This window comes from Azolla caroliniana, unplaced genomic scaffold, assembly GCF_043228905.1.
Source record: "Azolla caroliniana isolate FFs.n. ecotype wild unplaced genomic scaffold, voAzoCaro1.0.p SCAF_6, whole genome shotgun sequence".
In the NCBI taxonomy this organism is placed as follows: Eukaryota; Viridiplantae; Streptophyta; class Polypodiopsida; order Salviniales; family Salviniaceae; genus Azolla; species Azolla caroliniana.
Genome location: NW_028230441.1, coordinates 9,877,598 through 9,949,686, shown reverse-complemented (window position 1 = coordinate 9,949,686; position 72,089 = coordinate 9,877,598). Strand labels below are relative to the sequence as shown.

The window sequence follows — 72,089 nt, the reverse complement described above, 5'->3', positions numbered from 1 at the left end:
TTGTGCAAATCTTAAAAGTTTGGCTAAAGGTGCAAAGACATCAATGGAAAAGGATACGAGTAAGAAGTTACTACAAGAGCATCTTAAGGCACAATCCTTAGAACGAAAGAAGGCGATGCATCATAGAGAGAAGTGTTTGAAGAGGCCTGAACAATACATGTGCTTAATGATAAATGGCATGGACCAGAAGAAGACATGCTTGCCGCATATGCGGAGGCTCCCCAAAGATGTCAATGATGAGTGCCTTGTTCAAATGCACTTGGTGGGATGCTTGGCTTATAATAGGCCTGTTCGACCTCACGTCTTCATTACTTACCCCAATGTTCACAATGACCCTAACCTAACAGTTACAGTGATTCACCGAGTTTTGATGTCTTGGGGCCAACCTTTCCCCCCTGTTCTATACATTCAATTGGACAATACTGCTAGAGAGAACAAAAATTCAACTGTATTTGGCTATCTAAGTATGTTGGTCAACCTAGAATTGTTTAGGAAAGTGAAAGTCAATTTCCTTTTGGTTGGCCACACACATGACCATATAGATCAGATGTTTAGCACATTCTCCAGACAGTTGTCTCAGCATGATGCTTTCACTTTACCTAAACTATTTGATGTCATTTGTGATGCTTATACACCACGCCCAAAAGTGTTACACTTGAAGGAGGTATATGACTTTAAGAGATATATATTAGATGGGGGTGGTGGGAATGTTAAAGTGCTTGCTCAGTTAAACAATATAAGTTTCAATCACATTTTTATGATAAAGAAAAATGGAATAAGTGGTTCTACACTTTTGTATGCTAAACAATATTCATCTTCTACAACATGGGAACCTGAAGGTGGTTGCCAGTTATTACTTTGTATGCCGAGTACAATTGTCCATGGAGCTAAGAAAATGCCAATTGAGAAGAAAGGACAGTTGCAAAGCGACTTGGTATCAGAACAAAAACGGTCATGGCTCCAAGCCTTAGAAGAAAAAAGAAAGCATATTGAGGCCGCCAAGAAATATGCCGCACAACAAGACACGTCATGGTGGGATGTATTTTATAGTGATCAGAAAGAAATTATAGACAATTGTGTATCTGTTGATAATTGGAATTTGGAAACGCCATTCACATGGTCGCTGCAACATGATCGCGTAAATAGAACTGCGGAGCAACTAGTAAATGCGATTAATGACATCTTGGTCCATCCACAACAAAGAGACATTTATGTGGGACCAAGGATGACCAAAGCAGCCGAAGCTAGATGGCAAGGAAATTTGCAAGAGCTCACCGCGGGGATGTTGATTGCAACGCCGGCTGATGAGAACTCACATGGCCACCAATTTTGGGTTGGTAAAATTCTAGAAGTGCTAATGCATGAAATAGAAAACACGATCAAGTCTATATATGTTCATTGGTACAACACTAGAAGTGCAAATGCTTTTACAGGTAAGTATACATTGGAGATGATTGAATGCCCAACAAGAAGGGGAGGTAGGAAGAGGAAGCGAAACATTCCTAACACCTCGACCCTTGATATCTCTGATGTGGATATCATCGTGTACGACTTCACACTTACAAAAGCCGGACGATTAAGGAAGTCAACAATAGATATAATAAAAGAAAAATTACCAGGTCTACAAGGTGGCTCGAGTCAAAGGCAAACGAGATCTGCTACATATAATCTAGAGTCAAACAATTTGGTTTATGACGAAGATAATGCACTGATTGGTACATCCGAGGATGATGAGGAGGAATCGTCATTGTATATTAGTTATAGTAGTGATTCTCCGTAAAGGAGTGATCATGAATGTATATTTGGCTATTAAGTGTAACTACATTCCGCTTGTAACAAATCGAGTAATATAAAAGCATGTGTTTTGAATTCTTATGATTTCTAAAAAATCGTTTCTTATAAAATAACATTGGTTGTAAAGTTTGTGATATAAATTGAGAATGTATCTTTTTGAAATTCGTCTTTTTTTAGTTACTTCTAAATCATGAAAATAGTGGATTTTTAACCTTTTTCATAGTATGTTAAAAATTTCCCTTATCCTTCCATTTCCCTTATCCTTCTAAACAATGCGAACGTGTTAGGGGGTCGGATCTCGCGGAAGCCATGGCTTCGGCTGTGGATCGGATAGTGAGTGCGCGCGAAGGCGTAGGCGCCCTCGATAGGGCTATTGAAGCGGTCGTCGACACAATAGGCCGGTTCGGTGGGAAGGACGCCACGAGCTATTTGGAGGCCTACCAGGCCGAGATGGTGATGAGAGACATTCCAAAAGAAAGGCAACTGACCGGATTCCCTCGGGTGGCGATGCCGGGCATCCATGCGGAGGTGCTCGAGGTACAGGCTGAGAGCCAGACCTGGGAAGAGTTTGAAGGTCGGCTCCTCGAAAAATACGGGCTTGACGACGCGCTTCGGCTCTCGAAACGGGATTTCATGGAATGGGTGAAGACCCCCGAAAAGGGGAGAAACGTGTCAGTGCTCCTCCGGGAGTTTGAAGAATGCTTCGAGCGTCTTTCGGTGCTCGACCGGACCGTACTAGACACGAGTCGCGTCCTATTGTTCGTTAAGACGGTGGATGCGAGGGACCGGGAGCAAGTGGGTCTCCTGCTGGAGACTGATGACGGGCTGACAGCCAACTGGGCCGTGGTGAAGAGAGTCTGTGGCCGTTTTGACAAACGGCGAGAGTGGGTCGATAAAGGATCAATGGGATGGGCTCTATAGCAGCAAGGAATCTTGAGCCAACCCCGCCAGCACGAAGGGAAGAGACCCGAGACTGACTCGAGACCGGATCGACTTCGACCAGCATGGTCAGAGGCTCGAGCGGAGGAGCATCTCTAGAGGAGCTTAATAGGATGGTAAAGGACCTCCAGATTGTGTAGGCACGGAGGGACGGCAGCGAACAGGCCCGTGACCGAAGGACTCTGGCTGGAAACCGGTGTTTGTGGTGCGACACGGTCGGCCACGTCCGGAGAGACTGCGGGGACTTCGCGGAGGCAATGAGAGCCAACATGTTGTACCTGTGGAACGGTCGGGTGCACACTAGCAAGACCCGAAGGGCCCTGGACCTGAATGTCGGGCGAGGGGGTATGAAACGGCTGATGGAAGAAGCGGCGGCTCGCCACGCGGAGACCGTTCACTACTCGGTGTCGGCAGGGATCCGAGTCGGAGGTGGTGAGGCCCGGAAGAAGGACGAAGCCGGATTCTGCCCGCTGATGCTGGAAGGCCTCGCTGGCGCGCGGCTAAGGAAAGAAGAAGCGGACCGCGCGGAAAAACGGGTCCGTGAGGTAACCGGGTGGAGTGACCCGGTCAAAGAGAAGATGGGCTTCGTTGAAGCCACATGCCAGAACTACGAGGCTCTGGTGGAAGACAAGCGAGTAGGTAAAACCGGAGGGGCCGGGCCCTCGCAACGGTACGAGACCCAATTCGGCCAAAGGCAGAATGAGGCCGGTGCGACCGGCGCACCGGAAAAAGCCAAGAAGGCCGGGTACCGGTTGAGCACGGAGATCGAAAGGACCACGGACCTGCGAAAGGTCCTGGAGGAACATATCCTCGACAGCAAAGTGGAGTTGTCGTTGAGGGAAGTGCTCGGGATCGCCAAGAAGGAGTTCCACGACTCCATCGTAGACTTGGTAAAGAGGAAGAGGTTGTCGACAGAACCAAAGCCAGAGAAGCCGGTGGAAGTGCGAACGACGCACATAGAGGACATGGCGCTAGAAGACGAGTTGGTAGAGAGCCACTATTCGAGGCCGCACTGGGCCAGAGCGACCACGGAGACCCTTGTTAAGGTCGGGGATGTCCAGGAGCCGGTGGTGGCGTTGGTGGACCACAGTTCAAAAATCAACTTGATGTCCATGGACTTCTACAAGAAGGGGAAATGGCCGATCAACACCAAACACGGCTGGAAAATACGGGCAGCGACGCGCGCCACGGAAGAACTACATGGAGCCTGCCCGAATGTACGGGTGAAAATCGGCGATGTCGAGATTGACCAGCACTTCTTCGTGCAGGAGACGTCCTCACATCCGGTTATACTAGGAGAACCATACATCACGGCGGCACGGATGGAGACCAAGGTGTTGGACAATGGTTCGGCCTATGCAAGAGTCAAAAGCCAGGACGGGCGTCACTCGGTCCAGTTCCTGACGGTGCGACCAAACCATGAGCATAATCTTGAGACCCTCGGAGGCAAAACCCGAGGGGATGTTTAGAGAGGGCTATCAAGGCGTGGGGCCGCGATAGTCTGGACACCCCGGAAAAACCCCACAAATGTACAGTAGGGAAGAAGACCTATACCATAGGTAGGAAATTTTGGTTCTCCGACAGCGGGGGTTGTACTATAACCGGCATCAGCGGCCGGGAAAGGAAGCGAGCGGAGGAGCGGCTCAGGGGATGCGGAGTCCTCTCCCCCGATGAAGAGATCAGCGGCGCCGTGGAGGCGGTCTTTTTTGACGACACCTTGGGCGAGTTACGAAAGGTGATCGGGGAAGACCTTAGAGAAGACCGGACCTTTCCGGTTAGTTCGATGGGATTGTACGAAGTCATCGCGGACTTTGGGGAAAGGATCGGGTCGGATCGGACGGCCCGCGTGGATACAAAGTACAAGACTGTGGACCGGAAGGTGAGGCCAGTCGTGGCACCCTTGCCGGAGGGCAGCGAGGAGCGGATAAAAGGGATCGCGTCGGACCCAAGTTTACGGAATCCGACTGGCATAGGGCACCGGTTCACCGACATAACGCTACTGGGGCTCAAGGTCGGTGGGGGTGGCTTTCTACTGCCGGCCGAGGAGGACAGGTTTCAGAGAATGCTCGAAGGGCATGGGAAAGCCTTCGCGTTCTCGCCGGAGGAGATCGGGTGCATGGACCCGACGATCATCGAACCGATGGTGATCTTCAGGGTACCGCATGTACCGTGGAATCTCAAACCGATTCCGGTGCCAAGAGCTCACATCCCGAAGTTGATGGAGCTTCTAAAGCAAAAGGTGGAGATGGGCATCCTCGAACCATCGAGTGCCCCGTATTCGAATCGGTGGTTTACGGTGCCGAAGAAGAACGGCATGCTACGCTTCATTCAGGACCTGCAACGGGTCAACAAGGTGACCATTCGGAACGCAGGAATCGGACCGACCATAGACGAGTTCGCGGAGGCCTTCGTCGAAAGGTCGATTTACTCTGTCGGTGATCTGTACTCGGGTACGATCAGTTCCAACTAGCCGTGAAGAGCAGAGACATTACGACGATGCGGACTCCTCTCGGCCTAGTGCGGATGTGTACCCTACCACAAGGAGGGACGAACTCAGTGGCTCACATGGTCAACGCGATGAACAAAGTGCTCAGGGATTTTATCCCGGACATCACCATGTCATTCTTAGACGACATCCCGATCAGGGGATGCTCGGTGGAGGAAAAGGACGAGACAATCGGACCGGACAGATGTCGGAATTTCGTGGCGACTCACATCGATGACTGCGAGAAGGTGATGCAGAGACTAGAGGGCGTGAGGCTCACCTTCTCCGAGGAAAAGTCGGCCTTCGGGCAATCAGAGATCATGGTCATCGGGCACCTATGCGGACCATACGGTCGGAAACCGTCTCCGGCCAAGGTGGAAGCCATCTCCGCGATGAAGCATGATTGCAATTTGGTCACGGAGGTTCGGAGATTCTTGGGAGCATGCGCGTTCTACTATATTTGGATCCCGCATTATGCCCACGTCGCGGAGCCGCTGTATGGGTTGCTGAAGAAAGGGCGTAAATTCGAGTGGGGAGACGAGCATACGGAGTCAGTTCGAAAGATGAAGGAAGCACTTGCCACGGCATCGGCGCTCCGAAAGGCTGTCTACGGCAAAGACACTCCGATTTACGTAACCGTAGACACGAGTCTGACCGGGATCAGATGGGTGATCAACCAAGAGGATGACGTTGGCACGAGGTTCCCCATCCGGTTCGGCGCGAAGGTCCTCAGTGAGCGACAACAAAGATACGCCCAGGTTAAACACAAACTCTGGGGTATCGTTTCGGCGGTGAAGGCCGATAAAGACTACCTGATCGGGACAAAGGTAATAATAGAGACGGACTGCCTGCCAATCCTCGGCATGGTTTCCGGATGCACGACGCCGGACCTGGCAATGCTCAGGTGGATAGCGTACACCAAGTCCCTGAATCCGGAGATACGACACATTTCCGGAAAAGACAATGCCATGGCCGACATGCTCTCAAGGGCGAGGTTCGAAAACGAGGACGGCATGGTTTCGAAAAACGAGGAAGTCGGCGTAGATTTCTTCGAGGCGGCATATGTGACAACCAGAAAGGGGAGCACTCCGGCGCTTAACGAGTTCGACGAGAGCAAGTATGATGGGGAGTGGCTCCAGATCGGCGAGCTCCTGAAAACAATGACATCGTACGCGGCGTAGACAAAGGAAGAGACCAACCGGATCCGGAAGAAAGCGTACCGATTCTTCCTTCGGGACGGGTACATATGGAAGCACCCGAAGAAGAGGGACGGCATCCCGCTCCGAGTGGTGGCGAAGAAGGAGGAACATGAGGAGTTGCTGGAGGCCTACCATGAGAGTCCCTGGGCCAGACACCGTGGGACATGGGCCACGTTCGAGAAGCTAAAGGGGAAGTACTGGTGGTCGGGCCTGTACCGGGACGTGCATCGGTTCGTGACGACTTGCGAAAGTTGTCAGATGCACTCCATAGTCCGACACCGGGACGAGCTTCACCCGACCTACCCTCCGACCGTCCATTTCAAGTGGATGGTGGACTTGGTGACGATGCTGATGGGAGTTGGACAGATGTGATACCTGGTGCTTGCGCAGGAAGACTTAACGAACCAGGTGGAAGGCCGGGCACTGCAGAACAAGACAACCGCGGCGGTATGCCAGTTCCTGATCGAAGAGGTAGTGTGTCGGTACGGGTGCGTCAGGAGGATCGTGGCTGACCGCAGAGAGTTGGACGCACAAGAGGCTGAAGTGTTGTTTGACCGACTAGGGGTCAAACTCTCGCTCACCACAACGTACAATCCGGAGGCTAACAGGAAGGTGGAGCGCGGACACAGGCCAATCGTCAAAGCGCTAGTACGGGTGTGTGAAGGCCAAGTCGGGAACTGGCCGTGACTGCTACCTTATGCCTTGTGGGCGGACCGAACTACACACAGTTCGGTAACCGGGTTCATGCCGGTAGAGCTTATGTACGGACAGAGGCCGATCATGCCAACGGAGCGAACCATCACCTCATGGGCCACGGTGGACTGGAGAGATGAGATGAGCAGGAAGGAGCTGCTAGCGGCACGGATTCGACAGCTCGAGCGAAGGCCGGCGGATGTGGAACGAGCCGCGGAGAAGCTTCGGTTAGCAAGGTTGAAGAACAAAGAGCGGTTTGATTGGACTCACCGACTGCGACCGAAGAAAATCGAGGAAAGCGACTGGGTCCTAGTCTATGACAACAGCCTCGACAACCAGCACAGGGCGACGCGGAAGTTTGCAAGGAGGTGTTTCGGGCCTTACGCGGTGACAGGCGCCAACGACAACGGGACCTACCATCTTGCGGAGCTCGACGGTACGAGGATGGCAATACCGGTAGCGGGGAAGAGGGTCAAAGCGTTTAAGAAACGACACGAGTGCGAGCCGGATCTGGAAAGCATGGACGGCGACGACGGGCGGTTCGAGGCGGATGACGACCCGGAAGACGAGGAGTAAAGCATGGACCGGTTTTCTCCAGCAAGAGCCCAATTTTGGCGCATACCGGTGGATGTGCGGTTAGGTGGGGGCGGATTTCGTGAAGAAAACCGTCCCTAGGCGGAAACCGAGTTTAGCGTGTGTAAACCGGCCCTTACACGCGAGCACACTTTTCGTTGTATAATAAGTAGGTAGGTACAAGTCGGCTGAGGAGAAATCCTAGGTAGCACGCATTCAATAGGGAGAGAATCGAGGTGTATCTCTGTCCGAAAGAACAGAGAATTAATATGATGTAACGAATGATAACGGCCTCCCTCCTTGGGCTATAAAAGAGAGGGAGGGGAATGAAAAAGGGATCACTTTTTGTCGAGGACGAAGTGATGTCGGACTGGGACCGAGCTCTTCTCCTCCTTCTTTCTCTGTGTTTTGCTTTCAGTAGGTTTTCGGGAGGCTGACTCTGCTCCATGGAACGCCCATGTGCTTCCGGTAGAGTCTCCATCTCGCTCTTCTGTATGTGAGTGAATAGGCGTCAGTGTTTGCCTTGCCGGCGTGTTAGTTGTAACCGTCTTGATATATCTTTATATATTTATATACATACGTGTTCATATACTCGAACTTCTAGTCGTCTCGTTTTGCTGTGTTGTCAGACTGTGATTCCTGTGTGCTCCCGCGTCTGTGTGTGTGCAAGTGCGTCCGCTGCCTTTCCGTTCTCCTCTTCTCAGCTATTCCTCGGTCCAAGACCCCCGTGGTCCCGCCCTTCTACACGCACGCGCGTAATAACGCGACAACGATCTCTTTCTTCTCCCCAATCTTCACCGGCGTCTCCGTTGTCGCTCGTGCCCAATGAGGTCGAGTATAGTGGATGTCCACCATATCTTCATCGACTTCGTCCCTTGCCATCGTTATGACATTTGTCTTTGCTTTTTGTGGCTTCTCTTCTTCTTTGTCCGATTGTTGCCTCTTTCTTTGTACAAGGTCCATGATCGTGTCATGGAACTCCTTCGTAATGCCGAGTAATTCCCTCAAGGACAAAGTCACGTGGCTATCAAGAACGCGTTCCTCGAGAATCTTCTTCAGGTCTGTCGTATGCTCTATCTCCGATCTTAGCTTATAGGTAGGCATAGTCCTTGTCTTTCGTGCGGGGTCTTCGACACCAATCTTCACAGGCCGAATCATTTCTTCGACTCGTTTGATTGACTCCGCTTTTTGGCTAGCGTCTCCTTCCTCCATTTGTAAAGATCAACTCGTGTATGCATCTTCTTTCTTTTTCGTGTTCCTTGTTTCATGTCTTTTTGATGGGCCTTGCTCTTCTAGTCTTTTTCTCTTTTCTTCGACAAACACCTCGTGGTTGTCGCACATCACTTCCACGAGTATGGTGTTGTCATCCACCGGATCCGACCACCCGGTTATGCTTTGCACACTTCAGTCCGCAAGCTCTATTTCGTTTGATGTGACCTTCCCCATCTTCTCATACTCGAGAACGGAAGACCAAAACTTTGCTCCCACTTTCGCAGCTTCATTTTTGTCTTTCCTGACTCTTATTCCGGCCGTTGCAGCATAGTGCATCGCATCCACATGAGTCTCCTCAGCATCTTCCATAGATTTCTTCATTCCCCCTCTTCCGAAATTCACCCGCAGGGGTCTTCGAGTTTCAATCGAGCAGATCATGTTGTCATCCATGTATACGATATTTTGTCGGATCGCCTCTCGAAGGCTCGTGCAATCCCTTCTCATGTGGTCCATGCTATCGCACCACACGCATCTAAAGGGTTCTTTTCCTTTGGGTCCCCGACGATTCATGTTGGCTAGCGTGACCATCTCGAACTTCTTCGCTAGGTCTTCGATGATGTCGTCATCAATCTTCTTTTCTTCTGGGTTGCTTTGTTTGGGCGGCTCAACTACTTTCGGTTGTCTTGTTTTCTCCAAGACAGTCGATCCTGCCAAGTCGGTGTCATCAACCCACTGACAACGCTTGTCAAGCCTATTGCATGCTCGCTTCACCGCGACCCAGTCCGCCATAAGCCTGTTTGCTTGGGTATCATCTTCGAGGAGAGTACCCAATTCTCGTCTATCCTTTATATCCACAGCCTTTAGGAAGTACAAAGTTTTGTCCTCCTCAAGTAGCACTTGGTCTGTGACGGGGAGACAATGAAACATTTGGTCGAATTCGTCGTACACCCTCGAGGCGCTCATCTTCTTATTCTTCTTTTCTATCCACTTCATCAAGGCATGTCAAGTCATCCTCGACAAATCTTCCGTCGCGAACTCCGCTAATATCACTTTCTCGAACTCCGACCACGTTGTCTTCCCTTCTTGAAGCTCGATGACGCACCTTTTGATGTTATTGGTGACCACTCTCTTGAAACTCGTGATTTGACGCGCTTTAGACACGTCCCTGTGATTCATCTCCCTTCTATATGCATCAAGGAACTTCGTAATGTTCCTTCCGTCAAATTGACCCTCAAGCTCAACGACACGGTCAACAACCTTCTCCACGCTCGCATCGTTGTCTCGAGATCTCATCATTTGTTCGACGATCAGCATCAACATTTCGAACTCTCCCGCTTGGTTGCTTGAGGATGCCATCTCCAAGTATCGGTTGATCCTCAATTTGATCCATCCTACCGCCTCTTTCACGTCGGGTTCACCACTTAATTATGTCGTGAAGATCCGTCACTAGGTGCGGATCGTGAGGCGGAACCACTAGGTCGTCGTCGCCGGATGATGCCGGTCGCCGGATGCCGCCGGATCCATCCAAAACACATAATTATATGCATTTGGCTACATCCATTTATTAAGCCATACAACTTAACCTTTCTTTCTATACTCCACACATAAACACAAAGATTATAGTTTTTGTTTTGCCTTATATATGGTGGGATCCTTATTTGTCCTATCTATGTGGGATATCACATTATTTTATTTTCCTCTTCTTCTTTGCAAACTTCATACCCTCATAACTTGACACTTATATGTTTGTTTCCTACGTAGTAAAGTGCATTCAAAAGCTCTTCAAGACCTCTATTTATTTGTACCAAGATATTAAACTTATTTAAATAGAATCATCACTATTATTGTTTTATATTTCATGATAAGAACCATACTTAATTTCGTATATTCCTCACAAGTTTCACACTATCGCCGAAAATCTTCACGATACCAGTGAAAATCTTATATTATTAGTGGGATTCAACAAAGGGTGTACGTAAAATGTACGTCTCAGAGGAAAGGCTGGTCAAAGAAGCTTGCGAACTTGAGGCCTTCAAGTTGGCAATTGAGACTATGACCAACTTGATTGTGACTTTGCATCCATATATACAAACAAGGTCATGTGACGTTGGGAGCCGTCTCCCTCTCCCGTGAAGGTAACACCCAAAAAATCGCCCACACACTCGAGGCATTCGAAGAAAAAAGTGACAAAGATGTTAGAGTCATTATCCTGCATAATGATATGCCATGTAGTCATTGTAGCCGAATCGGTTGACTGGGTTCTTCTCACATGTGGAGCGGCATAGTTTTCTGTTTGTTGTGGTAATGTCTTTCTTCACTCCAGATGTCCTCATGATGGGCACATAACCATACTCAATGTCTAGTGAGTGAGCCGATTCGTCCTCCTCGAAACGGTCGCCTTTGGATTCAGGCATTTTGGCATTCCCTTTGTCTGATTTCGGACTTGGTTGTGACATGTAGCAATGGGCCCGGTTCGGTTTCAGTTCGGTTCGGTTTCTTGGCCTTGAAACCAAACCAAAGTGTTTAAAATTTATGAAGCCATTTAAACTAAACTATTTAGAGGTGAACCATTTACGGAAAATTTAGAACCAAACCAAACCATTTTTTTAGAGATATTGATTATCATACATATTAGGAATTTCTGTGAGAAAATCATCATAAATTTGGTCATCATACTTATCATAAATTTAGTTATTCCACTTATTATAAATTTGGTCATCATACTTATCATAAATTTGATAATCATAAACCCAAAAGGACACTCTACATATTGATATAATTATTAATGCATATAAAATTTAATAACTTAAGAGCCTAGAGGTTTAAAATTAAAAGTTGAAAGTTAGATGCTAGAGGTGAAAAATTAGGAATAATTTTTAACCGATAAACTTATAAACCTTTAAACTGAACCACATAAACCGAAACCAATAAACTGCTAAAGCATGATATTCAAAACCAAACCAAATCATAACATTTGAAACCAAACCAAACGATTTATTTATCTTTGAACCAATAAACTGTTCAGCCATGGTTTAACGGTTTGGTTTTTTTTGAGCCGAAATCGGGCCCATTGCTAGTGATGTGTTGATTACTTGGAAGCTCTTGAGGTCCACTCAACTTGGTGTAGGCCATAGCTGATTGTCCTCCTTTGAGTCTATGTTGAGATTGGTCGATGTGGTAAAGGAGGTGAGAGTGTAGAGATAGCCATGGTTCGGGTGGAATCGGCTCAAGTTTGTACCATGATGTTGATTCGTCAAAGACCACGTCCCGACTCGTGCGAACCTTTTGAGTAGAGGGGTTGCAGCATTTGTACCCGTTTTGTTCAAGTGAGTACCCCACAAGCATACACTTTCTGATTTCGGATCGAGCTTTTGTCGCTTTTCATTGGAAATATGTATGAATGCAATTGAGCCGAATATCTTGGCTGTTGTGAAGGTTTGGCACACATTTCAAGTTCCTTCCACAATAATCACCAAGTTTTGGCAGAAAATCTGGAAACAACAACACGCGAGGTGAATTACCACGTTCCAATGGCTATTAATACATAAGTCCCTACCGCTGGGAGCATGGCAACGTGGGAACCTTAGCTCTCCTAATTGTGTAGAGTGCCCCCATGCAATAGAATCAATACGACACGCTCTATGGGACTGTCCAACGTCCCATCGAATATGGCGGGGGGTTGGCCGCTTGTTGCAATTATGCCAGGTGCAAGGCTCAATCAAGTGGGGAAATATATGTTGGCTATCATGGCAGGCCGCAATTGGCAGATACGAGCATTAGGAGGAGGGGATGACTTTGGTGATAAAAGCACAAGAAGTCTTTGGTGATATGAGGTTACACATCTCGTGATGTGTAACCTCATGCACACCAGATGTTGTACATCGATTCATGAGGTAGATAGCAGTATTTGCAGCTTCGACCCATTATGATTTCGGCATGTGCTTCTCGTTGAGCATGGCCCTTGCTACCTCGAGGATGTGCCGATTCTTCCATTCAGCTACACCGTTCTATTGCGGTGTATGTTGGCATGTGAATTCTCTTTGAATGCCTTCTTTCCGAAGATAGGCTATGAAATCATTGGAAAAGTATTCCTTTCCTCCGTCTTATTGAAGACACCAAACATGTCGGCCCGTTTCTATTTCGGCTCTGCTTTTAAACTTTTGGAAGTCTTAGAACACTTCACTCTTTTGCCACATGGGGAAGATCCAGGTGTGTATGGAGAAGTCGTCGATGAAGGTGACATAATATTGGCATCCTCCGAATGTTGTCATCTGAGCTAGACCCCACACATTTGAGTGAATTACCTCTAGGAGGCCTTTGCTTACATTCCTCTCCTTCGGAAACGGGTGCCAATGTTGCTTGCCGAATTGGCAAGCTTCACACACTTCAGCTATCTCCTTTTCTGTAAAGTCGAGAGTCCAATGAAAAATCCTTTCGACTACATTCTTTTGTCAAGATTTTGGAGATTGATATGGTCAATACTCTTGTAGCATAGTTCAATGTCCATGTCGGCTTTGGGACCTTTTGCAAACATGGACGAATTCACCTCGTGTGAGTCGGGAATGAGCATTCGGCTCTCTCTTTGTCCACGAGCAATGAATTGGCCTCTTTTTGAATGAAGCAGCTTGTGTGGAGCAAGGCATGCAAGTTGAAACGAACTTGCATGCCTTGCTCCACAATTGCCAACTAAGACCAAATTCTTTGTTATAGTCAGAACATGCAAGACGATTTTGATATATGTCTTGTTTCCTTCTTTGTCGAATGGTACATTATCGATGTGTCATGTCAGATGAGTAGTGTCATCTCCAGTCTCAACATTGTCGGGCCGCGCTTGAGGGGGAGCACCGAAAAACAGTAGTAGTCATCGATGTTGAACAAGTCGTGCCGACTGACCTTCTGAAAGTTAATTCAGCCGAATCAAAGAACTTCAAAGATCGAACCGAACCAACTTTTCGGCATCAAGAAGTTGTGTTCGAAGGGGCGTGTTGAGAATCGAACTCAATTTCCCAAATGAAATGGTTTCACACTAGCTAGAGGGCATACTAGGCTAGTTTTGTAAATAGTAGAAAGGGCAGTTGCCCTAGACTAGTTTGTATTTAAACCAACCCTTTGTAATTTAGTTACTACTGGATGTAATCATACTTTTCCTAATACAGTTTCTTGTTCTAAGCTCTCTCTCTCTCTCCCTCTCTCTGTTTGCCTTACGTGTACTCACACTCACACAGAGCTTACTTCCGTTGCACAACGTCACCTATGTCTTTCATTCTTTACACATTGATTGAGTCAATGGACTCGCACAGCTCCTTGATCTTCAAGGTATAGCTTGTGATCAACATATGCCTCTGTTCGATGCCATTTAACTTGACATGACGAAGTTGGAGTTTTCGTGCAGTTGTGTTGGCCGTGAAAATCTTTTTGAGGTTCTCCCACGCCTCCTTTGGCATTTTGGCCTTTGGGATATATCTAACACATGATGCCAAATAGTACAACACACAGCTTGTCTCTTGCTCCCAAGCTCGGTAGTCGGTGTGTGTTGGGTTGGGTTACGTTTTTTGTGCTCCCTCGATATAGCTCCAATAACCTTAGCCAACAAGATATTGTCAAGCATCTTGTATTCCCAAGATGCAAAGTTATATCTGTATAATTTTTCACTATGGAGAGAGCTTCCCATCTGACTGTTCATGATGGTTGACAAGATTGAAGATGAGTTTCTTCTTCTCTATCTGATGAGCCAATTTTTCTTGATCATTGGCTTGCAAGACAACACAGGTGAATGGGATGGATCAGAATTCCATGTGCTCTAATACCATATAAAGAATCAAGAGTATGATTCTGTGCAGCGGAATAGATGTGTGTGTGTGTGTGTGTGTGTGTGTGAGTGAGAGAGAGAGATTAGATAGATAGATTATATTATCGTCTTCGGAGGTCAAATATGACCTATGAGACCAAAAATATTAAATTTCACGTGATACGTGTGAAAGTGAGTAGTGACTCTCGATGTTCAAGAACTTTACCAATGAATGTTGCAATCGAGAGTGCACATTGTGGTTGTGAGAGGAATTCATGCAAGGATTGGGCTTGGTCGAAGAGATGTGGAAAGCATGGTCGAATATGATCAAAGGCAGAGCATTGTATCAAAGTATGATACTCAGACTCGCGAACTTGTTTAGGGCAAAGTGTGCATAGCCGACCACTCTCATCACTTGTGCCCCAACGCCTTGTCTCACATCGCAATGCATGTGAGCTAAGTCGCATGGAAGCAATGGTTCGAATGGCACATAACGGTATGGGCTCTAACATGCATCGATGTGTATGATTTCCCCGTTCCGCAAAGTTCAATATGGTTTTGTTGTTAGGTGCAACATGTGTAGCAACATGTGTGAAGCGTGAGCCTCCACATTTGTCCCATGTCATGATACATTGGCATTGCAAAAAGGCCTCATTTACATTGGAATCTAATGATGCATCATGAGAGAGAGAGAGAGAGAGAGAGATCGTCGACATAAAATAGACAAAAAACAAGAAATTTGTATTCACAAAAAAATAACAACTAGCAACAATACAAGGTAAAGAGAAGGTGCTTATATATTTCACCTACAAGAAAAAAGATAGAGAGGAAAAAGACGCCCTCAAGGCCGAAATAGAACAACTTAAAGTAGAAAACATCGACCTTAAAAAACAACTTAAGGACATCGAGGTATCTCGAGAAGACGGTGAAATATCCTCTATAGAGGATATAAAGGACGAAATTAAAAAAGTTAAAGAGGAAGTTAATAATAACATAGAGTTAGCTAAAACGGGTTGGGTAGATGTGGTTAAAAGAAACATTAAAAAAGAAATAAAAGATGAAAATATTGTTAACACCACCCTTGAAGAAGAGAAAATGCGTCAGGCCCGACGCTTAAATGTACGTGTCACTGGGCTCAAGGAAGGTGCATCCCCAAATGAGGACGCACAAACACTTGGGAAAATGTTAGGGTACACAGAGGCCCTACCTATCACCAAAGCATGGAGGGCCGGGCGTGACACAACTAGGAAGAGAGCCTTAGTCCTTCAATTTAAAGACTTAGACTCTAGAATCACTTTCTTTAAGAAGAGACCAATCCTTCGAGGAATGGATGGGGACCCCATCTATCTCGATGAAGACCTCACTAAGATGCAAATTGAGCATCGCAAGAGTTGTATGCCACGAGTTATGCAAGCTCGTAAAGAAGGCCATCGCGCCTTTTACCGAGACGGGCGAGTGATCATAAATGATCGCACTACTAACTGACGGTGTGTGGCCCATGTGACAGAAAATGCACTTAGGATGACCCTATGGAATTGTAATGGCGCACTCTGGGCACACCCCGGCCGCCTAGAGGAGATACTAAAGGTATCTGATATACTTTTCTTGGTAGAAACACATCAGAGCCCAAATAGAGGACTCCCACCGGTCGAAGGATTCCGTTGGGAGTCCGCTTTTAGACAAACCTCACGTCGACACACTACTAGGGGATCTGGAGGTGTCGCGATACTATTTCGTAGAGAGCTACATAATAGGATAGAAATAATGAAGATAGACCCAGAAGCTCGTTTTATGTGGGTGAAAGTCTCCACAAGCAAAGACCATGCAGTATTTTTCGCCATTTGTTACTTTCCCCCAAAAGGATCCCGTTATAATATTAGTGGCTTGACGAGATTAGTCGATGAAGGAATGCCACATGGGCCTTCTCCATACGAACCCCTATCGGATGACATAATCCGATATTCTTCCCAAGGAGAAGTATTTCTTGTAGGAGACTTCAATGCGAGAACCCAATCCCGACAATGCACAGTATTTCAGATGAATAGAAACCTAGAAATGGTAAATGTTGATCCTTTAGACATAGGCACCACACGTAGATCAAAGGATCAAGGTGCGGACGCCACGAGCTTTGGCCATCATCTACTCGAACTTGGCAGTCGGCACCAGATGGTCATATATAATGGTTTAGCTAAGTGGCCGGGCTCGAAAGAGCTCACATGTTTCCCACATGGAGGAGGGGAAAGCACAATTGACTATCTAATAGGGCGCCCGGCAGCTACCCACTTGATTAACTCCTTCCGAGTGGCCCCATGCCCTATTGGCGCAGACCATAGCTTCTTATACTTCGAGCTAAAATGTGATATCTCTAAGGTCACCAAGTCTAGTCAACCATGCCATCACACCACAATACATTTCACACATGAGCTCTCTGACATATACTCTCAACATGTTCAGGCCCATCTCCCCTCCATTGATCCCTCTCTACCGTTAGAAAGCCTTAGTACAAAACTCACACACATCCTTCACTCCGCAGCAGCTAGCAGTTTCCCATATACAAAACACTCAAATCAAGGTAGATCAGGATCAATGCCACAAAATAAATGGTATGACGAGGATTGTAGGGACCTACATAGACAACTTACAGTATCGCAACTCAATGGTAGTATTACCTCCACACAAGCTCGCAAAGAAATGCGTAAGATGACACGTCGTAAGAGACGAGCGTGGGAGGCATCCCAATACTGGGAACTCTACCATATGCTCATGAGTAGCGATTGCGCCACGGCATGGAAGAGACTACGGGAGCCAAGACCACAATCACCCGTCGAAGATCCCGAAACTTGGCACACATATACAGAGAGACTTTACCAAATCCCAAACCAACCACCTTTTCCAATGCCTTCCACACCCCGGCCTACCACGGGGACACTTTTCACGACCTCTAGGGTCATGAAGGTCATAAAGAAATTACAACATAGGAAGTCCATGGACCACACAGGATTGCGAGCAGAACACATTATATATGCGAGAGAGTGCCTAGCTCCCTTGCTAACTCTAATCTTCAATCGTGCCCTTGCGGAGGGTTTTCCACCACAGTGGACTATGAATACAGTGACCCCCATACATAAAGGGGGGCACCCCATGGACCCAAATACATATAGGACCATTATGATAGGCCATACCCTTGCTAAGTTATATGGTGCAGTAATGGAAGCAGAGCTTAGCGACTACATGGAGACCCTAAACCTTCGTGCACCTGAACAAGCTGGCTTTAGACGAGCCTTCTCCACTATTGATCACATCTTCACACTTAGATGCCTAATTGACCAAACTAGGGCTCGCAAGAAGAGATTATATTGTTGTTTTGTTGACTTCCGCAAAGCCTTTGACACAGTCCCTAGAGATCGGTTGTCTGATAGACTTAAAAGCTTGAGGATACCAGATGATATGGTATGGGTCATCTACGCACTATATGAACAAGTGTCCGGGTGTGTCCGATGCCCAGGTGGCCTATCCAATCGTTTCACTAGCACTATTGGTGTAAAACAAGGTTGCCCCCTATCACCGACGCTTTTTGGGATCTACATTGATGAGATCACAGATTTTATTGCTCGTGAGGGAGGCACCGGAGTGGTCCTTGGGGATACGCAGGTTCGTATCTTGCTCTATGCGGATGACATAGTTTTGCTCTCTGAATCCGAACACGACCTACAGAGGCACCTCAATGCCTTAGATGACTTTTGTGTACAACGAGGATTGGTAGTGAATCTAGGGAAAACGAAAGTCCTTATCTTCCACACATCGGCCCAAGTTAGAGCTAAGTGTCACCTAACTATCTCCCATAGCCCAGTCGAGGTGGTTGGATCGTACGTATATCTCGGAGTCACTTTTAGTGCCCGCTCAGGTAAATTTTCGATGACACAGGCAGCGAAGGATAGACTCACGAGAGGACATGCATCCCTCTCACTCCTAGAGAGACAATGCCACCAAGCACACTTTCAAGACCCACGGACTAAAGGGTGGCTCTTTGACTCATTAGTGACCCCCTCCCTCATGTATGCATCAGCGGTTTGGGCTCCAGGATTACCATCCTTCATGTGGACGCAATTAGAGAGACCATTGGTGATGATGCTATCACGCCAACTCCGAAGCAAATCGACTGTACCACATGACATTATTAGGGCCGAGTTCACATTACCCCCAATGCTAGTAGAGGCACTTTTTCAACTTGTAGTCTTTATTGATAGGATACATAGCCAACCACATGATAGAATATCTCATCAAGCCTTTAAGGCCTCTCGATCATTGTATGAGTCCGGCTATACTAGCTCATGGTATGGCATGATGGTGACTTGGCTTCTTGCGAATGGTCTAGACATTAATAACCTACCTCCCCTTAGGTACAACCACACGAGTGATAACACCTTAATCTCTCATGAGAACCGCAATAAAGTAATACGCCAAGAAATATGGCAAATTTACACTCGGTGTAAATGGATCACCCCACTAGAGCCACTCCCATCTAAAATGTCGTACTATAAGAAACACTTCATGCACTTCTCTGAGTTAGGTTTTATCACACGGCCAAAATATCTAGATGTATTCTTACCACATGCACTAAGGGTTGCCATTGGACAACTTAGAATATCGTCTCACCAACTTGAGATTGAAAATGGCCGTACTAGTGGAGTCCCTAGGGAGGAAAGGATATGTAGGTTATGTCACATAGAGATAGAGGATGAGTACCACTTTTCATGCAAGTGTCCAACCTATGCCGAGATAAGGGCAAAATACCAAGACATACTTGGTCCGTCTCCCACCCTCCCCAAACTATTAGATACTCTAGATATAAAGAAATTAGGCAAATACATTCTAGAGCTAAAACAACACAGAGAGAATAAATTACAAAATGTTGACAATAATGTTGCTAATGATCACGAACATGTAACAAATGCAGTTTTTCAGGAACCTGAGGAGACAACGAATGCCGACACACTTGCACCACTCGGCCTTTCCATTGATGAGGCAGAAAACCAGAGAAGAACCAGGCGTCCTCGGGTGCCGGGTTTCAAAACAACTCAACGTGATGTGGAAGCAATATTGAAAATAAGGGAACGTGAGCTACACCGCCTAGAAGCCATGGCTAGGGCACTCTCTACATTGGAACCCACATCAAGACCCTTTGACCCCCCACTTCTTTTCGAGAGGCTTGGGTGGAAATAAAATTAGGCTTAGTGTATAGTCACTTTCGAGTATACTACATATTGTACACTACTAGAACTCTTTTAGTTTAAGTTCTATTTTTTTTACTTAATTTTATTTTTAGTTATGATGACTGGATAAATACTCTATTGTTGTAAACCAATTGTCTCATGGGCCAAATTTGGCCTTAGAAGACGTTAATACATCTTTCTTTCTTCTTTCTTTCTCTACATTCTCTTACTACCTCTTGGGAAAGAGGTGTGGGCTTAACTATCTACCTACCAACTATGTGTCATAGAAGTTAAGTCTTTTCTTCTTCTTCTTTTTCCAAAATGAAGCTACTTTTCCATTAGTTAGGAATAGAAGTGAAGTCTTATGACACATTAGTTATTTTACATGGTAGTGGGGGTTCACACATTTGAATATTCTTAAAGTGTGTTCACACCATAGGGAAGTTGAGTTTGATTCTCAACATGAATGCAAATTGTTTAATACAAAAGTCCCTGTCATATGTCATATCTCTTGGGAGCCATCTTCATTTAAGTGATGGAAGCTCATCTTTAAAAGGAAATTCTAAACAATTGGGGAAGATGACTCCTTTTGGAAAGGACTTAAATACACTCAAATCAAATAAGAGAACATTGCATTTACAAACATGGTAAAGTAGAACCTTGGGAGTAAACCTTAGTTTTCCCATTCTCCCTCGAGTATTCAATTATATGATTAATTAGATGTTTTATGTTGCCTATTTGGAAATATCTATGAAAAGAGTAAAATTCGAAGAACGGTATACACTTGTGGTATTTTCTCATAGTTCTGTATTATTTCATGCATGGAAAGGTGACTAATCGGAATAAGTAAAAATAACAACTTTTCCAAACATTGGATAACATTAAATATTTCAGCCTTCCAAAATCATGGTTCGATACTACATTATTATTTTTGTTATATCATGTGGAAGATGTCGATATGAAATGGTTGTATTGGATTTATGGGCTCACTTGTTTAATATATACGTCACTTTGCCCCTCATGGTAGAGGGTAATATTGATTTTTAGCCCTTGGTAAATCTCAAAATGCCACTCTCTATGCTTATAATACAAGTGACACATTTTGTCAACATTTTTACAACAAAATTATATGGCTTATAATTACCTTAGCCCTAGTGCTCTAGGTTGCATGCTTTGGGGTAATTTTCAAAAGTACTGAAGTATGTTTGGTTGAAATAACACTCCTAATCACAAAAGTTAAACATAATTATAGATTTCTCTTTCTCCAAATTGAGATAATTAGATGCTTAATTATGCTTACAATTCAAAGTTGAATGTGCTAGTTAAGCTATCCGAGATTAGAAGGTGGAGTAAGGCACTATAATATGCTTAATTATAATGATGTTGCTCATAAGTTTTCGTGATGGTTTGCTTAATTTTAGTACACATGTGATTAAGAGAGTCTATTTTGACCAAGCCTATCGATGTAAATTTCTAGAAATAAGGAAGCATTCGTTTTTAATCTCAATTTCATAGTTTTCTCTTCACTTTCAATATGATCCTTCTAATTACGAAGAGGGGAGATGTTTTGTATATGCTTTTCCCAACGGAGAGTTGGTCCACTAGAAGGCTCCGAGGGGAGTTTCAATTGGACATATATCCATTTCGGGATTTCAAATGGATATCATGCTTATGACTTTTTCGCAAACTCGATGGGCATATTTCATGCCACAAATTTACAAGAGGTCTCAAGGCTTAAGATCTTGGTTACATTTGTTCTATTGTGTTCCGAAATACTTGGATTTTCATGAAGCACCCCCACACTTCCAGTGTTTCACACCCTTGGGGTTCATGAACTTCAAAACAATTACTAAGGAAACACCCATGAACATTAGAGATTTCCCAAAACCATTATCTTTTCAAAATTGGCCTTCTTTATCAAGAGTGTTAATCGCATGCTTTCTCCAAGCTAATGACAAGGCCATTAAGGCAAAGCACATCATTATTAAGGAAACATTTAGATCGTATATGACCTTAATGTAGTTAATCAACTCCATTAATCTACCAAGCCACTAATCAATAAATGTAAGTCATAAATAAATCTGTTGAAATAACTTGGGCCAATTAGAAGAAAAGTGAGTGAATCTTTGCTTAAAAAGTCCTAAAATTTTCCTCCATCTTCACAGCGTGGCTGGAAAGCAAAACAAAATTATGTGTCCATACTGCACTGGCCGGGAATCGAACCCGGGTCTGTACCGTGGCAGGGTACTATTCTACCACTAGACCACCAGTGCACGATTAATAATTAGGGTTCGTTTAAATTATTTTCAATAATTTATACAGCCAAATCTGTTCGTCCATACATTAATTCTCATGTGCAAACTAATTTGCATACTGCTCATTGACCACCAGTGCTTAATTGGTACCTGCGTTTTAGGTTTTGATACATCAATCAATGAAGCATATGTCAATCCATTGAGCCATACGTTCATTAATCATGTGCAGTACTCGCCAAAACATTCATAATTTCAGCATACACCATTTCAACATCCAATTTATGGATACTTCTTCACATATATATATGTGTGTGTGTGTATGTGTGTGTGATCATAAGACAGAAAATGCCTGGCACATGCATGCATACAACAACATGTTTCACTTGATTTAGCCCTTCATGAACCAACACAATCTAAACATGAATGCCAACCAGAGATCAGAATAGCTTCTGGATACCACCAAATCATGACCAGAAACATTTCGGCAAACCGATCGAAATATATGCATGCAGCTAATGATTGGCACTAAAATGATTAACTTGATATGTATATGGACTTCAACCCAATTTAGTTTCGGTAGAGAAGTACATCATGTACTTCTATTTTTCTTGGTATGGATTTGCCAAAAGATGTTGAAACATGCTGGGTTTTAGTAAATTCACAATTTGCTCCTAACAATATCATCTCCTTAATGTGCAATGTGCATCCAGCTCCTGCACATGAACAAAAAAGAAAGCATGGATGGAAATGGCACATGGTATATGAATGAAACATGGCCATTTGAATTTGAAAATATGAATGACAAAAGATTTGATTTGCACTGGCCGGGAATCGAACCCGGGTCTGTACCGTGGCAGGGTACTATTCTACCACTAGACCACCAGTGCAACTGGGAACAAACCATCTAACGCTAACGATATTATCACAGGAATGCAAAACAATATACAAATGATGGCTTTTGTGCAACAATGTACTGATTCAGTCACGTACCTTTAAAGCATTCAAATGCAAAACATAGAAATGGGCACACACATATACAAACATACATATATGCCTTGAACACACAGAGAAATATATAGCACACATACAAGGATGAAGTATATATGATGTGTGGCCTCCCTGATTTTATTTATTTGCAGGTGAGTAGACATTCAAACCCCATACAAAATGAATGAATCAATGAAGTTCATGCCATGAGGACTCACTCTACTTCTGCTACAATGTAATAACACATTGTAAATTATAAAAGTAAGATTTTGAAAACGCATAAAACTGCACTGGCCGGGAATCGAACCCGGGTCTGTACCGTGGCAGGGTACTATTCTACCACTAGACCACCAGTGCTTGTTGTATGCAACTTTAACAAAGTATTTTAAAACATATATTATTTCAAGTCTTTTCAAAGAAAATAAAGAAAACAAGACATATTAACGTCGTCTACGACCAAATTTGGCCCATGAAAAGGAACAAGTTGCAAATGAAGCTACACTAGCTGAGAATCGAGCCTAGGTTTGGGTATTATTCTACCACTAGACCATCAATGTTGTTTCAAAGACTAAAACATGTTTCATCCCACAAGAAAATAATATAAAACAGAGAATTTTACAAGCGTCCAAAAAATTAAGGATGTTTCATGAAAATTTTGGTGGTTCTTTTGCAAATCTCCCTTGCAAATTTTTACTTGACCCCTACAGTCTATCAACTCCTGCTTTCATTGGCAAATATGCTAATCACCAACATGAACAAGTACATTTTGAAAAGACTTGGTCACTATTTTTTATTAGGCCCAATTTCTCCACGTCAATTGTCCATGTCATACACAATTCATTCTTTCTAATTCAACATATATGTATGCATCATTCTCATATTTATGTATCATATGCTCTTGTTAATGAGACTCGAGTTCATAGCTAACTTGAAGTTTAATCGAATCCTTTATATGCAAGGGTCAAAAGTTTATAAGTATTCCAATCTTAGCAATTACGAGTTATACATTTAAATCTCCTAGTCGAGATGATTGTTAAGATCTAGCATCCTTGCCACATAAATGAATCTCTTATAATACAAAATATAAATTATGATTGTTACTTTCTTAATTCCCTCACTCTACGCAAATCTATGAAGAGAACCAACATCACAATACATTGTAAACTGTGGTCGTCAGCAAAAGCAAAGTATGTAAGGAGAAAAACCTGCAATATAAAGTAGAGTGAACATAATTCAAATTTACTGCCTAGGGTTTCCAATGAACATAATTCTCTCATGAATGATATTCATGTTTACTGGCATTATAGCCTAATTTCCCCTGTGAACATAATTCATGCTTACCAACATTAAAGCATGGATTCCCTCGTGGAAATAGTCACCATTTGCTACTTATAACCTGGAGTCTTGCTATGCTTGTGGCATATGCAATATTCTTTCTATCAAAAATACACGAAGGTGTATCAAGTCATCTTGTTACAAAGGCCTTCTTGCAAAAGGATAACATTAATAAGGGATAACATCAATCCAAAAAGAAGCTAATATAAAGACGTTTTTAATAAAAGCAAAATGGCATATGGCATTAGAAACGAAAAGTTTTGACAAAACAAGCACCACTCATTGGAGCAAAAAGGTAACCAAGAGCGCCTCGCCCAATGTAACTGATTAATAATATAGAGTTTTAATCCCCCAGCTAATCTTTACTTAAGAAATTGTGAACATACCATAGAGAACCACCCAGCAACCGATTGGGAAGTTATATATTAGTAATGAGAATGAGATACATCCATTCGATCAACAAGAGAGAGACAGAGACAGAGATGGGTAAATCAAAACAACTTATTTGGAGATAACAAAATAAATGTGTCGCTTCACTCCTCAGCAGCACTCGCTGCACTTAGATCAACACTCAAGTCCAGGACCTATCCAAAAGAAAAGTACGACCATTATGAGGAAACATATATATTCATGTATGGATGGGACATTTTTAACCATATACATTTTGAAATAGTGAATATCCATGTAGTAATACCAATATCAAAAGTTCTTATCACAGCTATAGGCATTGTTATAATGGCCTAGATGTATATATTTGCAATGGATACAAGTAATTGAATTTATGGCACAAGGGATTTTTTCATTCTCGTACTTCGGAAAATGAATATTTTCCTTTGAGAACATATCCTATGTATAGGATGGACTGGAAATATGAATGGTTGGTGCATGGACATATAAATATGATACCTTGCCACCCTTTGTTTCAACATAAAGCATGTGTGTGTGTGTTAAAGCATGTGTGCATGTGTCCGTGTGTGCGTGTGTGTGTGTGTGTTAAAGCATGTGTGCATGTGTCCGTGTGTGCGTGTGTGTGTGCGTATGTGTGTGTATTATTATCTACCTTTCCAGTGATAGCTGTATACAGAGCCAGCACATCTTCCACAGTTGTCTCAAAATGGGTTGTCGCATCGTAACTCTGGGTTCAGAAATAGCCAGGATCATTATTCATGTCTAATGTAGTCAATGATAAAGTTACAATATATTTTTATGTATTATTCAGAAGCACTAGCAAGTAAAAGTAACATTACTCTAGAAATATAGCATTGATCCAATGAAGGTTCATTCACTGGCTCAAATCTATCATAGATATCAAAGAAAATCTCATCAACGGGACCCAAGAGACTGATTCCTGGTTGCAGTTCCTTCTCAGGATCATCAGTTTCAGCTGCAGCCGAAACAAAGGCAATAAACTTGCCCTTTGGAGCTACATTATGTGAATGAGAGCAGCAGAAGACATACCTGGAACAATGAATCATGAAATCATGACAACCATTCTAAAAGCCTTGAACCCCTTGGTATATACATAAATGCAACAAGAAATTATGCAGGATTTATGAAGCAGAATGTGAAACAACATCGTTTTTTATACATCCATTTGATGCTGCAATTAACAAAACAGAATGAACATGTATGGCTTCTCAAAATTAATAAAGCTAATTTAACTTACATGTCAGATTTCCTGCCTAGCTGTTTCTGAGGCAAAATGATTTGAACTGATGTAGAATCATTTGTATTCGGGATGGAATGGCTCATAATGCATATTGCACGAGCTACCTTCCCTACCTTTCTCACCTGAAGAAGACCCATAAGTTTAATGTTGCAATCATATAAAGTTTAAAACAATTCCATACATGTTGTGCATTACGGTTTCTTGTATTATGTCTCCCTACAGTTTCGGATTTAAGAAATTTGTCATCATATTACAATATAGTATTCTCAAGGAGAGAATTTAGTCCATCTTAACGATGTTATAATGCTATATTAAAATCATGATGAAATATACAATAGCAGCTGCTTTCTGATGTAGCCCTTCTCTAATAATCATTGTTAATTGCCTGTATAAAATTTCTAATGCATCAATAGCCCCATGCACATGCATTCATGTTAAAACTCCACAATATTACAATATTCATCGTACAATAAAGCAGCTTCATCGTAATGTATATCCTCTCCTATCAATAGATTATCAATGCATAATTCCACTATATCAACTGATCCAAGCACCATTACTTAGTGCCTTACCACATCTTCCCAATGTTACACTATTTCTTGTGGCATATCATTTAACTTTTAGGCACAATGTGCTATTAAGTATAGAGATATAGAGCTGACATTATGTATTTTAAAGGTATGACATTTAATATTAAAACAAATGTCATCTGATCTGAAAGATCATAAAATGAACTCAAATTCAGATCCTCTAAAGCTTGATATAGAAATCCCCACAAATAGGAGATGTAAATTGATGGAATAGGGGGATACCTTATTTGGGAGGTATGATGGATCACATACAACCTTCTTTGTTCTTGCCGTCTCTCCTTCAGATGTGACACCACAAGCTTTCCCTTCTTCATCAAATTCTACCTGTAAATATTGACATGGCTTGAGTAAAACTGTAGTCACATTCGCAGCATGAGCTAATTGACCCCAGCGTGGAGCAATTACCTTGCACTCTGGTTTCGCTAGCATATAGGTACCACCATACACTGCACTCAGCCGTGCAAAACCCTACCATGTGTGAAAGAAGAAGCATATCTTCCATTATTACAACAGCAAACAAAACTTTCTACGGGTCACATCAAGCCCAACACACATATACATATCCATATACATGCCTATACATACATCCATACATAGCCATATACCATATACACATACATGCATACATATTACATGTGAATGTGTAAATATCACCTGTGGTAGTTCACCAAGCCCATACAAAGGGTATATGTATGGAGATCCCCCTTGAAAACGAGCTAATGATTCAGAGTACAACTGAAATTTACGAAGAATCAGATTAGATCACCATGCATGTGTGGCTGAATTCTTACATTAAATGAAGCTCCTCAATATCTTAACCTTAACCCTCTTGACAAACTCTAGAGCAGGTTGATCAAGATAAGCATCATCCCGGTATAATGCTAAGGCATGCCCAATAAAATCAACAGTATTCTCATCTAATCCAAACTTTCTGTCCAAGGAAACATACACAAAAAAGAAACAAAAAGGGATTCAACCATGTAAGATTTATTCGGATGTCTCAAAAGAATGAATGAAAAGGTTTTCATAGAATTTAGATTTATGAGAAAGTATTACGCATAAATCTCTCTCGGTGTTATCCTTGCAAGATCTAACCCCTCGTGAGTCTTTGGATCATTCTCTACATAATCCTGAACATAAATGAAAAACTTCCGAGCCCGACGTTTCTCAAATAGGCCCATGAGAGGAGACTTCAATGCCTCTATGTCTGTGGCAGGAACCTTGTGAATCTGACCAAACATGAAACACGGGCATCCCAGAAAAACCATTAGAAACATCTAGCACATTAGCTTATTGCTACAAGGTAAAAAATTTAGATATATTGTCTGTCAAGCTTCTTTTTTCTTAAATTACTAATAACATGCTCATAAATCCAGATAACCGTTGTCAATGCAAATACAAAATGAGGGTGGCATAGGTTTGTATACATACGAAAAATACATGTATAAAGGTATGATTCACATAAACATAAAGTAAGCCTAAATTCAATCAATGTCAATGTATATAGGTTTCCAGACCATAGTTGCCTGTAAATATAGCGAATAACGATGGAAACCCCATTTTTTTAAAAGACTTATACATGAATAAAAATAATATGCTCATGAGCAAACTACAATGACACAAAACAATTAAATTTTTCATTACTATTCCAAATGCAGTTTTTCCAACAGAAGGAATGGCAGGAAACATAAGATTTCCTACTATGGTGAGATTTTGGGTTAATAACCTAAATTCTAGATGAATAATAAATTACTTTTCAACCAAATGAGCATCAAGAGAATAAAGAGGATAATGCTTTACCTTCCCTTTGTTGAAGACATAGCTCCCATCAACAGCTTTAAACATCAAATATTTGGTGACATCTGTGTGTATCAATACACGTACAAGAGCTCCATTGGCCATCATAAACTGCAAATAGAAACACAAGCAAAACATATTATGAACATATAATAAAAATCTGATTCATACCATCTTATGTCACTTATAAAAGCAAAAACAAATTGCTCACATATTATTAACACTTTTTTTCAAAGTTCACTAAACAAAAATAAAGGCAAAAACAGATTGCAAGAGTTAGCACTTTCTTTCTCATATATTAAATGGAATCTGGATGAATTATTCAAAATATCAAAAAGTTTAAGTTTTATTTGAAAAGAAAAACAACAGTGTGTCGTACGTACCTTTGGAACCATGTCCACATTGTAGTCTCTGCTTGAACCCAAATGTGGAGGAGGTTTGTCACTACCTCTAAATTTGGTCCACAACTGCACAAAAAGTAAACCAAGAAATGAGAGACCAAAATTACATAGCAAGAGAACAATTCATTAATATCTCCATATATATTGGCATTTATTTATTTAATCTACTTTACCTGTGAAAGATTGAGGGATGCTGACTCTCCTCCATAATAATCATTCCTATCCATGTGCAGAACCTTGCAAAAGAAAAAGAAAGTTCAGCATAAGCATACGATAGAAATATTTTAGCGAAACCCTTGAAACTATCTACACAGATAAGTGATATTACATGATTGAGATTTTTAACAGAAACCTTGAAAATCTTGATATGATATCTCATGATTGAGATTTTCTTATCAAAACACTAGAAAAATTTTGATATAAATTAAACGATATTCCAATCTTGAGATTTTTTAATAAGTTTCTCCAATATTTTTCCCTATTTCATAGCGCATTCATGCATAAGGCAAGGACTATCCAGATATTACACAATTTCATCATTCAGAATAAAATGTCAGAGGGCCATGATTTGAATTGGATCCAAACTGGTCCATCAGCAGCATCAATAGCATTGCCCTCGACATCATTATTATCATCAGGAAAAAAGAACTATATTTTTGCATCATAACCTCAAATCTATGTCATGTTTAAACTGGTCCAAAAATCGTCAAAAAATAAATAAAAAGGGAAATCCACTTCTAGATTATATGAACAAAATGTGCAGAAAAAAACACAGAAACACAAACGCAGAGTAATGTGAAAGCTTAACCCCAACCTAATACTAAACTTGTTATCGGAACCTAAACAAGAAGAAATTTGCACTCTTTTGTTTGGTAACCAAAGTGAAATCTACAAAGAACAAGACACAGAGCAATGTGGGGGGGTTGAAAAGCTAACCTTGAGAGAATTAACAGAGAGGAGGCCACTGAGAATACATTCTTTCAGGCCAGTTCCAAGAACAATCACATCGTATTCTTCATCCATGTCTCTGTCTGTCTCTGCGCGTAATAATCGATCAGATCGGATTCAAAGGAAGGAAAGAAGAGGGGCGGAAAGTAATAAAAATCGTGCTTTCAGAAACAGAGGAAGTCAGGAAGGACTCTTCTTCTTCTTCTTCTTCTTCTTCTTCTTCTTCGTGTGTGTGTGTGTGTGTGTGTGTTGACACAGCTTTTCTTTTTGGACCTTTTCACACTCCATTCATTATATTCATGTTTTCACACTATGCACATACTAAAAAAAAGTATATACTTCTAATGTCTCTCTCTATGTACATATATACATATGTATCTATATACACACACATATATATGCTTCCAATGTCTCTCTCTCTCTCTCTCTCTCTCTTTGGTAAAAGCACACAATTATATTAATTGTATGTAAAATCCACTTACTTACAACACTTCTTACTCTCCTCTACCTATCATATGCCTATGTATGGAGAGGGACGTTCTGTAATGCTATTAAAAAACCTGAATATGCATTTGCGGAAATGATCCCCACATGCTCTAACATCCAAAAATTCCACATGAGAATACCTTTAAGCTTCTTTATATACGCTTTCACCCCATGTCTATTATCAAACATGAAAGCATTACGCATATTCCAATTGTGTTGTAGACCCCAATAGCATAAAAATTGGAACAATATCTCCATCTCATCATTTGAACCATTTTGAACATATTGAGAAAAAACCCATTGTTGAGGTCTCAAACAACAACGGGTTAAAACTTGCCAAATGTCCAGTAAGTACTTCCAAATGGTACATGCTCTAGGACATTTAACGAACCTATGTGTACGATCCTCCAATGGAACAGTGCAAAATAAACAAGTGTTAGACCCTAGTCCTTGTCCCTTTAAGGCCGACCCTAATGGGAGCCCACCAATGATGACTCTCCATACGAATACCTTTGCACGAAATGGTAGATGGGAATGCCAACCACGTTGTAATATTTTCCACCACCTTGCATCTGACTTACATACATTCCACAACTTCATGCTTTAGGAGATAGCCAAGATAATGATGTCATCGCATGATGATACAATATATTTGTAGTGACATGTAACAAGCATGTACCATCTTGTAACGGCCAATCCACCCAAGGTGCAAAATTTGTTTTCAATGGCAAATATCCTTGCAACATTGGTATATCTTGTATCCTTTCTTCTTTTTTGGTAAAATCACACAATTATATTAATTGCATGTAAAAAAACCCACTATTACAACTTGTAAGTCATCTTTACATATCTACATAGAGAGATACATATTCATAACATGACAAACCATGAATATGTCTCTCAACATCTCATAACCTTTCTTATCAGACCAAATGACGAATGTGATGCCCAACAAACTTACATACTTGTCTCTCTTCATGATTGAATATACTTGACATCTCCAACAATGAAAATTGCCATAAAAGGAACCCTTTCAATCTCAACTCATAACGGTGTACTCCCCTTTGTTCATCAAATATAAAAGCATTTCGCATATGCCAAATAAACCAAAGCCCATACTACCTCAAATAATCCAAAATAATCTGAAAAGAAGGTGAAAGACCTCCTAATTCCACTTGTGCAAAAACCCATTTGAAAGGAGATTTTATCACTCTTGTCAAGGACATCCATATTGCATTAATAAATCTCCAAACCATCTTTGTAAAGGTATATCTTGTATCTCTCTCTCTCTCTCTCACTCTCTACAAATGTGCAATAGTACCAGATTGCTTATTGCAAATGGTATTTCCTTATGGCCCAACACTAATGGTTTTACATGTAGAAAACACAACGGAAATAGTGTGATTGACTATGTGCTACTTTCCAAGGTATTTTGGATCGTATACATAAATTCTCACTTGGTGAATGGACACCGGAATCTGATCATAAGCCTTTATGTATTGATCTCAAATGTATGCATAGGTTTGATTGTGAGAAAGCTATTGAAGATAATAAACAACCGCACTTGAGCATGAACCTTAAGCGAGCACCCATGTATTCCAAGATGGTTGAGGATATGTTACAAATGGCAAAGATACAACATGGTGCCACACTAGAATGCAAATGGAAAGCTTTCAAGAAAGTCATTCTCTCCTGTACAAACAAATGTTTTTCGACCAACCACACATCTTGGAAATGCACCAAGAAACTTAGGAAAAAATGGTTTGAGAAAGAATGTCATGAAGCTCGAAAGTGCCTTATGGTTTTGGATGTAGTTAAGGATAAAGAGAATTACCAAAAGCATTTGCATGAGTATAAAAGGCTTATTCAAAGAAAGAGAAGAATATGGGAAGTTACTCAACAATTTATCCAAACGCAAGAGAAAGCACATGCATGTGCTAAAATTTGGGGAAATCTAAAGGGGAAACGTGTTGAGAGTTATGGTGACTTAACTCTTCACGGCTTGTCTATGCATTGTAAGAATTTATATGAGTTATCTCTTGCTGGAAAGATGATGTGTTATGGTTCTCTTTCACATATGCCTCCCTTCTTTACAATTGAAGATATATGCATAGGACTTAAGAATTTGGCCTCTCGAAAGGCAAGCGATCTTCAATGTATAAAGGCTTAAATGCTCAAATGGACGGGAAAGGAAGCACATATATGGATAAGCGATATGTTTAATGATGCATTGCAACATCGAATGTCGTACGATTGGACTACAAATTGGATCAAACCTTTACATAAAGGTGGAGATATAAATAACGTAAACAACTATCGAACCATCATGGTTGGCTCATTAATGGCAAAACTATTTGGATGGATAATGGAATCAAAGATAAGTGTATGGGCTGAAAAAAATGGTAAGAGAGCTTATGGACAAGCTAGCTTTCGGAAACACTATAGCACCATTGATCACCTTATCACCCTTCGAGTATTAATGGAGGAAAGTCGCCTTAGAGGTAAAGGTTTATATTGTTGCTTTGTGTGGAAAGCTTCAAATATCTTGGCCTTGAAGGTCCTTCAAATCATAGATGGAATGAATGTGCTACATGCCGCTTAGAGGTGGGTAAGCGAGCATACTATGCATTTGAGAACACATACAATCTTGGAGATATTAAGTGTTGGGTCCTCAAGAAATATCTTTTCGACACTTTGGTGACACTAGTTCTTCTCTATGGGGTGGAAGCATGGGGTGGTAGCATCCCTAAATATATGTGGAAAGAGTTTGAAAATGTCCAAAAACATTTTCTTACAAAGTTTCTACAAGTTAAGAAACAAACGCTCTACACCCTCCTCCTCCTTTAGACGGGATCGCTTCCCATTGAGATCATGGACATGGAAAGGGTTGTTGAATACATGCTTAAGGTTCAAAAAAGTCCCTCGCATCGACTTCCTAGAATTGCGTGGGAAGCAAGCAAAAAGATCCAAAAGACACATAAAAGCAAAATTTTGTGTTCCGGTTGGATGCAAGATATAGAAAAATGGTTTGGTAGATGGGATGCGAGACACTTGCTTCATGATGCATCATTTGATTCCTTTGTAAATGAGGCCTTTTTGCAACGCCAATGTATCATGACATGGGACAAATGTGGAGGCTCGCGCTTCACACATTATACTACACATGTTGCACCTAACTACAAAACCATATTCTTTGCGGAACGGGGAAATCGTACACATTGATACATGTTAGAGCCCATACCATTATCTGCCATTTGAACCATTGCTTCCATGCGACTTAGCTCACATGCATTGCGATGTGAAACATGGCGTTGGGGCACAAGTGATGAGAGTGGTCGGTTATGCACACTTTGCCGTAAACAAGTTCACAAGTCTGAGTATCACACTTTGATACAATGCTCTGCCTTTGATCATATTCGACCATGCTTTCCACATCTCTTCGACCGAGCCCAATTTTTGCATGAACTCCTCTCACAACCACAATGTGCACTCTCGATTGCAACATTCATTGGTAAAGTTCTTGAACATCGAGAGTCACTACTCACTTTGACACATATCACGTGAAATGTAATATTTTTGGTCTCATAGGTCATATTTGACCTCCGAAGACGATAATATAATCTCTCTCTCTCTCTCTCTCTCTCTCTCTCTCTCTCTCACACACACACACACACACACACACACACACACACATCTAACCCATCAGACGCTTAATAGTGAACCTCAATTGCTTTAGAAGCATGTTCTTAACGTTGATTCCCCTCTAGGTCGAACCACCAATGATCTCCGCCTTGAGATACATTCACCCAACTTAGTATGTGGTTCCTTTCATATGCTTGCATGTCTAAACCCACTTGGTTTACGACATGAGGTATATGTGATATGACTTTATTACCTTTGGGGCCCATGGGCATCATTGAAGCCTTACAATTGAATAGCTTGCCATGCTCTTATTCTTTTCTTTCTTTTTCATCTTCTGCCTCCTTCTAATTTGTCATTCATACCTATATGTCCTTTCTTGTGTCTCTCCACCATGGTAAAATATCTCATGGATTACTTTCTTACCGATTGTCACTTTAACGAATTTACACTACATTATGTTGAAATAAAGGGGGAGCTTTGTTCTAACCATGGATAGTTTCTAATTTGATATTGTTTAGTTTTTTACACTACATTATCTTTAGATATTCTAATTCTATCTTGAGAAATTTAGAATCTCATGGATTACTTTCTCACATTACGTTAAGGGGTAAGTGTGCTACATTAGCATCATCTAAAAAAAACGTGTTGGTTCTTAAGATAATATCATTAACAATTATAAATCCGATAATTGACGAGGATTTATCTTCTTAGTCTTGTTTGACAAAACTAGTTCTCAATATTCTATTTGAATAAAATGTTATATGATGCCACTCAAGACAAAGAGTGCATTCTTATATCTAACTTCCATTATTGTGATTATTTTGTTGTAAGAAAGCAATGTTTTGGAAGCTAATGGGATTTCATATTTGTCTCTTGGGGTCAAGATGAATGACAAGCACTTTACCTTGCCAATAGACTCTCGACAACAATTGTGTGACATGACAATGAAGAGGGTAGCTAGTCCCCTTTACATAATTCAACTACTTAGGCTCCAAGACCGCCATATGTTCCCATATGTCACATGTCCTTGTTGGTTTGTCCCAAGTCCTAGGATATTCAAATACAACTAAAGTTTCACGAGAAAGTCCATGCACAAATATGATGGACATAGTCTATAAGCTTATATAAAGAGATGAACACCAATTGACACTATGCACTCACCCATCCATATATAAGTGAACATAACTTTCTACTACCATATGGAACATCGATCTAAACAATGTGCAAAGGACTTTATTTTGTCAAAATTTCTTGAAATTGTTCTATATATGTGTCTAACCCTCGCACTATATCCATTTCTTATGGTTCGAGCAGGCAGTTCATCCTCGATATATCTTCATCAATCCATCTAATCCATCTCTTGGTCGAAAATCCTAGTGGTTCCACCTACTCAGGTAAAACTCTAACACATTTTCTAAAGACATCATGCACGTGAGAAAATTCATCCAAAATGAGTTGCTTCCTCCAATATGATAGCTCCAAAGTTATGGAACTAACGTCAACTACTTCATTATGTGAGAGGGGCAACACATGGTATCAAGGAAATCCTCGCGTGTTCGCGAAATGAAGCGGGATCATCGGGGCCTTGGACCAGAAGGATTCGAAGTTTGTACTAGCTTTAGCGAGAAAGTATTTAAGATAGATATAGAGAGAGATTGAGAGACGGAGATTCCAATTCTAAGACAGATTGAGGGAGAGAGAGAGAGATTGAGATAAATATTTCAATTTTGAGAGACAAGATACATCACAAATACGATAACTAGATTTTTTTTATTTGAAGTTTTTTCCTCCGTTACATAGCTCTCCTGATTCTTTTTCCTCCACTCTTTTATAGAGGTCCCCATGCATGTGATGTAGGTTAGGGTGCAAAACACGCATATGCCGACTCGTCGAAAACGACATCTTGGCTTATTTAGGCCTCTTTCATTTGGGGGTTATAACACTTATAACCCATCTGCTCATCCGAGTAGCCGACTAAGATACACTTCTCGGCTTTCGTGTCTAGCTTCCTTCGCCTCTCCTTCGGCACATGCACATATGCAATGCAACCGAATACCCTCAAGTGTGCCAAGTTCGGCTTCTTCCCGAAATACAGCTCAAATGGAAACACTCCTCCATTTGCAGAAATCTGATTCTGCATGTATACCGTCGTCTTGACAGCTTCGACTCAATCGAATTTCGGCATATGCTTCTCCTTGAGCATTGCCTTGGCCGCTTCTTCAATCGTCAGATTCTTCCTTTCAGCCACACCGTTCTGCTCCGGTGTGTATCTGCAAGAGAATTCACGTCGAATTCCCTCCTTTTGTAGATTGTTAGAGAATTGGTCGCAAAAGTACTCTTTTTTGCCATACCTTAGGCACTTGATTTTCTTGTCGGTTTCCCATTCGGCAAAGCTCTTCACCTTCAAGAAGTAGGTGAAGACTTCGCTCTTCTTCTCGATCAAGCATGTCCAAGTGTGTTGAGTGTAGTCCTCGATGAAGGTTACAAAGTAACAACTTCCACCGATACTCACATTTTGCATTGGTCCCCATACATTTGAATGGATTAAATTGAGCTTGTTTGGGCCACGATTTCTTTCATTTGGGAATGGAAGTCAGTGATGTTTCCCTAACTAGCAAGCTTCGTAGACTTGGCTCTTTCGACCACTAAATTTCGGCAAGCCGAAAATAATGTTTTTCGTCTGCCTCTCCCGAAGCCGCGGGAAGTTGACGTGGCTGAATCGCTTGTGCCACAAGTCGATGTCCGATTCAACTTTTTGCCCCTTGGCGAACATAGCGGTGCCTACATCATTCGTTTTGAGGATAAACATCCTTCCTTGTCGACACCCTTGTGTGATGATTCAGCCTTCTTCCTCTATGAAGCACTTGAGGTGAGTAAATCGAAGTTGGATGCCCTAGTCAACTATCTGTCCTACCGACACCAAGTTCTTGGTGATTGTCAACACATGCAAGACATTTCTCATGATTCCCTTCTGGACGACAAGGCTTAGAGGGACATCTTCGATGTGTTCGATGGGGTGAGGGGTGTCATCACTAGTTTCGATGACCCCCAACTGCTCCGACTTCTCTAGAGTCGTGAACCACTCCTTGTGATTTGTCATGTGGTTTGATGCGCCCGAATCCACATACCACACCTCGTTTGACCTTGAGGTGTTCACCGCCATCGAGTTGGCTTCGTGCTTCATTACGAAGGTTGGGCCCGTTTCAACTCGCCTTGAGCCTTCGGCATAATGGAATCTCTAACGCCTATCAACGTCTCCTCGGCTCGATCTGGCCTTGTCTGAATCAGAGCACTTCTTCCAACACTCACTCTCCTTGTGGTCTTTCTTGTCAACATTCTGAGTCAGCCTTCGCTTGCCAATTTCCGGCGCCACCTTGACTCCCCTTGTTTCCGAAGGGTTCAGAATTGTTTTCGACATCTCGATTATACCTTGAGTTCTGCTCCTGTTGGCCGCTTCCACTGCACGCCGACCCGCCTCATCCACCACGACCATGGGGTTGATCCGCCTCCGTGTACAACATCTTGCTATCTAGCAATGGGCACGGTTCGGTTCGGTTTCAAGGCAAAGAAACTGAACCCAACCATTTAATAAAAAATTTAAATCAAACCATTTAAACTCAAACTGTTTAGGGAAAAGTTGAAACCAAACCGAACCATTTAATAAAAAATTTAAACTTAACCATTTAAATCAAACTAATTAAACATCTAATTAAACAAAAATACATTAAATTAAATAAGCATTTAAGTTAAATTGATTAAATCAATAAAAGAAACTTTCATTGAACCATTAAATTAAATAAACATTTAAGTTAAATTAATTAAATCAGTAAAAACCCACTAATTAAACCATTAAATTAATAAACTATTAAGGTACAAAAAAAGTTAACCAAAAACCTATAAACCCGAGTTTTAGAACCAAACCAAACCGAACGCGAACTGTTTATCGAAAATCCAAACCAAACCAAACTATTAATATTTTTTGGAACCAATAAACCGTTAAACCATGTCTTAACGTTCGGTTCAGTTTGAGCCAAAACTGTGCTCATTGCTATTGTTGTCGGTGTGTGTACTCGTTAATTGTAGCTCGAAAAACGAAGGCGTATTCTCCCTCGTGCAGACCACCATTCAGAATGCTCCGAACTTCGACACCTGTCAGGAACTCTATTAAGGCAGAGAAGGAATTAGTACTAAAAGAAGGATTAGTACTATTGTTGGGGAATAGTACTAAGACAGAGAAGGATTAGTACTATGAGAGGTGTCGAACTTTGAGAGAAGGAATGAGTGAGTGAGAGAGAGAGAGAGAGAGAATGATGATGCGAAAGATATATGTATTATATGACGGAAGATATACAACAGTAGTTAGAAGGCTTAAGACTGGCGTTGAACCGATTTGGTTCGAACTAATGCCTTGCGCCTCCTTTTATAGTGTCTTCAGGAATACTCCTGAAGTTTCTAGAATGTTCCAGAGAAATCTGGAATATACATCAATTTCCTAATAAAACCTAAATGAAAATAATATCCTTCAAATTACAACTCATAACCTAATGGTAAAGTCTCGACCCGTGTAACAAAAGGTTATGGGTTCGAGTCTAGTTATGACACTATCCCCCCTTTAAAACGACGAGTTTCACGAGTCGTTTTGGATTGAGGACCCGGTTTCTCGGGATATCGTCGATGGAAGTCTTCTAGAAGAGCACGAGCATTGGTCACATTCTCGATCGGTTCCCAAGTACGCTCGCTGGGACTATATCCTAGCCAATCGACTAGATAGTAGAGCTTGTTGCGAACAATCTTGGAATCGAGGATGGCAGCGACCTCATACTCAGGTCCATCTTCGAGCTCGATAGGAGGTGGAGGTTGTATAGTACGTCCTGGGATAGTGCTCTCGTGATAGGGTTCGAGGAGAGAACTATGAAACACCGGGTGTATCCGAAGTTGCGGAGGTAGCTCGAGACGAAAAGCGACATCATTAATCTTCCCGATAATACGGAAAGGACCTAATCGTCGATAATCCAACTTCTCACATGGGCGAGTAGTCTTGATGTGTCGTCGTAGCAGCCACACCCGATCTCCAATGTTAAAACTGGATGGAAGTCGATGACGATCTGCGTAGTCCTTGTGTGATTGTTGAGCTTGCTGGAGTTGAGTAGATAAATCCGCTTGTATCTTGCGTAACCGCTCCAAACGATCCTCCGCGTAAGGATTTGTGGACACTTCTGGGGTTTCAAGGACACACCACCGGGGATGATATCCCGTATAAGCGTAGAATGGCGTGACTTTAGTCGATGCGTGGATAGCGTTATTATAGGCAAATTCGGCGAACGGAAGAATATCTGCCCAGTCATTCTGATGATAGTTGAGAAAGCACCGCAGATACTGCTCCAGTGTTTGATTTGTTCGTTCGGCTTGACCGTCGGTTTGTGGGTGGTAGCCGGAGGAGAGGTTACAAGTGACCTTCAGCATTTTAAAAAGGTGCTTCCAGAATTTTGACACAAACTGGGGTCCACGATCGCTGATGATATTATCAGGGAGTCCATGATGCCGACATACTTCCCGCATGACAATTTCGGCGGTGTCTTCACTAGATATTTCTTTAGTACATGGTAAGAAATGAGCCATCTTCGTATATCGATCCACCACTGTGAGAATCGCACTGAATCCCTTAGAGACTGGAAGATCTGTAATGAAGTCAAGAGCAATGGATTGCCATGGCTTGCTTGGAATTGGTAATGGTTCTAATAAACCATATGGATGATGTCTTGGCATTTTCGCTCTGCAGCATGTATCGCAAGTCCGAACAAAATCTTCGACAAATTGTCGCATACGGGGCCACCAGAATGATCGTTGTACTAAATCTAATGTTTTAGTACTACCAAAATGTCCTGCTGTATATGTGTCATGGCAGTTTTGTACTACTCGAAGGCGGCAAGAACCATTAGGAACATACAAAAGTTCTTTAAAGAAGAGTAATCCATCACAGTATTTGAATTGCCGATAATCCGTACCTGGTGATTGTGATTGTGAACATGACGCTCGAGAGGGGTCAATTTGTGCTAGTATAGCTTGGGCGAAAGCGTCAGTCTTCAAGTCCTCACGTATAGTATTGGTAATGTCGGAATCCACGGGCATGTCAAAGATCTGTGCTGCTTGCAGTCGTGCTGGACCCAAGATTACTTGCTTCTGGTTATCGAAAGCTGGCTCACCGGGACGTGGTGTTAGATACGAACGCCGTGATAATGCATCTGCCTTCCCTTGGTGCTTCCCCGGACGATGTGTAATTTTGAAGTCGAAGCGTGTGAGGAAATGGGCCCACCGAGCTTGACGTCGATTCAGTACACGAGCATCTTGAAAGTAGGCAAGGTTCTTGTGGTCACTGAATACAGTGACCTGATGAGGAGATCCCTCCAGGAAATGCCTCCATTGCATAAAAGAATCAACTATTGCTAATAGCTCTTTATCATGAATTTCGTAGTTGATTTCGGCGGCGTCAAACTTACGGGAGTGGAAAGCCACAGGATGTAGCTTCTCGTCGTTACCCTGTTGTGACAGAATGCTCCCCAATGCGAAATCCGATGCATCAGCTTCGATAATGAATGGTTTTTCCGGATCCACATGACCTAAAATTGGAGCTGATGTAAACGCCTTCTTAAGACTCTCGAAAGCCATGTCCGTCTCTTTAGACCAAATGAATGATTGTCCCTTCCTGGTGAGCTGTGTGAGAGGCAGCACAATTTTTGAGTAATTTTGTATGAACTTCCGGTAGAAATTTGCAAAGCCTAGGAAGCATTGCACATCCCGCACCGAACGCGGAGTGTGCCATTCTATCACCGTTTTGACCTTGGCTGGGTCCATAGATATGCCTTCTGAGGAGATGACATAGCCGAGAAACTCCACTTGGTTGCACCCGAAACTACATTTCTCTAACTTTGCATACAGACCATGTTCTCGAAGTCGTTTTAGTACTAATAGTACATGAGAATCATGTTCTTCTTGGGTCTTTGAATAAACCAGTAGATCATCCAAATAGATGATCAAAAAATCATCCAAGAGGTCTCGAAATATATCATTCGCCATGTGCTGGAAGACTGCCGGCGCATTAGTGAGTCCGAACGGCATGACCGTATACTCGAAGTGCCCATATCTGGTGCGAAACGCGGTCTTCCATTCATCTCCTGGTCGGATCCGTACGAGGTTATAGGCTCCTCGTAAGTCGATCTTCGTGAAGAACCTGGCACCGTTGATCCGTTCTAAAAGACTTGAGATAAGGGGAAGAGCATACCTATTTCTTACTGTGACCTTATTCAAGCCACGGTAATCTACAACGAGTCGAAGCGAGCCATCTTTTTTCTTGACGAAGAAAATGGGTGCGCCGGCTGGAGATTTCGAATGCCGAATGAAACCGTTCTCCAAATTCTCCTCTATATAGGCTCGAAGGACTTCTAGCTCGGTTGGTGACAAATTGTAGATCGGCCCCCATGGCGGTTCTTTTCCCGGTTGTAAGTCGATGGCGCAGTCGTACGGCCGATGATGAGGAAGTGTGTTGGCTTGTACTTTATCGAACACATCAGCATACTGACGTTACTTCTCGGGAAGTTGAACGGTGGACTCCTCTTTGGTGGTGCTGGAGGGTTGTACTGATATTGCAAAGAGAAACATTTCCTCCTTGCGCCCTTCCTCACGCAACTGACGTAGCGAAATGGTTGCAACCTTCTGGGTAGATCCTTGGGTTTGTCGCAACCGGATTTCCCTTGTCCTCCAATCTATGTCTGGGTCATGTAACTCGAACCATGGTAATCCTAAAACTATGGGATGTTCTGGAATACTAATAATATTAAATGATACTACACATGTTAAGTTATCTAGGACAATATTAACGGGTTCCGACTCTTCTATGATATTACCAGAAGCAATGGGACGACCATCAATGACTACTACTGAGGCTGGACATGGGAGCTTTCTTAGAGATATCTGATGAGCTCGGGCAAAATTCCTATCCATGAAGCAAGAATTAGCTCCGGAATCTAGAAGGGCTAAGGTATGTACTGGAGGGGTACTTTTAGTACTAACTGCTACTTGGACTACGAACACATCACTAACTTGCTTAGAGGGAATGGAACCACTAATGGGCTGCACAGATCTAGGGCTGTCCAACCAAACGGCTCCTATTTTGGCTGGACTTAGTCGTTTAACTCTTCTTCTAATTGGCTAAGGACATCAAATTTGTTTGCGAGATTCGGACTATTAGTACTATTAGGACTATTATGACTATGAGGATTATCAGAGATTCCTACTGACATAGACTCGGGTTTAGTATAGTCAGAACTAACAATGACTTGGTTTACCTGCCTTCTTGGTCTATGGGGACAGTTTATCGCGATATGCCCTGGTCCACCGCAATAAAGGCATAATCGGTTTGTTCGGCGTCGTTGCTTTTCCTCCTCCGATAGCGGCCCACGACGACGTGTAGTGTCAATTTCCATTGGAGTTGGAGTACTTACTGGAGGCGCATTATGTGACTCCCTTTGAAAAGGTTTCGCTACCATTGAGGCATAGGTAGGCTCGGATCTTGCCCTCGGCATCTGAAATTGTCGTTCCGAACGTCGCTCGAAGAGGCGGTTGTCACATCTGACCGCTCGACTGATTGCTTCTGTTAATGATTTTGGCTCTTCAGGGAAAGTCAAGAGTAAATCCTTGACATCGTTGCGTAGACCATAGCGGAACTGCTCCATCAATGCTTGATCATCCCAGGGGATATCGGCGGCGAGTAGGCGGAAATCTGCAGCATATGCGGAGGCTGGACGGTCACCTTGGCGTAATCGCCGGATTTTGTTGATTGCAGTCCTTATGCTGTCAGTATCTCCAAAACATGCTTTAAACTCACTTATGAATTCTTCAAAATTATTTAGTACTGGAGATTCCTTTTCTAGTAGCGGTGCGAACCATGCTAATGCTGAGCCAGTTAACAACGTGCCTACTAAACCCACTCGTGATGCATCGGTGGGATATCGGGACGGATGCATTTGAATAACTAACCGTACCTGGTTAAGAAACCCTCTAAACTGCGATCGCGTTCCATCGAACTTCGTGGGAAGGCCAATCTTGGGTTCTTTATGAATCCCTTGTGCTCCGTGCCCTTGTTGTTGCATTGCTACGATGGTTGCTTCGAGTTGTTGCACGCGTAACGCAAGTTCCCCATGCTGTTGTTGTGTTTGCTGCTTTTCTAAGGAAATTTGCTGAAGATCCCCCAACAAGCGTTGATTTTCTTGTTCCAAAGCATGAAACTTCTCTTTCAAGCATTGAAATTCCGAGAAAACGGATTGATACTCTTCAGCGCTAACGGTGGCCATGGGATGAAGGAAAAGGGAAATAAGAGACTAGTAGGAAAGGAGAGAGACAGAAGGAAGAGGGAGACTAGTAGGAAAAATCGGTTCAAACTGTCAGGAACTCTATTAAGGCAGAGAAGGAATTAGTACTAAAAGAAGGATTAGTACTATTGTTGGGGAATAGTACTAAGACAGAGAAGGATTAGTACTATGAGAGGTGTCGAACTTTGAGAGAAGGAATGAGTGAGTGAGAGAGAGAGAGAGAGAGAGAGAGAGAGAGAGAGAGAGAATGATGATGCGAAAGATATATGTATTATATGACGGAAGATATACAACAGTAGTTAGAAGGCTTAAGACTGGCGTTGAACCGATTTGGTTCGAACTAATGCCTTGCGCCTCCTTTTATAGTGTCTTCAGGAATACTCCTGAAGTTTCTAGAATGTTCCAGAGAAATCTGGAATATACATCAATTTCCTAATAAAACCTAAATGAAAATAATATCCTTCAAATTACAACTCATAACCTAATGGTAAAGTCTCGACCCGTGTAACAAAAGGTTATGGGTTCGAGTCTAGTTATGACAACACCAACCCTCTGAGGCAAATCTGCACCATTTCGTCCTCCTCGACATTCACGTTGATGGAGGCGAGGGAGTTGCAAATCTCCTTTATCTTGGAGGTGTAATCAGCCACTGAAATATCTCTTTGTCGGACATTGCTCAACCCCTGTTTGAGTTGAAGATTTCTGGTTGTGGTGCTCATGGCGAAAATCTTCTTTAGATTTCCCCAATCATCCTTCGGCGTTTTGGCGTCCTGAATGCAGCTCAAAAGCTGGTCACTCACATAGGATGCGAAGTACAAAACTCTGCTCACTGCTTGTTTCTAGGCCGAGAAATATTTGTGTGTCGATTCGGGTGTGGCATCATTACCTCCTTCGACATAACTCCAGTAATTGTGCCCGAGTAGGTACTGGTGCATCTTGTACGACCAAGATGCGTGGTTGCTCCTATCGAGCTTTTCGGTCGGAAGTGAACTTCCTATTCCTCTATCCATGTTCCTATCCTTTCTTTTCCATAAAACAAGAAACTTGTCTCTTCCTTGTTCGCTTGCTTTTCTATCGATTGCAGAGGAGTCTCAACCCTCGCGCTCTGATACCATGTAAAAGTATTCGTGTGCGGAAGCGTGTGTGATAGACACCAAGTACACAGTCGGTTGTTTGAAACTCGACAGTTAGGTAAACATAGAGAATGGATACACAGTGAGAGAGACAGAGAGAGTAGACAACAATACTACAATTTCAAATAATGAACACTCTATAGACTCTGTACATACACCATGCTTAGTGAGCACTCTTTATACAAGCCTTGACGAGCAGGCTGACACAACAAGTACCATCAGTACTTGAATGCTCCAAAATGAGCCTAACACTAATTCTGCCTATAATATTCCTATTTACTAAAATAGGAATATAGACATCCAACGGCCTATCAGAATCCCTCTGACTCGGCTCACCCAAATCGAACTCTCTTCGATTCGGCTCTTGGTTTCTTCAGCCGATTCAAGCCTAGTCGATTGGTCTTCAACCGATTCGGCTCTCGTCTTCTTCTGCCAATTTGGCCCATGTTGAGCTGGTCTCTCAACAATATGGTATCGGAGCATGAGGGTTGAACATCCTTTGCTACCGACAAGAGCTTTCAACACAAACCAAGACCTAACACCTGGTAAGAACAGATAAGCAAAGAAATGGATAGAGGTATGGGAAGCTCTCTTCCGAGAGAGACGCTCAATAGAAACAACTACGCATCGTGGTTGTACAAGATGCACCAGTATGTGCTCCGACACGGGTATTGGAGTTATGTTGAAGGAGCAAATGATGCAGCACTTGATTCGATACATGGGGATTTTCCGGACTGGTAACAGACGGCAAGTAGAGTTCTCTATTGCTTCGCATCTAGTGTTGGCGATCAACTATTGAGCTACATCCAGGATGCTAAGATGCTAAAGGAGGCTTGGGGAAATCTGAAGAAGATGTTCGCCGTGAGCACCACAGCCAGAAAGCTACAACTTAGACAGGAGTTGAGCAATGTTTGACAAAGGGACATGTCGGTGGCTGATTACAACCTCCCGGATCAAGGACATCTGCAACTCTCTCGCCTCCATCAACGTGACTGTTGAGGAGGATGAAATGGTGCAGATCTGTCTCGGTGGGTTGGCATATAAGTTCGGACCATTCTAGACAACGGTTTGCACGAGAGAGAGTACATCGTCATTCTTCGAGTTGCAATCGATGCTTCTTGTTGAAGATAACCACACATGTGCGTTGACGAGCACGCACACCGACAACAAAATGTTGTACATGGATGGGGATAGAACCCATGGAGGCGGGTCGACACACAATGGAGGCGGCCCACATGTGCAAAACCGAAGGCATAATCATCATGCCGACAATAGTTTCGAACCCTCCGGGAGCAGGGGGTCAAGGTTGTGCCAGAAACTAGCAATCTAAGACTAACACGGAATGCTAATACTATGGCAAGAAAGGCTACAAGGAGAGTGAGTGTTGGAAGAAGCACACAGATTTGGACAAATCCAAATCCGACAATGCCACACAATTTAGTTAGCAAAGCTCGCACTACATCGAAGGATCGGAAGAATCTGGAATTGGAAAGACCGGAAAAGCGCCAGGCTTTGTGATGAGAAGACCACCTCACAATCGGATGACGTGGTGTGGTACGTTGACTCCACAATATCAAATCATATGATTAGCCATTAAGAATGGTTCTCATATTTGGAGAAACCAGAGCAACCGAGAGTGGTTGAAACCGAAGATGACACACCGCACCCAATCGAACATGTTAGTGGAGTTCCCTTAAGTCATGTCGGACAGAAGGGAAAACTCATGAACGTGTTGCACGTCACGACAATAACAAAGAACCTGGTGTCAGTTGGATAGATCATTGACCAGGGGTTGCAAGTTCAATTCACACATCTCAGGTGCTTCATCGAGGAAGAGGGCCAAGTTATTGCGCAAGGCTGCTAGGACGGGAGGATGTTCATCCTCGATACCAACAAAGTCAAAACCGTTATGTTCACAAAGGGGCAAAAGGTTGAGTCGGATATCGACCTATGGCACAAACAGTTCGATCATGTGAACTTCTCGTGGTTTTGGGAAATGGAGACAAAGAACATTGTTTTCGATTACTGAAATTTAATGGTCAGAACGGCCAAGTCTGTGAAGCTTGTCAGTCAGGGAAGCAGCACCGACTTCCATTCCCCAACGAGCGAAATTGGAGCCAAAATCAGCTTGACTTAATCCATTCGGATGTATGGGGACCAGCATAGAACGTGAGCATTGGAAGAAGCCGTTACTTTGTAACCTTCATCAATGACTACACTCGGCACACCTGGGCGTTCTTGATCACAAAGAAGAGCGAAGGTGAAGACCCTTGCCGAAATAGGAAATAGGAAATAGGAAATAGGTGAAGACCCTTGCCGAAAGGGAAACTGAAAGAAAAGTCAAGTGCCTAAGGTCCGACGGTGGAAAGGAGTACTTTTCTAACTAGTTCACGAGTTATCTGCAGAAGGAAGAAATTCGACGAGAATTCTCTTGCAAATACACATCGGAGTAGAACGGTTGGCCGAACGGAAGAACCGAACGATAAAGGAGGTGGCACGGGCAATGCTTGAAGAAAAGAATATGCCAAATTTTTATTGGGCCGAAGCGGTCCGAACAGCCGTCTACTAGCAAAATCAGAAAGAAACCATCTACAAATGGAGTGTCACCACATGAGTTGTACTTTAGAAAGAAACCGAAACTTGGACACTTGAGGGTGTTCAGAAGCATCACCTATGTGCATGTGCTGAAGGAGAAGCAGAGGAAGCTAGACACCAAAGTCGAGAAGTGTATCTTGATTGGCTACTCGAACAAGCGGGAGGGATATAAATGTTATAACCCTTGAACCAAACAGGCCTAGATAAGCCGCAATGTCGTCTTCGACGAACCAACTTCATGGTACTTGTCTTTGTTTCCAACCAACAACTCTATTCCGATCTCTGAAGATGAGGTCAATGAGGCAGAGATGCCTCTGGACGAAGAAGAAATCAGATCTCTAGAAGAGAGTTCGACCTCATTCCGGCTAAGTGGGCCGAATGAGAGACTAAGTTGGATCGACCAGTCAGATGAAGAGCTGGCGAGTAGTGGAGACTCGGCCATGCTCTCCCTATACAAGGAACAGAGGAGACAGTTCATGTGGAAGGAAAAAGGGAAGAAGAAGATGTCGGAATACGACACTGACAAAGAAGAGTTGGATTGGAGTGAATCTGACTCCGGAAAGAGTGAAGACAGACCTCCGGAGAAGAGGTCGGCGTCGGCAAAAAGAGCCATCAAATCAATAGAGCAAAAGTTGCGTCAAGAAGAACCCAATAGCTCGATACGAATATAACGAATACATGGCGCATCATTATGTGTACATCATGAAAGTGCCGTGTTGCCATGGAGGAAGAGATGCATGCCTTAGCAGAGAACAAAACATGGGACTTGGTTGATGCTCTAAAGGGTGTGAAGCCGATTGGATGCAGGTGGGTGTACAAGATAAAGTACAACGTCAATGTCTTCATCAACCGGTACAAGGCCTGGTTAGTGGCCAAGGGCTATGCGCAGCAACACGGCATCAACTACAATGAGATGTTCGCGCCGGTCGCGAAGATGACAACCATTCGTGTCTTGCTTGTGGTTGCCATGGCGAAAGGTTGACATTTGCACTAGATGGATGTGAAGAACACATTCCTGCAGGGAGAACTTGAGGAACAAATCTACATGGTGCAGCCACCCTGATTTCAGTTCGGAATGAATATGTCAGTTGTATGCTGACCGAAGAAGTCCCTTTACGCAACGCGAAGATCACGTAGTGCCTGCATCAGATGGGGTTTGTTACATCCAAGTCAGACTCTTCACTCTTCATCCGGCAAGGTCGGAATGGGCTAGTAAGTCTTTTACTTTATGTTGACGATTTAGTCATCGCCGGTGCCGACCCAGAGGAAATCGGTCGTGTGAAGTCCCAACTAGCGGTATCGTTCGACATCAAGGGGGAATCTTCATTACTTCCTTGGGATCGAAGTGATCTGTACTCACAAAGGTATATTAATCAGCCAACAACATTATGTGTTGAGTATGCTTTTCAAGTTCGGAATGACAGAGTGCAAATCCGTCACAACTCCTTTGGACAGAAATGTCAAGCTTCGCCCCAACTCCGGAATGGCATGTGACCCAAAACGGTTCCGACAGATAGTCGAAAGCCTTCTGTTCCTGACAATCACCCGACCGAACCTCAACTACCCGGTCAGCATGATCACTCAGTTCATGTCCTAGCCGACCACAGAGCACCTTCAATGTGCACAAGGAATACTCTAGAATGTCAGCGGCACTAAGGATAGGGGGTTGCTATATCAGACCGGTGTTGCTGAACAATTAGTTGGATATACACATGCTGATTGGGCCAGAAATGCCAGCGATCGCATGTCAACATCTGGATTTTCCTTTTCACTTGGTAGCGTTGCGGTCGCTTGGAGCAACAAGAAGCAACCGATAGTTGCCCTGTCGAGCATGGAGGCTGAGTATAGAGGAACGGTTGTCACAACATGCAAAGCCATATGACTCAAGCGGCTATTGAAGCATCTGCAGGTGGAGGTGTCTGATCCGACAATGATCTATTGCGACAACCTCGGCAGTATCCAGTTGGCGAAGAACCCCGTCTTCCACACCCAGACTAAGCACATTGAGGTGCAATATCATTTTGTCTATGAGCGAGTCCTCTTTGGTGAAGTGGAACTTGTGTATGTTTCGACAAATCGGCAAATTGCCGATATCTTTACCAAACCCCTTGTGTCATGGCAAGACTCGAACCCATGACTTTATGCTACATGGGTCGAGCTCTTACCATTAGATTAGGAATTGTATTTTGTAGGATATTATTTTCATTTATACTTTATCATAGAAAATTGATGTATATTCCAAATCTCTCTGGAACATTCTAGAAGATTCAAGATTATTCCTAAAAACACTATAAAAGGAGGCACAAGGCATTGTTTTGAACCAAATTGGTTCAACGCCAGTCTTAAGCCTCTTAGCCGCTTGTACTTATCTTTTCACATAATATATAGCTGCTGTCATCATCTCTCTCATTCTCGCTATCTCTCTCTCTCTCCTCTTCTCACTTCCTCTCTCGGGAATCTTACGCAGTCCCGTCCTCTTAGTACTAATAGTACTGCTATTCTTAGTACTAATTCCATCTCTGTTTTAGTACTATTCCTGACAGTTTGAACCAATTTCTCCCTCTAGCCTACTTGTCACTCTCCCTCATCCTCCTACCCTTTTCCCTATACCATGGCTACTGTTAGCGCCCAAGAATACCAATCCGTTTTCTCCGAGCTACAGTGCCTAAAAGAAAAGTTTGTTGCCCTGGAACAAGAAAACCAACGGCTGATAGGGGATCTGCAACAAATCGCTCTAGAAAAACAACAAACGCAACAACAACATGGGGAGTTAGCGTTACGGGTACAACAACTCGAAGCAGCATTGCAACAACAAGGATCCAGTCCCCAAGGATTTCATAAAGAGCCCAAGATTGGACTTCCTGTGAAATTTGATGGAACGCGTTCGCAATTCCGGGGATTCCTTAATCAGGTACGCTTAGTCATCCAGATGCATCCTTCCCGATATCCCACTGATGCATCTCGAGTCGGCCTAATAGGCACGCTACTTAGCGGCTCAGCCTTGGCATGGTTTGCTCCGCTTCTAGAAAAACAATCACCCTTACTTAATAACTTTGAAGATTTTATTGGTGAGTTTAAAGCCCGCTTTGGAGACACCGACAGCATCAGGACGGCGATCAACAAGATCCAGCGATTGCGTCAAGGCGATCGTCCAGCCTCTACCTACGCGGCGGATTTCCGCCTACTTGCTTCAGATATACCCTGGGATGATCAAGCACTAATGGAGCAGTTTCGCTATGGCTTGCGAAACGATGTCAAAGATCTACTTCTAACTTTCCCCGAAGAACCAAAGTCTCTTACGGAGGCAATCAGTCGAGCAGTTCGATGTGACAACCGCCTTTTTGAACGGCGTTCAGAACGTCAATTACAGATACCACGCTCGAGGCCAGAGCCCACTTACGCCGCAGTCGCGGCTAAACCGTTTGCACGAGACACACCTCAAGCAAATACTTCGACACCGATGGAGATCGATACCATGCGTCGACGCGGCCCGTTATCGGAAGAAGAAAAGCAACGACGACGTGCCAATCGATTATGTCTTTATTGCGGTGGACCAGGACATATCGCCATCAATTGTCCCCATAGGCCAAGAAGACAGGTAAATCAAATCGTCGCCTGTACTAAACCCGAGTCAATTCTTCCCTTTGGAGTGTCTGATAGTATTAATAGTACTAATAGAGTGTCAGATAGTATTCATAGTACTAATAGCCCAAGTATCTCAAATAAATTTGAAATCCTTAGTCAATTAGATGAAGAGTTAAACGATTGAGTCCAGCCAAAATAGGAGCCATTTGGTTGGACAGCAGCCCTAGATCTGTACAGCCCATTAGTGGTTCCATTCCTTCCAAGCAAGTTAGCAATGTGTTCCTAGCCCAAGTCATTGTTAGTACTAAAAGTACTCCCCCAGTAACCGTCCTAGCACTTTTAGATTCCGGAGCTAATTCCTGTTTCATGGATCGAAATTTTGCCCAAGCTTCTCATATATCCTTAAGAAAACTTCCTTGTCCCGCATCTGTAGTGGTCATTGATGGTCGTCCCATTGCTTCCGGGAATATTGTAGAAGAATCAGAACCCATTCAAGTTGTCCTAGGTAGTTTTGTGTGTATAATATCATTTAATATAATTAGTAGTCCAGAGCATCCCATTGTCCTTGGATTACCTTGGCTTGAATTACATAATCCAGCCATAGATTGGAGAACAAGAGAAGTCCGATATCGACCACCCCAAGAATCAACTCACCGAGTTTCGACCATTTCACTCCATCAACTACGCGAAGAAGGACCCAAGGAGGCAATGTTCCTATTTGCCATATCAGTACATCCTTCTAGCACTATTAAGAAGGACTCCTCAATACAACTTCCGGCAAAATATCATCCTTATGCCGATGTATTTGACAAGGTAAAAGCCGGTACCCTTCCTCATCACCGTCCCTATGACTGTCCCATCGATTTACAACCAGGAACCGAGCCACCATGGGGACCAATTTACAACTTGTCACCCACCGAGTTAGAAGTCCTTCGAGCCTACATAGAGGAGAACTTGGCAAGTGGGTTCATCCGTCATTCGAAATCTCCGGCCGGTGCACCCATCTTCTTTGTCAAGAAGAAAGATGGCTCACTTCGTCTTGTCGTTGATTACCGCGGATTGAATAAAGTCACCATCCGGAATAGGTATGCACTTCCTCTTATATCAAGTCTTTTAGAGCGAGTTAATGGTGCCAAGTTTTTTACTAAAATCGACCTACGAGGAGCGTATAATCTCGTGCGGATCCGACCGGGAGATGAGTGGAAGACCACTTTTCGCACGCGGTATGGGCATTTCGAGTATACTGTTATGCCGTTTGGCCTAACCAATGCACCCGCAGTCTTCCAACACATGGCAAATGATATATTCAGAGACCTCTTGGATATCTGTTTGATCATTTATGTGGATGATCTGTTGATTTATTCGAAGACCCAGGAAGAGCACGATTCTCATGTACTATTAGTACTAAAGCGACTCCACGAGAATGGTCTTTATGCCAAGCTAGAGAAATGTAGCTTTGACTGCAAGCAAGTGGAATTTCTAGGCTACGTCATCTCCTCAAAGGGCATCGCCATGGATCCAGCTAAAATCCAAACTGTACTAGAGTGGCAAATTCCACGGTCGGTACGAGATGTACAATGTTTTCTAGGCTTTGCTAACTTCTACCGTAAGTTTATACAGGATTACTCGAAGATTATTTTACCTCTCACACAACTTACGAAGAAGGGCCAAGCATTTCTTTGGTCCATCGAAGCAGATATGGCTTTTCGGCATCTTAAGAAAGCCTTTACATCAGCACTGATTCTAGCTCATGTGGATACAAGCAAACCATTCATCATGGAGGCCGACGCATCAGATTTCGCCCTCGGTAGCATCCTTTCTCAACAAGGCGATAAAGAAGAGTTGCATCCGGTGGCTTTCCATTCGCGCAAATTCAATGTCGCAGAAATCAACTACGAAATACATGACAAGGAGTTATTAGCCATCGTGGATTCATTTGTACAATGGCGGCATTTCTTGGAGGGCTCTCCACATCAGGTCATTGTCTTTAGCGATCATAAAAATCTTGCTTATTTTCAGAACGCTCGCGTACTAAATCGACGGCAAGCTCGGTGGGCGCAATTCCTCACGCGTTTCAACTTCGAAATCACATATCGACCGGGGAAGCAGCAAGGAAAAGCAGATGCACTATCACGGCGTTCACATCTTGCACCTCGTCTTGGTGACGCAACATTTGATAATCAAAAGCAAGTAATCTTGGGACCAACACGATTGCACACGACGCGGATTTTTCACACCCCGATGGATTCACGGATTACCGATGACATACGTGCAACCTTGAAGACGGATAGTTTTGCTCAAGACATCCTAGCGCACATTGATACTTCTCGGGCATCCTGTTCTCAGTCTCAACAACCAGGTATTGACTACCGACAATTCGAATATCATGATGGTTTGTTATTCTTTAAAAAGCGCGTATATGTCCCCGATTGCTCCTGTCGCCTTCAAATCGTCCAACATTGTCACGACACCCATACGGCGGGACATTTCGGTAGTACCAAGACGTTGGAGTTAGTGCAGCGATCTTTTTGGTGGCCCCACATGCGCCGTTTTGTCGACGACTACGTTCGGACCTATGATGCTTGCTGCCGAGCAAAGATGCCATGACACCATCCATATGGCTTGTTGGAACCTTTACCAATTCCAAGTAAGCCATGGCAGTCTATTTGTCTTGATTTTATTACAGATCTGCCGGTCTCGAAGGGGTTCGATGCTATCCTAACCGTCGTCGATCGATATACGAAGATGGCACATTTTGTGCCATGTACTAAGGCCATCACTAGCGAGGAAACCGCCGCTCTTGTTATGCGTGAGGTATTTCGGCATCATGGCCTACCAGACAGTATTATCAGTGACCGAGGCCCGCAATTTGTCTCCAAATTTTGGCAGCATCTCTTCAGGATGCTCAAGGTCTCCTGCAACCTCTCCTCCGGCTACCATCCTCAAACTGACGGACAGGCGGAACGAACAAACCAAACGTTGGAGCAATATCTCCGGTGTTTCCTGAGTTATCAACAGGACGATTGGGCCGAGATTCTCCACTTTGCGGAGTTTGCGTATAATAATGCTATTCATTCCTCGACTCGGGTCTCCCCATTTCTCGCTTATACCGGTTTCCATCCTCGTTGGTCGGTGATCGACACTCCGGAGCTACCTACCAACCCTCGTGCCGAGGACCATTTGGAGAGGCTACGCAAGATCCAGATGGATCTCTTTACTCACCTTCGTCATGCTCAAAACACACAGAAGACTTATGCGGATCGTCATCGGATTCCCTCCTCTTTTGCCATCGGAGATCGAGTATGGCTCTTACGTCGTCACATCAAGACTACTCGACCGTGCGACAAGTTGGATTATCGACGACTCGGTCCTTTCCGTATTACGGGGAAGATTAATGATGTCACCTTCCGCCTGGATCTCCCTCCGCAGCTTCAGATACATCCGGTTTTCCATTGTTCTCTTCTTGAACCTTATAAAGCAAACACCATTCCCGATCGTGTGACACCACCGCCGCCCCCGCTGGAGTTGGACGCCGGCCCGGAGTATGAAGTTGCTGCCATCCTCGATTCCAAACTTGTTCGCAACAAACTTTATTACTTGGTCGATTGGCTCGGTTATAGTCCGAGCGAACGTACTTGGGAACCCGTCGAGAATGTTGCCAATGCACAAGATCTTCTTGCTGATTTCCACCGAAAGTATCCGGACAAACCCGGTCCGCAGTTAGCGCCGACTCGTTCCACTCGTCGTCTTTAAGGGGGAGATAGTGTCATGGCAAGACTCGAACCCATGACTTTATGCTACATGGGTCGAGCTCTTACCATTAGATTAGGAATTGTATTTTGTAGGATATTATTTTCATTTATACTTTATCATAGAAAATTGATGTATATTCCAGATCTCTCTGGAACATTCTAGAAGCTTCAAGATTATTCCTAAAAACACTATAAAAGGAGGCACAAGGCATTGTTTTGAACCAAATTGGTTCAACGCCAGTCTTAAGCCTCTTAGCCGCTTGTACTTATCTTTTCACATAATATATAGCTGCTGTCATCATCTCTCTCATTCTCGCTATCTCTCTCTCTCTCCTCTTCTCACTTCCTCTCTCGGGAATCTTACGCAGTCCCGTCCTCTTAGTACTAATAGTACTGCTGTTCTTAGTACTAATTCCATCTCTGTTTTAGTACTATTCCTGACACCTTGGTCTCAACAAGTTACGACAATTCTCAAGTGCACTCAATTTACAACACCTCGACATGCCTAACTTGAGGGGGAGAATCGGAATAGGAATCAGGAGGACATGTAAAGGTATCAGAGAAGTAGTCGGAGACAAGAAGAAAAAGGGAACCGAGTCAACTGAAGAAGTCGACACATCTGAAAAAGTCGGAACTAGCGGCAACGGCGGCAAAGTCGGGAAGGACAGAGCCGACCAGAATGGGAAGGCCAAGACCCGAACGTGGTGTGATGTTATGAAAGGACTGAAGATTGAAGACAAATTGTAGATAGTCAATTTAGACAAGAGCTGGAATGAATCGAAGGTAGCTGATTCAGAGGAGCCAAATCAACTGAAGGCCAAATGGACGAGAAGGCAATGGAAGTCGAATCCGACATAGAGTAACCGACGGGTCGAGAAGCACCGAAGTCACAGCAACAAAGGAGCTGAGATGGGCCTAATGAGCAGACAAGCCGATTGAGAAGATCAAGGTGCGCGGAGCTGGACAAGTCGTGGAAAGCGGGATTGGACGGGTCGGGGAGCACGACCGAGGCGTGAAGATGCTAGGAGGTGCCGGAGGAAAGGACCGACGGACACTGGCACTACAATCCGACCTCAAGTTGAGCTTGAGGGGGAGTGTTGAATGAGCAAGCTCAACATGATCCGGATCGGCCGAATAAGCCAAGAGCCGGTTCAGTGTCCGGATCTGAGTGTAACTGGTACGCCGTTAGAGGCCTACGATCCTAGTCTAATACGTAGGCATATTTTTAGGAGTTAGTGTTTGTCACTTGGTACGAACATTGAAGTACTTGTCAGTACTTCTATCAGTCCTTTAAGGACTTGTATAAAAGTGCTCATAGAGCTCATTGTATGTATAGAGTTTTTACAGAGCTTTTTGAAATAGAGATTCATTGTCTTGCTCTCTCTGTCTTTGTCTCTCTGTCACCCACTCTGTATATTCCATTCTCTATGATTTCTGTTGCTATCTAACTAAGCCAATTGAGAGCTATTTAGCTTCCGTATATTCATCTTGACAAGTGCATTGACAAATGGAATGCCTATTGTTGTCGCGAATATAGAGGGGAATACTAAGATGTTTATCTGACGTTGTGAAGATACGTGTTGAGATTGATAGTTTAACCAAGTTTAAATAGCATGCGTCAAGTTTGCTGGTCAATGGATTGTGCAATTCTTCAAGTTTAGAAAACACACTAATTTCTCTAAAACCGAAAGAGCTCCCCTATTGGTCTTGTGTTAAAGTCAAAATATACACTCCCTCGATGATGGAGATTTTTACTTTAGAAAATTTGTGCCATGCATTGACTCAACGTGAATGTACAAGCATGATTACAAATGTTTATTGCTACCACAAACATGACACCCTCACTACCGACTAGAGTAACAATGAGTAAAAATGTCGAGGAGACTTCTCCTCCCATGTACACTTTAGGAAATTTGTGCCATGCATTGACTCAACGTGAATGTAGGAGCATGATTACAAATGTTTATTGTTACCACAAACATGAAACCCTCACTACCGACTAGAGTAACAATGAGCAAAAATGTCGAGGAGACTTCTCCTACCATGTATACATATGGTCCACACTAACCACTTTAGTACCATTACATGTGGAAAGCATACATATTCTTGAAGGAATCATCAAAACTTTAGATTCTTGTTTGACATACCATTTGAAGCCAATCTGCCTCTTTTAGATCGATATTGTCACGACACAGTGACTCGTGACATTGATGTCAAATATGTCATAAAAAATTTAGATTCTTGTTTGACATGTCGCTTGAAGCAACACAGTGACTCGTGACATTGATGTCAAATATGTCATCAAAAATTTAGATTCTTGTTTGACATGTTGTTTGAAGCTAATCCGCCTCTTTTAGATTGATATTGTCACGACACAGTGATTCGTGACATTGACGTCAAATACATAATTAGTAAGGATTGAACCTGCAACCTCACATCTACAAGACATCATGCTCACCCATCTAGATATGAGCATGTGTTTGTATATAATAGAGTATTGTATATTCTAGCATATATACATTCCAGAATATTCTAGAGCTTTTAGTGTATTCTAGAAATATTCTATGGTGTATTCTAGATGGGTATATTCTAGAGATATTTCTCAAGTATATTCTAGAGATACTCAATCTCAGAACTTGTATAAATACTTGTAACCTCCTTGGTCCCTTTCAGGGGATTCAACGTTAGTCATTGACACATCAATCTAGTATTCCCGTTTCACCCCATCTTGTCTCCTTGGTCTTTATCTCTGTTTTCATGCTCTTATGTCGTTCCCAACTTCTTAAGTTCCACGCTCTTAGCCCAATCATTCATGCTCCGTTCGAGTCCATGGTTGGTGTGTCTGTGACAGATATATTCCATATAATGACACTGTATCACATCACCCACCATTGGAAAAGTCCAAAATTGATCTTGTCCCACCATATACGGTCCACAATGCAAAATCTCTTTAGTACCACTACATGTGGAAAGCATACATATTCAAATTGTTGTTGGGCGGACAATCTAAAGCTAATCAACCTCTTTGAGATTGATATATTCCATATAACAACACCGTATCACAATTGAAAGCTCCATTGAACTCAAAATTAGGCTCATGCTTGAAAGTATTGGATCATGAATAAGCCACTCGACAATGAGTTAAGTTGATTACCCTAGAAGAAGTGAACTGGTTATGAATATTGTTCCCCAACTATCGAAGATTGCTAATAATCTAGAGAATATGTTTTGATAAAATATGAGTCTAACCTTAATTGGTGGTTCTGAGACATTTTTGCTCCATTTTTGCTTGGTCATATGAAGATATTTGAGAATTAGGTCTACAATTCTATCAACATGAGAGCTACCACAAAAGTAGTTATACTCTTGTTTAACGACAAGTATCAAACGAGCACAAAGTATCCAAACCTCATTAAAGAGGAGATCGATCAACTTTTATGCAAATATAGGTAAATGATGGCATAGAGATCCACCAAAACATATATAACAATCGCCCAAAGGGCAAACAATGTAATGAAGTTATATACATAAACTAGAAATAAGAATACCAATTGAGCTTTGCACCCATAGATCTATTTGTTTGGAAATTGTACATTTCTATCCTATTCTTCTTATTAATGAGCACATTATCCTCCTCATTAAGTGATTTAAGTGATTTCCTTTCTCCCTTGTGAGTAGGAATAGACTAGGGTCACTAGGCAAGCAAGCTCCACGTTATTGCCATATTCTCGTCAAGCGTAGTTAGTGCTCAAAGAGATAATTGGTGAGAGGTTTGAGCAAAAGAATAAGAGTTTAAGGAGAAGAATAGATTAAGGGTGCTTATCCCTAATGATCACCCTTGAGCGAAGGACACGAGACAAACATAAAATACCATAAGTGTCCCATACCACTGAATATTATCTTATGTTAAAACTCGATTGTTGAAATAACATATTTGAAAAGGAGAGCTTGCCTCACCAATACAACTTCATCAATGTCTCAATATGTCATATTGAAGGGGGTAACTCGTCCCCTTTATTTAGCTCAACATCTATGGCTCCCATGTGTCATAGGTCCTTACGAGTTTGCAGTCCCTAGGATAATTAGTTTCCTAACTATCCTACTCTTAGGCCCTTAGGTAGAACACCATGTAGGAGAACCTCACTTCCCTATCAAACATGAAGCAATGTAGAATAGCCCTTGGGTAGACAAGTGGTCATTGTGTCATAGTTACTTGTGTTTATTGGGCATGGATATTGAAAGGTTCTCGTCCATGACAAGTCGAAATACGTGACCAAAACTCATGGCATCAACTTGAAAGGGTTAAAAAACAACATGTATCCTAATGAGATGTTTGTGCTAGAAGAAACAAAGGTTAGAAGTTTTCTTATAAGGCATGTAGTAATCCAAGATTGGAGCCCTACTACATCCAAAAGTAGAGAGTTGATTAAGGATCTGGGTAGCATACATACTAACAAGTGCCTCATTCACTATTAATCATGCTCTCACAAAATGGGCATCCTCCTTATTTGCATGCTATTGTTGCTGTTGCTATCATCGTCTCACATCGAGAAATCCAATGACACAAGCTTCCACAGGTGAGGTGAGACGTGACAAACATTGGCCAGGACAAAGCATGTAATGCATGCACAAGCTTCTTTGCAGGCGAAGCATGAAGGCATAGATAGATAGCGATGCCAACGAGAGCATCTAGAGGCAAAGGTGGTGCCAAGGGCCACGCGCGTATGTGATGTTCATGTGAGTTGAGTAGTCTATCCGGAGGCGGGTCTTGCAGACACGCAAACACACACGCACGCACACACAAAACAAAGACACAAGTGTGTGTATGTACATTACATGCATATATATATATATATTTATATTTATAAATTATAATATATGTATATGATGCCTTGGCTATTTTTTAATTGATTCATTTCTTTGCATGTTTTGTTTTTGTTTTGGAGGGGGTGTAAAATAAATAAATTAAAAGGTGGAAAAATGAGAGGGGAGTTGTCTGACGTGGCGCCACGTCAGACAAATGAATGAGCGCAGAACAGACTGAGCGAAGAGAGAGAGAGAGAGAGAGAGAGAGAGAGACAGAGAGAGAGAGAGATCCTTTTCTCTTTCCTCTGCCTTCGTCTTCGTCTTCATCTTCGCCGCCATAGCCAACGATCGCCGCCCCTTCTCTCTCTCTCTCTCTTTCCTTCTTTCTCTCTTCTGACTGTAGCAGAGAGAGAGACACACACACACAGAAGAGAGAAGTGAAGAGACGGATAGAGAGAGAGAGAGAGATAGACGAAGAACGCGTGTCTGTTAAGCTCTCTTCTCCTTTTCGCTTCTCTCCAAATTTGCTCTTCTTCCATATCTTTCCATCTCTGCGTCTTCTTCTTCTTCTTCTTACGGCCCCTCGCCATCGCCATCTCTTCTGCTGCAGAAGGCCAATCTCTTCGTCTTCAATATCTTCATAATCTCATTCTTCTTCTAGCCACCTCCATTCTTGCGAGACGGGGGAAGGATGAACCTACCCTGTTCAGATCGTAAGGGAATCTAAGCGGGTTCTTTTCCCCTTACGTTAGAAGAAAATAATCAGAGCGTTTTGATATTAACATTAAAGCTTCAAAAGGGGCAGAGAAGAAGAACACACTTTCCGTTACACACGAGAATTACCTCAGAGGAAGAGAAGAAAGAAGAGGAAGAAATGTTTAATAGAGATTAGTGGCGCCTCAAACGGAAGATTTTGAAGCCATTAATTTCTATTACGTGTAGAAAGAGAAGAAGTAGAGAAGAAGAAGAAGAAGAAGAAGAAGAGAGGATTGATAATTGTAAAGCTTCTAATCGGAAGAATTGGAAGCCATCAATTTTTGTTAGATACGAATTAAAGAGAAGAAGAAGAAGAAGAAGAAGAAGAGAGGTTTGATAGTCAAACAGCTTCAATCGGAAGAAGAAGGAAGAAATCATTTTTCTGTTATGCACAGATTAGAGAGAACTTAGAAGAGAGAAGAACCAGAGAGAAGCTAGAACAGAGAAGGACTTGAGAGTAATAAGAAGAGTGTCGGAAGAGTGAAGGAAGCTAGACTAGTGAAGGATCAGAAAGAAGCGTGCTTTCTTTCTTTTCATGGACAATCCTTCACCATGCTCCTCGACCTTCAGATTACCATCATGTCGTAATGAGTTATTGTTTCGACAGAAGAAAAGCTCTCATGTGCAGAAAGGATCCACTGAACAACCTGGTCATGATGCTAATTATACCTCAAATCTTCATCGCTTCATGGAACATACTACCCCCACTGTTCCATCTCAATTCCTTTTCAAGGTATGATAGGTTGACCACCTTTCTTTCTTCTTCTTGCTTTGCGATCTCTTTCCATTGGCATCCTAAGTGTTGAGTAGTAGGACATGATGAGAAAATACTACGCATTGTAAACGAATTTACTGGAAATAATGAGATAACACCACAAATAACAAGAAGTAACACACACATTTTTTCAGAGGTATTAAACTAGAGAGGTCCTTACATTGGCTTCTGATTAGGTATTTACCGGGGAAAAATAAGAAAATACTACAATTGTATAAGAATGTACCAATATGATGAGAAAGAATATACCAATATGATAAGAATATAGATTATAGTACAGATCTTATTTATTTCTCTCCAAATTTTAGGAAATAATGTAGTAAGAAACACCACAAACTTTAGGAATGCGCTAGAAGCGATGAGAAAATGGACACAATTCACTAGAAGCGATGAGCATTTATATATTCATGTTATAATTTACTAGATATAGTGAGAAAATACAACACTTTTGAGTTTTGTTCCCTTGATAAAATTTTATTTTCTCGATTTATGTCGCATTTGTTAATGTCATTTTTTTCCTTTCATGCATATCTCCAATCACAACAACGTTATGAAAATCTACAATTGCAAAATAAGATGGGAAGAGAAATGCGGGGTTTTAATATGATGTTCATATTTATGTATATCCTTGTGATCTCAACTGATTCATAAGGATTATTAATAGTCCACCTGATCATCTTCTATTGTAATGTGGCATGCATTAAGAAGCATTAGAAGAAGAAATGAGTTATTGGTTACTCATGTATATCATGGTAATCCCCTGCAGAGTTTAATCACATTAATAATTCAGGAAGGAAGAAGTAGTTTAATGTTATTGCATTGATGATGAGGATCCCCTATGATTGTGAATATATATATTTTCCAGAGTCGTCTCCGAGGATCTTGTTTCCAAGAATCTCACATTTATAAGAAGAATTTCTTCTCCTTGAGAGACCTTTGGGATAGCTTCGATGAATGGAGTGCCTATGGTGCAGGGGTTCCTATAGTTCTTAATCCCAAGGACACTGTAGTACAGTATTATGTTCCGTATTTGTCAGCCATTCAACTTTATTCGAGTGAAGCGTGCAAGCTGTATTCAAAAAACAGGTCAATTGAGTAATTAGACTTTTCTTTCCTTATTGCAACCATGTTTCTTTATTCAACTTTATTCGAGTGTAGCGTACAAGCTTTATTCAAAAAACAGGTCAATTGGGCCTAATGTTTCTTTATCTTTGTATGGACAATCATGTTTTGGGCCTAATGTTACTTCTCCTAATATCTCATCAGAAGGCATCTCGGTGACGATAGTGATGGTAGTGAGGTAGAGTACAGGGACAGTGGTAGTGAAACAAGTAGCAACGATGGTGAGCGATTGGATCATGGGTCAGGGGGCGATTTGGAGGACAATCACCGAAGGGAGTCCCTTATCTTTGAATATTTTGAATCAGTTGCGCCATCTATGAGGGTGCCTCTTGTTGATAAGGTATATATGAATTGATGATAATATATATATGCGTCATGTGGTTACGAGAGTGGTGACAGGATTTGACATAATACACCATGATTTGCTCCAAATATGGGTCCCTCAATTCAAAAGATCATTATCTTTTGAAAAGGATGAGAAAGGAATTAAGACCCCAGAATGCCACTCAAGGAGTTTTCAGCCAGCCACATGCGTAGGCTTTTGCACATGAACCTGTAAATGCATTCCTAGGACTTGCTAATGAAAACTCTAATTTTAGAAACCCTAAAAATTGGCAGAAATACTAAATGTGGAAGTCAGGGAATAGCCCTGTTCTCCAATGAAGCAAAAATTGGCAGAAATCCTAAATGTGGAAGTCAGGTAATAGCCCTGTTCTCCAATGATGCACTATTTGAAGTGTGCACATGCATCAAATATTGGGCTTGCTCGCACTTCTAAGACACTTTGAAATGATCATTGCCATATGTTTGTGATGGACAGTGGCCTAGTGTTGAAAGGTCACTATGTATAGGTTGTTGAATCTTTAGATTGGTGTACTCACAATGAAGTTTCACAAGTGCGACCTTTTATTTGGAAACCTTTTCAACTTTGAATTGTAGCTGAATTTTCTAATGTACAGTTTTCTTGTGCAGATTCGTGATCTGTCGAGACAGTTTCCGGGTATTAAGACCCTTTGTAGTAATGATCTTTCACAGTCAAGTTGGCTGTCGGTAGCATGGTATAAATCCTCAAGTTCACCCATGAAATACTTGTTCGAAGCTTCATTTCTTGGTTAAATATTATTTTAACTTCTTATTATATTATTTGTCTCAGGTACCCTATTTATCGTATACCAACGGGTGTGACTTTGAAGGATCTTTCGGCTTGCTTCTTGACGTACCATTCTCTTTCCACTCTATATGAAGGTGAGGCTCAAGTAATAGAACCAGTGTCAGGAAAAGAGAAAAATCTGTACTGTTGTGATTCTAATCAGAGAACGTACTTTTTTTGCTATATTCTGCTATCTCAAATTATGTGGTCTTTGTTTCTTCATTTTTTTTCACCACATTATGCTATTTGGATTTAAGTTGGTTTTGTTTGTTTCCAATTTTTGGTATTCCCTCATTGTTTCATCATGTAAAGATATCTGATTTGTTGCTTGTTTTGCTGAGATAGAAAGCTCCACTCTCCAGTGCAAGACTCAGCTGGCACTCTATCCGTTTGGCATTGCTCTATATAAATTTAGAGGTTCTGTTTGGACACCTCCTGGCGCCACTGATCGCCATGATGTTTTGTCGCTACAGATGTCATCAGATAATTGGCTTAAAAGGTTGCGGGTTCGTCATCCCGATTATGAATATTTCATGTCAAAATGCCCTCCTGCTTCTGTAATGAGATTTTAGCAAGGCAAAGAGGATGAAGAGAAAAACTGTTCATATCAGTTGTGTATCCATGCTGGATTGTTGTATTTTAAGGCAAGCAAAAAAATCTCAAATGATGATACAAAAACAGAGAACAGGGTTATTTAAGGTCATTCCAACATGTGATCAATTTGTTCAAACAAGAAGCCTCAAAGTGACTAGGGATTTTGAACTATTGATAAAACAGAGAACAGGATCTTTAGTACCATTCCAAGGCGGTATTTTCATTAATACAACAATCAAAGAAAAGAGTGATTTTGAAGGAGTAATGCAAACATAGAGAAATTTAATACCCCATTCCAACATGGCTTTTAATGGAAGGTGTCTTCATAATTTTTGTCATGAGTGGTGCAATAGCACAGCTGTAATGGGTGAAAAAAATGCTGTAAAGGACAAGATAAAAAACAACAAAGATAAAATCATTGACAGGGTTGATGCTTTCATTTGTGAGTGTCCAAAAGAAGAAGAAGAAAGGAAACCCAAAAATGTAAAAAGCATAAAGAGGAGAAATTAAGAGAAGAACAATATAGTTATACTGAATTTGGAAACTATACTTTAGGAGGGGTCAGAGAAGCAATTTCTATTGGTTTTGAGATCTTCTTATATGTGAGATTGTCATCTTGGGGCAGTTTTTTTCTATTAAAGAGCATAATGAGTTGCTTATTTTTTCTGACCGCAAAAAGATGCCAGAAGACCCTAACTTGGGTTGAGTTTTTGGAATCTTATGCGGTTTCATTTCATGTGGGCAGCCATGGAGATTTTGGCTAGAATTTCAGCTTCTTTTTTGAGTTTTCTGATCAATACTGACATCCTAACGAAATACTGCTGAGTTTTCTACATGTTTCTTTCACAAGATGCAATAATCTATTGTATTTCTTGATATGGTTATATGCTTGTCGTGAAATATATGGATAGTCCCTTGATGAGAATCGAGATACTATTTGTCTCGAAACTGCTATTAATTTGTAATGAATGATCTTATTAGGAACCACCTCCCTTTCTCTATGGTATGATTGGTGTGGCGCGACATGTTTTAACATGGACTGATGTCTCAAGTGATTAAGATAAGTGGAAATAATGTTGCCTTTGTTGGGAATGAGGTTGGTATGTGCATAGTTTCATACCTAATGAAAACAAAGAAACTTGGAGAAGGGTGTCACTCAGCTTGTGTTATTCATAGAGAATATGTAATGTCAATTGGAGAAGAGCCAAATAAGGAATATTGTCGGTCTTACAAGGTATATGTTGCAAAAGTGTGATAAATATGATGGCCCATGGCCTTGTTCTTTGGATGGTGTTTAATGGTTGAAAGTTTGGAATCCACAACGTTAAGCCATGTTTTTCATAGAGAAGATGTCATTGCCCAAACAACAAGAGCCACATATAAGGAATGTTGTAGGTCTTTCAAGGTGGATGTTGTAAATCTGTGATAAATACAATGGCCATGGCCTAGGTCTTTGGGTGGTGTTAATTGGTTGAATGTTTGGCATCCATGCATTGAGTCACGTTATTTATAGAGAAGATGTCATGTCAATAGGAGAAAAGCCTCAATGACCATGACCTAGTTCTTTGGGTGGTGTTAAATGGTTGAAAGTTTGCAATCCTTGACATAAAGGCCCGTGGGAATTATGAGCATAAGCATCATTGAAACATGGCATGAGAGGAAAACAATTATGTCATGACTTCTAGAGGCTCCCTCATGATAATTATGACATGCCCCCTTTGATGAGTCTTGGCATTTATTATTAATAAGAACAAATAAGTTTGGAATCAAATTAATGTATGTTGTGTCAACAAATATACTTGGAATTAGTTTGACTTTTGTTCTCAAACCGTTCCTATGACAACTAACTTATTGAAAATAATTTCTACAACTCTAAACTTTATTTGAATTCAGCAACGACTTCATATTTCAGTCTAATGAAATTATCTTATGTTTGTATGGAAATTTTGATACTTGTGTGTTACATCGATCAACTTTATGGTTCACCAAAATATGGTTACTCTTTAAATGCTTAATTATTCTTTGGTTCACCTAGTTGATTCCTTAAATATGGAAATTTTGATACTTGTAAGTTGTATTATATCTATCAACTTTACTCACATTGTGTATGAACGAACACATACGTGGTGGGGCTCATGTATGCAAAAGACCACCTCTCATGTCATACCATTGTAACCAACTTTGTCATATGTAAGAGAATAATTGTAGTATTCAAAGCAAGCACACTCTTATTATTATAAAATCTTTACCCACTTCATTATTAGCCTTCATTCAAATTTCACATAACTATACAAAAATATTTATTTATTTATCAAGTTTGAATGTGTTTCTTCTAGATTTTCTCGAAATCTCGCAAATATTTCTACTTTTTGAGTTCAACATTGAAATGTTATCTCAATTATGGGTCTTTTTTGTCCAAAACTTTGTGGGTTGACATCAGAGCCTTTATTGAGAAAATATCAAAAGAACCCCATACGAGGGGGTTTGCAAGCAAATTTACCTCTTCTAATTTGAGTACTATTAGTGTATGCCCTTGGTAAAAGAGTAGCAATGTGCTTTTTTCTTTACATTTTCCATGAGATTAAAATCTGCTAGATTTTAGTGAGTGTAGTTTAAGTTTAACATTGTTTACTATTCAAATACTAAGTCACTAATATTTGTTATAATTTTAATGCAATCCAATAAGTGTTTACAGTAGCCAAATTTTAATCACTCTCCTTATTTATTTGTTTTATTTCTTATTTTGATTGGTTAACACCCATGCTATTCTAATGATTAAACCAATCTTTTTTGAATTGTTATTCTAATTTATTTACTCACTCGTCGATCAATGTTGTATGCATAAGCAATTTGTAAATTTAACCAATATGCAAATTAAAATGTTAACCATTAATTGATGAATCAAGCATACGTGAATGTTAGTTGTATCATTACATATTTTGATCCAATGTTTTGTTTTGATCACAATTCCTATAAAATTATCATTAACTAGTGGCATTTTCAATCGTTTCCTTCTTTATGTATTTAATTAAGAAGATGTGTGTTGCCCTTGAAAGAGAATCATGCCTTTTATTTGTTTGATTTACACATTATATTGCCTTGAGTTTATGCAATAATTATACCTTTTTTCTTAAAGCAAACCACAAGGAATTTAGGTGTTTATTTGTTACTCATCTAGTTAAAACCAATATCATTTCCCCCACATGGCTTGTTGATACATCTAATTAATCTATTGACACGATGGAAAAGAAACTCAATGTTGGGCATAGAATTGTCTCCATTTTATGTCATTGATTCTTTTTTTGTTCAAATATGCATCTATAGTTGTGCATGATAAGCAACCACATTATTCACTTCAGATATGAGCAATCATGAAAATAACATAAAAAATCAGGGATTTCATAAACAAATATAAGTCTAGAAGGAATCTAGTCACCTAATGCAATTTATATTGCTCAAAAGGAAACAAATTTCTTGCAAAAAACTTACAAAGAAGCTTATAGAAGACTTGCATCACATCATTATCTTCGACTTTTTAAACTTCTTATTTTTAGGATTACATTCACAAACGTTAAAGAATCTATTCTCCATTTTTATCCATCACCACAAAGAATGACAAGGTTAGTCATGGGAATAATATTTCTAGTAATCATAAACAATGACAAAGCAAGATCATTTAGCAACGAATATGGTATTTTACAAGCCTGAAAAAGGAGGATGGAGATTGATGCATCATAAAGCATGTTTATGCACATTAGGACAAATATTTTTTTACATATAGTCATATTAGTTAAATTTGAGTACTTAACTTCCAAGCGATGTGCATGGTACATGTTACTATGCTTCTAGGGAAGTATATTGATTGGTACTCAAGTTTCTTCCAAATGAACATTTACAATGTCATCCAAGCTAGAAGGAAAAACTCTTAAAGGGATTTCATAAAAGAGGTTGCAATAGGTCATATTAAGGAATTACGTGCGGGAATTACAAATAGACTAACAATCATCGTATTAAAATAGACATACATCATTACCGATACTTTAAAGTTTATGTTGCAACAATGTATTGTACCATAATACACACGCCCCTTGGTACAATACAATGTGTCATGATTACATATATTTTGGCTTACAAGGTTTCAAACCCACAACCTCTTGATATACATGTTTATGGGTATATCAAGAGGTTGTGGGTTCAAATCCTTGTAAGCCAAAATGTATGTAATCATGACACATTGTACTATAAAGGAAGATATTGTTTTGGTCAAAGGTGATGCTTGAGTATTTAAACTTAGAACGTAAGCCTTCCATGTGCCCTGAAACTAGAGGATGCATGCACAATAAACTAAGAAGCTTTACAAAAGAATGATCACTAAAATCCTAGTTGAGAAATTTTTAATTTTCTACTTTTGCAAAGGTATCAAAAATGTTGTTGAGAATGTTGTAGCTAATGAAGAAGTAAACAAAACAATCTCATGCACATACATTAAAGCAAGAACCTTTATACAAAAGATTGTTCGTTGAACCATATTTGAGAAACATTTAGCTTTCTGCTTTTGGAAAGGTCTGAACAATCATGATAGGAATATTGTAGCTAATGACAAAGTAAACTATAGTCACTTAGACTACAATTAAGGGAGTGAGTCATGACTTCAACACTAAAGATGATTAAGTTATGCTCAAGAGAATAAAGATGAAGACCACTTACAACATATAAATTGTGGTTCGGATGTTTGATTTAGTGATTTCTATCAGGATGAAGATTTGTCAAGCCATTTAAATAAAAGGGCAATTTTTTACATGGAAGTTATAGTATGAACCATACGTACCATACATATGGTTCATACTATAACTTCCATGTAAAAAATTGCCCTTTTATTTAAATGTTTCAATCATTCGTTTAAGAAAAATACTCTCAAAGAATGATAAATACCATACTTTTGGATCAACTATTTATTATGGGGTAAATAAGCCTAAAAAATGGAAAAAAACATTAAAAAAATGGGAAAAAACACAAGAATATTTGAATAACATTCGCATTCGTTTTCCAATGTAGGAAAACGAATGTTATGCCAGACGAACACGAATTTTACGTACTATGCATGGAACTTTCCATTTGATAGTGGGTTATCAAAAGCTGTACATGTACACAACATTTTGTAACTACTTAAAAGGATCTATATAGAATTCACTATATAGAACATTTTACAAATTGACTACACATCATTTAAGTTCCATTATACTTTGAACCTTACGAAAACCCTTATTAGGAGGCCAAAATGAGGAGAAATCCCAATACTGATCATCCTAAATGAGATAAAAAGAGAGGTAAATGTAGTGGAAATGGAACACGAACTATTATGTAACATTTCATTTGATTGGGAATGAGTGAAGCTCACACTCATTGGTAATCTTTATGAAAAATCTTCCACAACAACGAATGAAGAGGTTGGTAGGTTATGTCTAAAACACATGTGCTTGAGACAAGGTAATGCTTGACAATTTACTCCTGCATTGCTCGTGAAGTTTTTTGTCTAGATGCCATTTATGTTAGGATGTGCCAATGCAACTTATAGTTGCATACAATGATGTAATAGATTAAGTAATAAAAAATATTATATTCAAGGGGTGAGTAGATGGAGAAGACAAGGATTAGCAAGAAATAGTTTTTAACTTCAAAACAATGAACTCAACGACAAATTAACTTAAACAATAAATTCATTGAAAAGTTCACTTAAACTCGGATAAGTTTATGTTAACTTTAAACTTGAATGACGTTAATTACATTCAATGTCTATAGTCTCAAATAAGTATATTTTAATATGGCAACTTTTGAATACAAAACACTCTGCCATCTCTTAGCTTTCGTACCATTGATTTAGTCACAAACATCAACCCTCTCTTAGATTCACCAACAATATAAAGATATCGAGTTGAATTTTAAAGTTAATAATTTAATTTGATTGTTTTCCCTATAATGCAATTGTTTATCATTATACATATTCATGTTTTCCTATGAGGTTTCATGAATATTACCAACAATTATTTCAATAGATAAAAACCCGACATATTGTCGTAAACAAACAACTAGGTTCTAGTCATCCAATGGTGAACATGGAAAAACATAGTTCATGTTATGTTCTACTGAAAAATATGTACACATTTTTACCACTCATTCAACTCAACTCAAGTGCAAATGTTTCTAATTATGTTTCCTATGTGATACTCAATCTTGAAGGATATTGAAATTTCAATTGGTGTAACATGATTGAACTAAAAGCTTGATAAAACAACATAACATTTTCACTCTCCCAATGCTTCTTTAGAGGTCTGTTGAATACGGGTCTCTAATGGATGTATTCACATTGTCCCATTGGACACAATAGGTTTAGGCTATTTCTGTAAATAGTGGAAATAGTAGTTGCCCTAAGTCAGTCAGTATTTAAACTAACTCATATAACCTAGTGTTAAGGTTGTTCATTTTGTATATTGTGCTATTGTGACCCTGAGAGTAATAATATAGTTACATCTTGCTTGTGCCTACTCTATTGTCTCTCTTCCTTTGTTCCATTGTTGATCTTGTCTTAATATGTTTTAGTTGCCTATTGTCATCAATCTGTTTCTTTGTACACGCTGAAGATCCTCCACTCAAAGAGTGCTAAGATTGTTCCGTATCATGATGGCTATTTACAACATCTGGTATCAGAGCTTGGTTTTGCTCAATTTTCAACTAAGTCATCCTTTGTCCCCATTAACAGTTCTTCCTTGTATCATCTGAAGATCTTTCTATTGACCTCACCTTGATAGAACCGATTGTGATTTTAGTCCAGCTGAAATCTTCTGACTAGCAACTCCTACAAGATAACTTTTCAACGAGGAGAAACACCTAAAAGGTCTATACTCCACTAAGCTAAATCATTCTTGAAGTAATCCAATCCATTGTACTTTACTCTTGTGATTATAGCCACTTAGAGTAAGATTCCCTTCTTGAACCGGCCATGCTTGTGCTTCATCCGGTTAGGTGACAATCGAATGGGTCATGCGATGCTATTCACTCACTAGCCGTAATCATTTGAAGCAAAGTCCACCCCCTTCCGTGCTTCATTCGGTTAGACGACATTTGGAGAGACTCGTCGGATCTGTTCCTCTCGTCGTTATAGCCACCCGAAGCAAGATCGGCTTGGATAATCGGCACAAAAGCACATAATCTGTGATCAGCCTCTTGCAATCAACAATTGGAATCGAATCAATAGTTAATTGTGCTCAACTTAGCTAGATGACATTCGGGAAGACCAATTGGTTCTGTTTCTCTATTCACCGTAGCCACTTCGAGCAAGTTTAGCTCCCAATTGCTCCAATAGTCGAAGTCGATTTGACTCGTGTCCAAATCTGATTAGAATGATATTGGGTGAGCCAGTCGGTTGCATTATACCACTGTTCGTAGTCGACTCCAGACAGAGTCTAGCAAGTCGACATAGATGGCATCAACATCTGACTCATTAAAGATGCGTCTAAGGAAGTTTGACGGATCGAACTACAACATCTAGAAGGAGCAAATGTAGGACTCTCTAATAGTCAAGGGTTAGATCGACCCAATCGAGACAGAAAACGCTCTAGAAGGATACAAGACAAATGAATGGACAAAGGTAGACAAAATCGTTCGTGCCACTATTCGGATGCACTTGTCGGAGTCAATGTACTTCACAATGCAATCGTGTTCGACTGCCTTCCAACTATGGAAGACACTTTCAAACACCTAAGAAAAGAAGGTCGTCGCCACAAAGATATATTTGATTCATCGCCTTTACAACCTTCGGATGAAAGAATCCGACTCGGATCAGACACACCTGAATGAGTACGAAAGTCTAAGCTCCCAGATTTCGGCCCAGGGGATGATGAACTAAAAGCTATGCTTTTAATGAATAGTCTCCCCCCTTTGTGGGAAACTTTCATCACAACTGTGAGCAATGCATCAATTTTCGTCGTGAAATACTTTGAAGTCACGAGCTCAATCCTAACAGAAGCTGCTCGGAGGAAATCGTTTGCAAATGGCTCTGCCAGTGATGCTTACGTTGTCGTGATGTGGTGTGCTCGAGGGTGGGAAAAACCGGCGAAAGGGGGGTCAAAATATGCATGTGCAATGTGTGTGCACACAAAGGCGATTAATTGTGCATATGCAAAATAAAAAGGAAAAGAAAGGGTGGAAAGGAGCATAGAAGCCCGTGCAAAAAGTAAGAAAAAAGAGAGATAAAATGTAGAGGAGAGATAGGCTAAGAATTTATAGAGATAGAATTATGTATTATATAAGAGAGAGTTAGTGGGCTAGTGGATAGTCACATTGACTACTAGCTAGAGGTGCATAGTTTGAGTCTAGTCTTACAATGCAACGTGATTTAAAGAATTTTATTCCTTTTTCATTGAAGACAAAATTGGCGACTCCCCCTTCTTTTT

General features: G+C 41.6%; 2 protein-coding genes and 3 non-coding genes across 6 annotated transcripts; 1 reads left to right on the top strand and 4 right to left on the bottom strand.

Annotated features, from left to right (window-relative positions):
• Window positions 1-22,098: 22,098 nt before the first annotated feature.
• Window positions 22,099-22,169, bottom strand: TRNAG-GCC (transfer RNA glycine (anticodon GCC)). Its single transcript has one exon. It is a non-coding gene; the product is annotated as a tRNA-Gly (tRNA).
• Window positions 22,170-22,967: 798 nt separating this feature from the next.
• On the bottom strand, window positions 22,968-23,038 carry TRNAG-GCC (transfer RNA glycine (anticodon GCC)). The gene has a single exon. It is a non-coding gene; the product is annotated as a tRNA-Gly (tRNA).
• A 386-nt stretch (window positions 23,039-23,424) lies between these two features.
• On the bottom strand, window positions 23,425-23,495 carry TRNAG-GCC (transfer RNA glycine (anticodon GCC)). The gene has a single exon. It is a non-coding gene; the product is annotated as a tRNA-Gly (tRNA).
• Window positions 23,496-24,697: 1,202 nt separating this feature from the next.
• Window positions 24,698-30,076, bottom strand: LOC147863035 (guanosine nucleotide diphosphate dissociation inhibitor 1-like). The gene is made up of 13 exons (XM_087321207.1): window positions 29,867-30,076; window positions 29,104-29,166; window positions 28,913-28,996; window positions 28,533-28,640; window positions 27,789-27,961; window positions 27,552-27,663; window positions 27,387-27,467; window positions 27,138-27,200; window positions 26,955-27,056; window positions 26,140-26,264; window positions 25,721-25,931; window positions 25,534-25,608; window positions 24,698-25,057 (listed from the first exon to the last, which is right to left on the bottom strand). Exons 1-13 carry the CDS (start codon window positions 29,951-29,953, stop codon window positions 25,007-25,009), a joined length of 1,335 nt encoding a protein of 444 aa, XP_087177333.1. The 5' UTR covers window positions 29,954-30,076; the 3' UTR covers window positions 24,698-25,006.
• Window positions 30,077-59,598: 29,522 nt separating this feature from the next.
• Window positions 59,599-64,193, top strand: LOC147863034 (uncharacterized). 2 transcript variants are annotated; one of them, XM_087321076.1, is made up of 6 exons: window positions 59,599-60,731; window positions 61,639-61,859; window positions 62,043-62,235; window positions 62,868-62,953; window positions 63,049-63,140; window positions 63,391-64,193. In XM_087321076.1, the coding sequence occupies exons 1-6, from the start codon at window positions 60,534-60,536 to the stop codon at window positions 63,615-63,617; spliced, it is 1,017 nt and encodes a 338-aa protein (XP_087177202.1). In that variant the 5' UTR covers window positions 59,599-60,533; the 3' UTR covers window positions 63,618-64,193. The 2 variants fall into 2 exon arrangements, with proteins under 2 accessions (XP_087177202.1, XP_087177201.1); XM_087321075.1 differs by having other exon boundaries at window positions 59,602-60,731; window positions 62,040-62,235.
• The last annotated feature ends 7,896 nt before the right edge of the window (window positions 64,194-72,089 follow it).

What these genes read in the sequence shown, in the direction of transcription:
- LOC147863035 (XM_087321207.1), bottom strand. Translation starts at nt 29,953, where the DNA reads ATGGATGAAGAATACGATGTGATTGTTCTTGGAACTGGCCTGAAAGAA. An exon ending in AGTTTGTCAAGAGGGTTAAG is followed by an intron (nt 27,468 to 27,551) that starts GTTAAGATATTG and finishes CGTAAATTTCAG; the next exon opens with TTGTACTCTGAATCATTAGC. An exon ending in ATCAATGCTATATTTCTAGA is followed by an intron (nt 25,609 to 25,720) that starts GTAATGTTACTT and finishes TTCTGAACCCAG; the next exon opens with AGTTACGATGCGACAACCCA.
- LOC147863034 (XM_087321075.1), top strand. Translation starts at nt 60,534, where the DNA reads ATGGACAATCCTTCACCATGCTCCTCGACCTTCAGATTACCATCATGT. An exon ending in CATCTCAATTCCTTTTCAAG is followed by an intron (nt 60,732 to 61,638) that starts GTATGATAGGTT and finishes TATATTTTCCAG; the next exon opens with AGTCGTCTCCGAGGATCTTG. An exon ending in GGGTGCCTCTTGTTGATAAG is followed by an intron (nt 62,236 to 62,867) that starts GTATATATGAAT and finishes TTTCTTGTGCAG; the next exon opens with ATTCGTGATCTGTCGAGACA.